General features: G+C 39.4%; 1 protein-coding gene, 2 long non-coding RNA genes and 1 other non-coding gene across 6 annotated transcripts; 2 read left to right on the forward strand and 2 right to left on the reverse strand.

Annotated features, from left to right (window-relative positions):
* Positions 1–20,055: 20,055 nt before the first annotated feature.
* LOC144711110 (uncharacterized) lies at positions 20,056–20,787 on the reverse strand. Of its 2 annotated transcripts, none has more exons than XR_013583468.1 (2): positions 20,654–20,787; positions 20,056–20,500 (listed from the first exon to the last, which is right to left on the reverse strand). It is a non-coding gene; the product is annotated as an uncharacterized LOC144711110 (long non-coding RNA). The 2 variants fall into 2 exon arrangements; XR_013583469.1 differs by having other exon boundaries at positions 20,056–20,543; positions 20,654–20,720.
* An 8,464-nt stretch (positions 20,788–29,251) lies between these two features.
* Positions 29,252–35,252, forward strand: LOC144710860 (sterol 3-beta-glucosyltransferase UGT80B1-like). The gene is made up of 15 exons (XM_078584693.1): positions 29,252–29,687; positions 29,927–30,069; positions 30,221–30,466; positions 30,644–30,755; positions 31,938–32,108; positions 32,330–32,393; positions 32,911–32,968; positions 33,050–33,227; positions 33,412–33,542; positions 33,652–33,754; positions 33,836–33,912; positions 34,018–34,065; positions 34,173–34,322; positions 34,471–34,657; positions 35,093–35,252. Exons 1-14 carry the CDS (start codon positions 29,555–29,557, stop codon positions 34,642–34,644), a joined length of 1,788 nt encoding a protein of 595 aa, XP_078440819.1. The 5' UTR covers positions 29,252–29,554; the 3' UTR covers positions 34,645–34,657; positions 35,093–35,252.
* Positions 31,437–33,525, reverse strand: LOC144710861 (uncharacterized). 2 transcript variants are annotated; one of them, XR_013583430.1, is made up of 4 exons: positions 33,384–33,525; positions 32,320–32,403; positions 32,031–32,140; positions 31,437–31,730 (listed from the first exon to the last, which is right to left on the reverse strand). It is a non-coding gene; the product is annotated as an uncharacterized LOC144710861 (long non-coding RNA). The 2 variants fall into 2 exon arrangements; XR_013583429.1 differs by lacking the exon at positions 32,031–32,140.
* Positions 35,253–69,051: 33,799 nt separating the features above from the next.
* Positions 69,052–69,166, forward strand: LOC144711521 (U5 spliceosomal RNA). Its single transcript, XR_013583577.1, has one exon. It is a non-coding gene; the product is annotated as a U5 spliceosomal RNA (small nuclear RNA).
* Positions 69,167–72,089: the final 2,923 nt, after the last annotated feature.

The raw sequence follows: 72,089 nt of genomic DNA on the forward strand, positions 1-72,089 counted from the left end.
CCTCATCAAAAAATGTTTGACACCGCTTGCCGATGTACAATATCAATATATTCTGATTCGCCAATCCCACTTTTTTTTTATCGACGGAGGTGTCGAACGACTTCGCGGCCACAATTGGAGAAGCTGACTCACCGGCCGGGTTCCCCCTCACGCTGGACAATTCCAGTGAGTCTGCCAGTGAACTTCAGAGAGAAATCCGATCATATTTTCTGCTCTCCCGCCGATTCAGAGTTTGTGGCCGGCTGAAACCTCTTTTTTTCCTGTCGCTTATTGGTTGTTTTCTTTGCATCTTGATTGGTTCGCTCCTCTCACGGACAGCCCTATCAGCGGTGATTATCATAAATACCAATTGGGGGCTAGAAGTCCAAAGCTATCTTCGACTGATTCTGCCAAGCCTCAACATCAACATAGAGAAGACGAATCTCTTGCCACCGTATCCTCTAACTCAAACCAAGAAAAAAAAGAAGAGAGGAAAGAGAGCTCTAGCTTACGTCACAGAGAAAAGATAATTTTTGGAGATTGTTCTTCGGCAACCAGAACATATTCCCTCCAATCGACGATTCTCACTATCAGTTATCACGACGGGACAAAGGTCTATCTTCTTTATCAATTTCCGTCCCTTTTATTGTAGTTGATTACCTCTTTCAGTGCCGGTATCGAAATTGCTCTCTACCTTGAGTGAAATTAACGGAAAATTTTAGGAATAGCCACCCATTGTGTTAGGAATTTTCTTGAAGGTATTGGATTTGATCGATTACGTTGATGGTGTTGATGCTCTTGGACGAGAAATCGTTCCCCACCACGTCGTCTTTTCGAACCGTTTACATTGATCATTGGGAGCCTGATTAAGACGAAACCCATCTCGTGTCGTATAGTTGATCTGTGTCTTGGATCGATCGGCGGTCAACGAACTTCCCGTTATTAATTTCTCGAATCATCTTGAAATTCCACGTCATTAACTTTGCATTTTTCTGTATTTATCATCTTGATGTGACACGAGGTATCAACTTTGATCGTCGTGTTACACCAGAATTTTTTTGGTCAACAAAGAAGTTACCGATCACTGTAGTCTCATCATGAATCATCGTGCTTACTATGCACCTTTCAGACGACGTGTAGAATTCATGCAAATTAACTGCCATTTAAGCAGTGAGATGGAAAAAGGGTCACGTGTGGTGCAATGCATGCAAAGCTCATACAATATACAAACTTATTTTGATACGATCGAGCCTTTTTGAGTGAGGAAATATTGGATACATTTCAAAATTTGATGCAGTGAACTGTCATGAAATCAGAATGTTCTATCCTATCTTAGCAGTCTCTTGGAGTATACATCATCTCCAAACGTGGGCTATGATGAGTACAGGTAGGGACAAGTGTTACAAGGCCAATGACCACCTCATTACATCACCTCTATGTTTTAGTTTATGCGACTAGGCCATCATCATAAACCACACTCAACGCCTAGGAATGATGATGGAGGACCATCTGGAAGACCAAGCCCAAGCTTGTCAGCAGCCACGTCGTGGAGCCCTAGCTGACGTGAAGAACCCGAGTTTCAAGTAACAAGCTTGATGACAGATCCACAGAGTTTGTTATGAACTTTCTGGAGGTCCCCCGTGTTTTGGGCTCCCCACGTTTTCTTTTCCATGTTTTTGGTTTTTTTTGGGCCATTAGGGAAACATCCTTGTCACTTTGGACGTTTCCCCTAATTTGGCCCCTTCTGTCCCTTGGAATTCCATTTTGAGAAATTGAATTGAATTGCCTTCTTCTCTCTTTGGGGTTCCCACCCTCTCCTTCCATGGAGTTCTACCTTGTTGTTTCCTAGATTACTTTAGGAGGATGATCGCCTGATGACCCGCCGCTGCCAAGTTGACCACAGTCAAAGTCCTTGTTGCCGCCGCAAGAACAGCCGCCAACACTCACCACCTTCGTCTCTCCTCCATTGCCAGTAGGAGCCTTAATAGAGCCCCGTGCCTTTGCCGATGACGTAGTTCAACGCTACCGCAGCATCGCTGCGGCAGCGCCATCTCAGATGCTGCTCATCGCTGCCCATCCTTGGCTGCATCACCTTGACTGCTGTAACGCCGTCATGACACCTATCTCGCCCTCCCCTACTACCCACTCGGTGGAGCGCCACAACCCACAAATTGCGTTCAGAGTCTTATTTAACATTAAATCTTATTTCTTACCCTAAAAGTTCTCCAAAGATTCCTTAAAAATCACATTTAATTGTTAGAACTTATCTGAATTAAAATAAATATGTATTTCATTTATTTACAATATTTTTTCTAGTTTTGCTTTATTTCATTAATTTTCTGATGCCGGACGACGTCGGTGACATCGTCTCGGGGGGTACGAAGGTGATGTTCCGATATCAGGTGATAACGAACGTTGTTAAAGACATCGTCCATTGGATGTGGACCTATAGAGATGCGAATACGCGATGCGAAAACTCCTAGGTAGATGTACGTGCAGGCCTCGACTCGTGGGGTTCGCTAAGCTCCGAGCTCCGGAGCGGGAGACCGATGACGATGACGGTGACCTCCTAACCCTCCTTGGAGCGACGATGGTGCCTACGACGCCGACGGACTGAGTCCGAGGGTGCTCTTAGGTAACGGACGGGCTCAGCCCATATATAGGGAAGACGCTCCATTGAGTTTCTCGAGTCCGTTTATACTCTCACCTACTCTAACCCGAGTGCAGTGGAGTGCAATCGAAAGATATATGACGACAGATGAATTAACTCGGTGAGCTAGGGGAGGAAGGTACCTCTTTGGTCACGTTGTCCCATGTCAGAATATTCGACGATGCAATAGCCGGGGCGGGCAGGTTGGGTGGAGTCATGCCGGAGAGATGACAAGGGAGCAGAGATGGAAGGGCAGCATTACGAAGCACGGGCGGCGATGGCGCGGTGGCGGTGCGTCGAGGTGGCGCAGGCGACGGCAGTGGTGATAACTTGCAAAATAAACATGATTAGTTAATGAATTTTACATTAGATTTATGTGTTTTAATGACTATATTTGCATGTTATCATATAAAAATGAAGATAAATCACTTACTCTTTGATTTTACTATTATTTATGATTTTTTATCATTTTTTATATGGAATTTAACCTCATTTCAGTGAAGAAATATTTTTTAAAGGGCTTAAATACTTGGCTAAAGGTTGGTAAGGGCTTTCCTAATTTTTCTGGGATTTTTCCATATTTTTATATAATTTTTTTACCATTATATAGCCAAGAAATGATTTTTATATATTTAAATAATACATATTTAATTTATTTGGCATTTTATAATATATTTATATATATATCAAGGGGTATCCACGTCATTCGCCCAAAATTTGGGCGAATGAGTGGATGATTACTATTTATAATAATAAGAGAGAGAGAGCGTTATTGGGTCATTATGGCATCGCGAATCGCGATGCCATAATGAGCGAATGATTTTTATTAAAAAGGCCAACCGACACGCGCTAACTGATAAATAAATCAGCGTGCATGTGGCATCGTGTTGCCGCGTGCATTTAATGCACACGGCAACTGACACACACATGCACGGTTTATATTAATTTTTTTAAAGTCGTTAGCGTGTGCATTTAATGCACGCGCTAACCAACATTTGTTTTTAAGAAATCGACGCTCGGTAAGCTTACCACATTTATTATTATTATTTTAAAAATGAGGCAGGTCAAAAATTGCAGCTCAACGGGAAAACATAGAGAAGGGCGACGTGGCTTAGTCCTGGGCGTTTAAAAAGAAGAATATTCTCCAATGATTGTGGGCGGCGGACGCACACAGCGACGTGTTAGAGCGCGATTCGAGAAGGCGGAAAACGAGGAAAAGATATTCCGACCAATAGAAAAATGCCATTTTCCTACCTTCTTGGATGAGAGATAAATACATCCAACGGCCTAGATTAATCCTCACTAAAACCTTGATATCTTGAGATCTAGATGTCCGATTGAGCTGAAATTTTGAGGGTAGGTTTGTCTTTTCTCCCTCTTCAATCACGATGGTTGGATATTTAAATGGAGGTATGGAAATGGGCAAACATGACTTTTTGAAGCTCTCTCCAAGGATTTGGCCAGGAAGGACACAAGGGATGCTTTGGAAGTCGATAGTTCTTGATTCTGCACTCAAAGTTGCAAGTTTCTGATTTGTATTTCAATCTTCTTCTTGAACGATTCTAAAACGCGAAGGCATGGGCGAAATGTACATGCCCTAGAAGTTGGTTTTGAGTGAAATTAGCACTGCATTTTGATTCTGATTCAAGATCTGTTTTTTGATCTTTAATTCTACATCAATTTAGAACATTTCTTCATAATTATATTTTTAATTTAGGGTCGGATTTCATCTTTTCCCCAAATTCTTCACTTTCTCTCTCTAGGTTAATTTGTCTAGTTTCTCTCTCTAGATTTCAATTTTTATTATTTAGGAATTTAATTTAATATATAAAAAACCTATAAATAAAATTTGATTCGAAAATTCATCCATCTTGAAGTCCAATTTAAAAATCCCTTTCTTGATTATTTAATTCCCAATTTTAATTCATAAAAATTGTCTTAAAATTTTATAATAATTGGGAAATTAACAGTCCGAATTAATCTGATCTTATAATTGAAATACTTATATCTTGAGATTTATGACCGAAATATTTAAAATCACAATTAAGTTTTACCTGATTTTGATTAATTAAAACACTATTAAGCATAATTAAGATTTATTGAGTGCATAATTAATTCTTCTTTGAATTAATTCTTCTTTGAATTAATTCATTGAAATTTGATAAAAATTCTTACTTGCTGCCTCCTTGTGGTTCGACCCCTTGCTTGCTCTATATTCTATATTTTGTGATTAAGGGTATTTATAAATTTTATTGTATAAGTCTAAACATCAAATCAACGATATATTTACACGCATTTTTAGGCTTATCAAGTGGCGCCATTGCCGGGGAGGCACGGTTTGAATTGTAAACAATTCATCAGGAAAAATTCTGTTCTAGAGTGATAAACATTTTTAATACATTCTTGAATTGAAATTCAATTTTGCATTTATTTTTGGGAATTTTAAACGTATAGTGGAAATTGCAAAAAGTGTCATGTCTCTCTATCTTATATTTGATTTTTCTTGTTGATCTAAGTTGATTGTCTTGCTATTTGTGTGTTTGACATTGCATGAACGGTAGGAGGTCCTTAAATCCCTATCTAGTGAACCTTGAGACAATCAGTAGAATTCCTAGCCTTGATAATATTTTTGAGAGCTCCGAAGGAGAAAATCAACAAATTTGTGAGAGAATGGAGGATAACCAAAATTGTAGAGCTAAACAAGGAATGAGAAGAATGAGATTGAGAGATTTTTCTGATCCTGCAGAGAGTGAAACTTACACTAAAATTTATGCTCCTTTACCTGAAAATGTTAACTTTAGAATTGACCCGAATATGATCAATCAATTATCTATATTTTATGGACGATTTAGTGAGGAGGCTTATGAGTTTTTAGAAGAGTATAATCAGATACGTTCGGCTTATAGTTATGCAGGTGTTCCTCAGGAAATCCTCAAACTGAGGCTATTTCAATTTGCTTTGAAAGATAGGGCCAAAGAGTGGTTCAAAGGAGTAGGTCAAGAATTTCAATCATGGAGTGAGATGCAATGTAGTTTTTTAAAGAAATTTTATTCTTATGGAAAAACCACCTCAATTAGGAAAGCTGTAAGAGATTTCTATCAAGGAACTGACACCCTTGGAGAGGCATGGGAGAGATTTATGTCACTTACTAGGAAGTGCCCACATCATGGAATTCCATCTCATGAATTACTTCAAATTTTGTATGGTGGATTGAATGATCAGGAATGGCACCTAGTAGATATAACTAGTGGAGGAATGTTCCTTGACACTCATGCAGATGAATCTATGAATCTTATGGAAAAGTTAGTAGAAGATTGGACACATCGTCAAAGTTTTTTGTACAATAACCAAAATGCAGGTCCAAAGCATGGAGGAATCATTGACGTCAAAGCAGTTGAGTCGGAGATCAGAATGGATAAATTGGAAAGAGACATGAGCAAGATTGGTAAAATAATAGAAGATATGAGTAATAATTTTAAATCTTTTTTTCAGGAAACTAAAGGAAAGGCAAATGCATATGAGGGCAACAATTCCACTAACACCCCTTGTTATTTTTGTTCTAGTGAAGAAAATTCTGATGAGTCTTGTCCTATGGTTGAACAGGTCAACGCATTTGGGAGACAAGATGCAGGACATACTCAATGGAATGCAAGACCTAATCAGAATTGGAGCAAAGGAGGAAACAACAACTTCACATCAAAGCAATTTGCTCTGTAGCCATATCAGCAAACTTTTCAAAATTTTTCTCAGCCTTTTTACTCTCATCCTAACAACAATAATGAAAGCACTAACTCAACCTTAATGGATTTTATCAAGAAAATGCAGGAAGAGAGAAAAAGCATGCATGAAGAAAGAAAGATTTTGATGCAGACCTTAGAAGAGCACAAGAAAGAAATTGAAATGCTCAAGAGAGGACAAGGCGTTTGATGGCGCAGCCCCAGACATGCCGTCGGAGCCATCACCGTCGTCCTCGACAGCACCGGATACGTCTTCGGAGACGTCATCGCCACCCTCGACAGCGCTGGCCGCCCGCGTTCAACCCGCCCGGCAAGCCAAGGCGTCGGTACGCACACCCGGATTCAAGTATTCCGGGTAATGGACACCATATTATTATCTTTACGTCTTTGTTTTACTCGCCGTTTCGCTTTGAGTCATCGTCGTTCATCGTTTTGCTTAACCGTAAGATCACGTGTAAGTAGGGAGGTTCATCCTATAAGGATCTCCCCTCCCCCTGCTATCGCTATGTGGTTTCCCCTAGTCGTTTTCGTCTCCTAGAAGTCCTAGGTTTATTTGCTTTAGATTCTCTCATTTTATCTTGTGTTTTGTGCTTAATGGGCCAAATCACTTCCCCCCTATGTAAGGGAAGTAGGGCTGCCCTAAAATGGAAGATGTTTTTTTTAAAGGAAGAACTCCCCCCCGTTGGTTTGGAAAACTGCTCGTTCGTTCTGGGAAGAGAGTTAGGGTTACACCTGTTGCAGGAAGCAGAAGCAGAAGTCGACGGTGCTGTAGGGAGGAACCGGAAGCAGAATAAGAAGGCAAGGAGACTACCGCTCGCGCGCCCGCGCGGCCGCGCGAAACCGCGCTGCGGCTTCCCCTCCGCGTTCTCAACGTGCGCTCGTGCCACCTGATACTCCTACGACCTGGCCTGACCTTCCCGTGCGAACTCCTGCGACTCCTGCGACCACCTGATACTCCTGCGACCTCCTGGCGTCCAAACTGCCCGACCACCGAGCTACCTGGGCTAACGACCGACGAGACGGTCACCGACCAGTATCTCCATGGGCGATCCCCCCCCTGCTCGCGAGCCTTCACCCGGGATGTGCTCCTCGTCTGCTGTGGGTGACTCACACCGTGGGCCCCGTCTGCCCTGCCGGTTACGGGACACCGCTTCCTCGGAGTGACTTGCTGTGCCCCGCGGTCCCCCCCTTCCCCGGTGACTCCCTCGACCCCGACTTAGCTATCTTGGAGCACTGGGCGAACGTTGCGTTCGTTAACCCTGTGTTGGTGTTGACTGCTCGCGCGCCGACGAAGAACCGCTATGACGTAGCAATTCTCTCGCGGTAGTTCGACGGTTACTCATCACCATTCTGGCACGTCGAGAGTGCGCGATCAAGCTGCGCTGCCAGCATTCAGCGCGGTCCACGGTGGCCCTAGCCTAGCACTGACCATTCGTGATCGCCTGCCACGAGCCGTCCAGTTCGCCTGCCCGGAGCGTCAGCACCCCGACCGATCGGGAGCTCCTCTACCGCGCTCTGCCGGCTGCATTCCGACTGCCGCTGTCGCCTGCCAACCTGGCGCCCCCGGGTAGTCCTCTCCCTCTCGCCAAACGTGGACGACGGTCGGCGCCCCGGTACCCCTGTTCACCTGCTGATATTCACCATCTCTGCACCGATATAGCGTCCCGAGTGTTTCCTTAGACCGAGAACAATTCTCCCTCCTAGGTGCAAACCGAGGTACGCCAATCCTTACCCGTCTTTTATTTCTTTCAGTGCACTTTCGTTTGCCTCCACCGTACTCGGGTTAGCCGTAGGTGAGCGAGACAGGCGAGTGAAAACTTACGTCTTCTCGAGCATCTCACCTGGTTCGTGTACGAGTCGGCTCGCCCGTCGCGTGCGGGCAACCTCCGGCGAGAAATTCCCGTTCGGCGACCTAGCAACCTCGTCCCTGTGGACGAGGGTCAGAAGGTCCCCTCCCGTCTCCGGGCGACCCCGTCGACCCCGGTTGTCGGCCTCTCTTTGTTCGTCGGCAGCTGCGCGTACTACACCCCTACCCGATCATCGTCATTCTCGCTCATCTTCGTAGGACTCCTGTGCCCAACGAACCCCGGCTTTTCGTCACTCACCGGTATGCCATCGACACCGAGTACAAACCCTCGGTGACGGCAGGACTTCGTCTCGGACATGGTCCTGCATCAGCGTTCAAGCACAACAACCTGCTCTCAGAATGAAATGTAAATCGGAAGAAATCCTTCTAAGAGAAAGCCATCCAGGTCAACTCCCTACCCAGCCTAATATTAATCCAAAGAATATCATGTTGTGTGTAGATAGGAATTTAGAATCATCATGTTTTGTAACTTTTGAAATTATATATGAATCTTGCATTTTTGAAAATAATAATGTTGCACCATGCACTGGTTTTAAGAATAATTGTTTATATAGTTGTGAAGAAGATATGAATGAAAATAATAATAATGATGAGCAAGTGCATGCAATTTCAAAACTTAGAAGTGGAAAGCTTTTGTTGGATTCTCATGAAAAGGGTGTAGGATTGCATGAAGCTAAAGAGAAAGAAAATGGAGAGATGGAAAATGATCAATAAGATAAGGGTTACCAGGATGAGGAAAGGCATCCAAGAATGGCAGACCCTAATCCAGTTGATTATAGACCACCCATTCCATTTCCTAGTGCATTAAATATAACCAAGCAAAAACCAGAAAATTCTCATTTGCTTGAAATATTTAAAAATAAACCCATAACTATTCCCCTTATTGAGGCAATACAAAATATTCCTTCCTATGCAAAATATGTGAAGGAATTGTGCACCCCTTCTAGGAAACAGAAAAGAGTACAACTTTCTGAAAATAATAGTTTAATTTTATTGAATGAGATTCCTAGAAAAATAAGAGATCCAAGGGCTCCTCTCAATAAATGTGAAATAGGAGGAATGGTTTTTAGCAAATCACTTCTTGATTCAGGTGCTAGTGTTAGCATAATGCCTAAGGCTTTGTATGATAAATTTAAATTTGGTGAACTTGAACCTATTTTTCTTGAATTACAATTAGCCGATGGATCAATTAGGCAACCTTATGGAAAATTAGAAGATGTTATCGTGAAAGTAGGGAACTGTAAATTTCCTGTTGATTTCATAGTTGAAGATATGAAAATAACAGGAAATTTGAGCCATGCTCCTATTATTTTAGATAGACATTCCTAGCTATGGCGAAAGCCACAACGGATTGGGATAAGGGTACTGTGGAACTCAAGTAGGAGATGAAAAAATTGAACTATCTATCTGAAAATTAATGAAATACCCAAAAGACACAAGCGAGGATGTTTGTTTTCTAGGATTGGTAGAAGAAGACTTTGATTTTGGTCCGTGCTCTTATGATTTATTTTCTTGTGAATCTGACGAGTGTTTAAATGAAAAATCATCTATGCCCGCAAATATTTCATTACATTCTGAAATTGAGCTTAAACCTTTACCTTCGTCATTGAAGTATGCTTATTTAGGACCATGCAATTCTTTTCCCATACTTATATCATTATTGTTATCATCTGAACAAGAATTAGAGCTTTTAGATGTTTTATCTACTTAGAAATCTGCTATAGGATGGACAATTGATGGTATTAAGTGCATTAGTCCAAACATTTGTGAGCATAGAATTTTCTTAGAAGAAAATTCTAAAGCAACGAGACAACCTCAAAGGCGACTCAACCCGCACATGTTGGAGGTTGTTAAGAAAGAAATCATGAAATGGCTAAAAGCTGATTTGATATATGCCATTTCAGATAGCTGATAACACCCTAATTTCTGTCTTTATTTCGTGTTATTAGCATGATTTTATGCATTTAAAGAGCTTAAAATGGGGTTGTTATCATATATTTACATGAAAATAGTGTTTTCTAATGATATCTGATTTTACCCTAATTTTCTGTTAATTCTATGAATTTTAAAGGATTTATTGAAGCTCGAAATAATTATTTTTGAATGAAAATGGCATATTTAATATTTTATTTCGAGATTTATCAGCATGGGAATGAATCAGTGAATTTTCTAGAATTTTTTACGAATTTTTAGGATTTTTCTGAGATTTATTTGAAGAGGAAATGTATTTATTTCAAGGAAAAAAGTATATTTATAATAGAAAAAGAAGTATTTTTATTATTTTCGAACTTTCAAGGGCCTTTTTGCGAACTTTTGTTGCAAAAAGACCCTGAAAAGAGCTCTCAGTCGCCATTGCAGGCGTAAAGATCCAATTTAAAAATTTACAGGGTTTTATTGCAATTTTTAATATATATTTTTAATGTTTTTAGGAGAAATCGGAGGAGAGAGAGTGTGCCAGGGGCATATACGCAATTACTTTTGGGCGGCGTCCAAAAGCAATTCCAGGCTTTTTATGGACTTTTCTACAAAAAGGAAGATTCAAAATGCGCCAGCCAATGAGAGAGCGACACGTCATTGCGTGTTTAAAAATGAAATTAATAAATAAATCAATTTTAAATCCAATGGATTAAATTGGTTTAAAATTGATTTATTAATAACTTTTGATCTGGAAGTCAGATTGAGATGATTTTTTATGGATTTGTTCGTCTTGATCCCCTCTTTCTATCTGTATGGTTGGATTATTCAGATCCAGCCTAAATTGATAGATAAATATTAAGTACTAAACGGGGGTAAAATGGTGATTTTTACCATATAACCTAAGTATAAAAGCTAAATTTCGAGAGGGGGAGCTCATTCTTGATGGTTCTCTATCACAGCTGCAAGACAGAGAGGAGTCCCACCCTGGATTAAGTTATCTGGTACTTTTTCCTTGATTGTATTTGGATTTGTGCATTTTGAATGAGATTAGTTCAATTTCTTGTTTCTTCTTCTTGGTTTTGATCTGAAATTCTAAATCGCTTGGCTTGAGCGGCATGTACAAGCCCTGATTAGGATTGAGAGGAGAATTTGAGGGATTCAACTAAGCATTCGACTACATTCCAAAGAAAAACTTTAAAAAAATTAGTTTTAATTCTTAGGAGATTAAATTACCCCCATTTCAGTTCTGAATTATCAAAGTTGCAAAAACAAACCAAACTCAAATTAAAAATTCCCTTTTAACCTCTCTAATTGACCTCTTGGATCCTTTTATTAGGATCAAAGAAGCCAATTTAGAGCTCCATATTTCTTCTATTAATCTCAACTCTTCTACCTCCTTTCTAAATTCTCATCTAATTAGGGTGACTTGATCCTCATTGAAGATCAGATTCAGTTTAATCAAAGTGAAACGACCAATACAATCACCAAATCGAATTCCTTACTAGCTTCCCTTGGACGACACTCATACTGATCACTATACGTCTTAAGTGGAGTTCTTATAAATTTTATTGCATAAGCCAAAATCCACAACGACAAGGGCTAAAAATTGCATAGTTTTTACCCCTATTTTCGGCTTATCAATAGCCCATGGGTAAGTCCTATACATGTAGTACCTAAGAAAACAGGAATAGCAGTGAAAAAGGATGAGAATGGAAATGAAGTTCATACTAGAGTGACTTCTAGTTGGAGAGTATGTATTGATTACAGGAAGCTTAACTAGGTAACAAAGAAAGATCATTATCCATTACCATTCATTGATCAGATTCTTGAAAAACTTTCAGGTCAAAACTTTTATTGTTTTTTAGATGGATATTCAGGATATAACCAAATTGAAATTAACAAAAGCGATCAAGAAAAAATAACGTTTACATGTCCAGTAGGTACTTTTCATTTAAAAGGATGCCTTTTGGGTTATGCAATGCACCAGCTACTTTTTAAAGATGTATGACTGCTATGTTTTCTGATTTAGTAGGGGTTTGCTTAGAAATTTTTATGGATGATTTTTTAGTCTTTGGTTCATCATTTGATAGTTGTTTATTAATTTTACCAAGGTGTTGCAGATATGTGTACAGAATAATCTGGTGCTAAGTTTGGAGAAGTCCCACTTCATGTTGGAGGAGGGAATTTTCGTAGGGCACCATATCAGCAAGGATGGACTAAGGGTGGACAGGGCCAAGGTCGAAGTTATCAAGAACCTTCCCCTTCCCACAACCCTAAAACAACTTAGGGGATTTCTAGGGCATGCTGGCTTCTACAGAAGATTTATTGAAGATTTTGCTAAATTTTCTAAACCTTTAACTGATTTACTTTCTAAAGATACATTGTTTGTTTTTAATGAAAATGCTAAAGCATCCTTTTTGCAGATTAAAGAGGCTTTAATTCAAGCACCAATCTTACAAGCTCCAAATTGGAGTAAACCTTTTGAAATCATGTGTGATGCCTCTGACAGTGCAGTGGGAGCTATCTTAGGACAAAGAATTGACAAGAAGCCAGTTGCCATCTATTACGCAAGCAAAATTTTAGGAGGAGCTCAGGTAAACTACTCAACAACTGAAAAAAAATTGCTTGCTATTATTTTTGCTTTAGAAAAATTTTGTTCTTATCTGTTAGGTAGTAAAATAATTATCTTTTCAGATCATGCAGCTTTAAAATTTTTATTATATAAAAAAGAAACCAAACCTAGATTAATACGGTGGATTTTACTTTTACAATAATTTGATTTAGAAATCAAGGATAAACATGGAATAGATAATACGATGCGGCAGCTAAGGTTCGCCATTCTTTACCAAAATTCGATAAAATCGGACCAAACCGATACCGTCAGTTCAGGTTTCATGGTTTTACCAAAAATTTGGTAAAGGTTTCGTTCAGACCGCAAACCGGACTGAAAACCGAACCGAAAAATGAATATAAAAAATGTTACATTAATTTGTGGGAACTGGGATTTGAACCCTGGCCTCCCTTTTGTCATCGCCTACTTGTTACCAACTCTGCAATAATGCTATTATAAAGATAGAAGATAAATAAATAATATATTAATGTAAAAATAAATTTATTTAAATTGCAGATCCGAGAGGAAATGGTTTCCCACCTTTTTGGCTTCTAAGGGAGGATCTTGCATGAGTCATTGCTCGCGGTCGCCGCTTACATTTTGTGTTGCCGCCACCAGTTTTTGTCCTCTCAATAGCGCCGCCATCAACATCGTCATCGTTTTATCTCTTGTCACGGCTTCTTGTTGTCCATTCTTCAAAGTATCACCAACTTTGTCCATGGGTTTGAGAGGAGACAAGGTATACCCCATATTTTTATTTATTTACTTTTATTGATTTTGAGTGCTGGTAGTATTTTTCATTACATAGGTTCCATCAAATCATGCCCAAATCAAAACTAATTTGCTAATGACTGAAGATGAGAATTCTCACCATAAGAGAGTTTCACATGTCTTGATATACTACATAGAAAAGAGTAATGGAGATTATCGATGCAAGCTTTGTAAGGAGAAGGAGTTGATTGTGAATAAAGACAAGACATGCAGCACAATGAGGTTATGGACACACTTGAAAAAGTTTCATGCCTTTGTGCATAGGCAACTTAAGCCCTCATCTAGTCAGAAACCTGTATCAGAATATTTTCACTCTGTAACAAAAGCAGAGCTATTAGATCTCATCATTGGTACTGATATGCCATTCTCGATTATTGGACATCCAAAGTTCAAAAAATGTGTGAGTACTTTGCACAATGTACTTTGAAGCTACCAAGTGCCAAGACAATTCGGCGTGCAGCGAATGAAAGATTTGAAGAAGAGAAATCACAGTTTAAAGAGGAGCTTTGCCGGGTTGAAAAAGTCTCACTTACACTGGACACTTGGACTACCACCAATCGTGTGGCTATTTTTGGGATGACAATTCATTGGATCGATGCCGAATGGAAGCTCCGTGAACGAGTTCTCAGTGTAAAGCAATTAATTAGATCACATGAGGGCTCATACTTAGCAGAGATATTACACTTAGTTTTGAAAGATCACAATTTGACTCACAAGGTATTTGATGTTTTCTTAGATTTTTTCCTCTTCATCACTAAATAATTAACACTATTTTTCTCCTTTTATAGGTATTTGCCATCACAACAGATAATGCTATAATAATACTACAATGGTTGCAACCTTAGAAAGGCTATTAAAGGATACTGACTCCAAGTTCAACAAGCAACACCATGTACCATGTATGGCACATGTTTTAAACTTATCTGTGCAGCGAGGCTTGAAGGAACTAGGTATTTAATTATGGTAAAACTTTTATTTCATTGATTTTTTAAAGTTAGTCTTTTAAAATGTATAAAAGTGTTTTGTTATTAATATGTAGGTGCCAAAAATATAATTGAAGAGGGTATTGAGCAACATGAAAGTACAATTGAAGACAACATTCCAAGGTCATTCAAAGATATTCTCTATAGACTTTGAAAACTAGTCATTGCTATTGGAGCTTCACCACAACGACTTCACCACTACCAAAATATATGTGAGAAATTGGGCATGAAAAAAATGTAATCTACTGATTGAAGATGTCCCTACAAGATGGAACTCAACATATGATATGATTGAAGCAGCTTGGAAAGAAAGAAGAGTATTAGAGAAGATGGTGAGTGACTATCTCAACACCAACAAAGTGAACTTTTCCATCACAGATGAAGAGTGGGATCTCCTAAAGCTTTTTTCAGGTGAACTTCAAGCTTTTTATGACATAACTGAGGTAATTTCAAAGTCCAAGTCTGTTACATCATCAACAGTTTTAAGAGCTTATGAATTTCTATCAAGAAAATTGCAAGCATCCATTGAAGGTCTAGACAACCCTCTTCAAAGTGAAGTAAGGGTACCCCTAAGCGTTGAACAATCAAGGTTTCTTAAAAGTGCATATTTTGCCATGAAGGATAAATTACTAGAGTATGAGGTTCTCTCAAAGACTAAGCCTATGCTGTATATTGCTACAATGCTCGACCCGCAAATGAAGTTTGCATTTATTCCAATAAGTGAGCAGAATTCTATCATTCAGTATGTACATAGGTTTCTTGAAACTACTTTATTGACTTCAAATCCACATTCAGTTGTTGAAGATAGACCTGTTCCAATTGCCAAATGATCAAAGGTAATTATTGTGTTGATGGAGCCAGAGCAAACAAACACAACAATGGTACCAATATCTACTAGAGAAGAAGTGGAAGGTTATCTAAGTGAACCTCGCATTGGTGCTGAAGATGATTCACTTGAATGGTGGCATCATATTGGATCAAAAAAATACCCACGTCTTGCTATCCTTGCAAAACAGTTCTTATCAATCTGTGCATCAAGTGCTCCATTCGAGCATCTTTTTTCTACAGGGCGAGGAATTGTGACATTTAAAAGAGGAAGGTTATCAGCAGAAACAATATCAATTCTTATGACTATGAAATGTTGGGCTCGTGATGACCATGTGGATGATGAGCTAATAGAATCTGAAGCAGACGATGATGTAGAAGAACCCAAATGAGTCATATTTTATATGTTTAAGGTGGCATTCTTATCTTTTTGAACTTTTTTTTTGGTTTGTGTCATCTTACTCATATATTATGATGCTTTTGGATGATTTTTACAGGTTAAGAAGATAGATCATGATGCATGGCTCGAAGCGATGAAATGTGACATTGGAGTCAAAGCAAGAAAAGTTAGGAGCAGGCAAATTTAAGGAGCCACGTGTTGTGGGATCTCTTAGAACAAAAACTTAGCATATTTAACAACTCAATAACTTAGCTATATTTAGTAATTTTTTCCTCGTGAAAATTTCAAATAAAGAACTCTTAAAAATTTTACATGAATCTTCTTTGATTTGTGATGAATCAATAGTGAAAATGATTTAATTACATTCTGAAATTGATTGACTCACTTTTTAATTAAGCATTTTACCTATATTTTGATTTTAATTTTTTAACTTTGATCTTGATTTTGGGTTGGTATTCATGATCGGACTATAGGTTTTATCGAACCAAACCGATATTGGATCGTACCGAGAGCGTGCCGAAGTTTAGGTTTTTCTGAAAAACCGGTACGGAGACTGACACCGTCATTCCCTAGCGGCAGTGGTGGTCAACGGCGGTCGGCGGCGGTCGGCAACCCGAAAGCGTCGAAGGTCGGTGATCCAGCAGCAGCGGCGGTCAGCGACCCGATGGTGGTAGGGATAGATGACCCGGCTGTGGCAGCGGTCGAAGACATGACAATGGTGGAGGCGGCTTGGCGGCGGCGGGGGTCAGTGACCCGGCTGCGACGGCGGTCGGGAACCCGGCAATGGCGGAGGCAACCTGGAGGTGGTGGAAGTCGGCGACCCAGCTGCGGCGGTAGTCAGCAACCTGGCAATGGCGGTGGTGGTGGCCGGCAACCCGAATTTGGTGACGTTCGGCATTGCGTCAGCGGCAGAGGCGGCCTGGCGGCGGCGGAGGTCGGCGACCCAGCGCGACGATGATCGATGACCTGGTGATGGCGAGGGCGGCCTGGCCATCAGTCTCGACTTCCCGACGGTGGTGGCGTGGCCTGGTGGTCGGTCTTGGCATCCCGAATGCGGTGGTGGCTTCGACGTCGTCCTTGATGGAGTGGGACCTCCTGCTCCATCATTTTCCTACTTAGAAAATACTTAAAAATCCAAAAAATATATATAATGAATTATTTGAAAATATATTTGAAACACAATTTACTTTTTCATCACCTTTTTCTTTTGGATTCGACTCTTACTTACCCTATTCTAAGTAAGAAAATTTTATAAATATTTTTGCATAAATTAGAGCCTTAAAACGACTAATTTAACCTGAATTTTGGCTTATCACCTAGGAGTCGATGATTCCTTGTAGGTCAAATATCTGCTGGAGAATGTCATTATGTGTTATACCAAGCCCATCGTGCTACAATGTGACAACAAGTCTGCTATATTGATGGCTCACAATTCAGCTTAATAGTGCTGCCCCAAGCTCATGGACATAGATTAAAACTTCACTAATAAAAGCTAAAAGGGGGTCTTATCTGTACCACTCATGTTAATTCTACAGACAAATGCAATGATTGCTTATGAAATGGGTGTTGGGCTATGGGGATATGGTTTAGAGTTTCAAAAAGAATTCTCAGTTGATTTCTAAAAAAATTTAAATTTTTGCACCTAATTAACATTCGCTTTCTCCTTGGGAGTGTCTCGAAGCTATTCACATGTCCAAGTCTTCTTGAAGACCTTGTTTATCTCCTCACGATCAATTAGTACTTGTAGACTGAGTTGAGAATGAGAGAAAAATAAGACAGGGGAGGAAGCGCCTTAAATCTGGCTGCGATGGGCACCTAAAATGGGTTCCCCCTTATACTTAATAGAGACTTTTCACAAAAGTCCATATTAATAAAGTATATCTTCTAGTGTTATTCAATCTTATTGGGGTGACCCTGAGGGCCATATATCAATCTAGTTAATAAATTTATGGTCCCAATAAAAATTATTTACCAAACTTATTCATAAACTATATCAACATATAGATTAATTAATCATGGATTGATTTAACCCAATCAATATGTTTTTATCAAATGGGTTTCCAAGTTACACCTTGTGCTATATAAAATATAAAGTAGTATATGAACTTTGTCATAGAACCTTTACCATGGTCGATTACTTGATATGTATATAATCCTTCAATCTTACAAAACTCCCAAATGATTTAAATTATAGTTTGTCCTCAAACCCTAATCTGTCATTCAATTAGTACTGATATGTAATGGGGGTCATTGGAGAAAACCTTCTCCATTATCCATGCCACCGTGGCTAGGGATTTGATGCATCTTCTTCCCTGAGTAATCTCCTCTCATTCTGAGGACAGACGATCCCGTCTTGACAACTCAATTACATTTGTGTATTTCTTACTATGTCCAAGCTATGACATGTTTGAATCTCATGGTTAGGGACTCATATGTTTCAGTCAAAACATGCCCATCCATACACAAGATATCCTTAGTGTCTCAAGTTAAAAAACCACTTACACAACTAAGATTTGAATTGACATCATAGATTCTTAGGTACAATACCATCAAAAGATTCATACATATAACTTCATTGAACTCTTTCTTTAAAGAGTACCCACCACATTTCTTTAGTGTCTCCACACCGATGGCCACATGATCAGGCATACCTATCTGGATAAATTTGATTTCCATCTTCAGTATCCATGACATGGACTATTCATGCATTGAGTTAGCAACTTGCACACGATGTGTACAAATGGAAAATGTCTACATTTTTTAAGATAGGATAACCAGTGCCAAGCACATTCATGTAATATAACTGAGTGATGTATTTTTGTGTCTGGTGGTGAATTTAGAAGAAGATTACTCAGGCTCTGGTTTATACAACTCGGAGAAGCTATGTACTATTAAACTACCTCAATAGTTTTTTTTATTTATATGGTATCATATGTCATTCATATTTTGGATAAATACCTTATAATGAGAACCCGAAAGTCATCCAATAGCGCCATGACAAGGAGAACTCATGCGTTACACTACTTGGATGACCTATATATTGTACAACCTTTTTCTCTTAAGGTGGGTATTGAGTGCCTTCCCATTTAAGATATATCAGCATTATAATGGCGCAGAGAATGTCATGTTCATGGAGCAATGACAAGGTCAAGTTGTGTGTGCTTTACACTACTTGGATGAGCTATGTGATACAAATCTGAATAAAAAAATGTTTCCCTTACAATGTATGTACTGATGGTTCCATTTATGATATGGTTGGCCTACAATGAAGGTTCCCACTTTAAAATGATAAATGTGAGGCCATGTTATTTGTGACATGTTGATTGGAGTGAGAACAACTAGATGAGATGACTCATCCATCCGCTAGAGGATCACATTCTCACAAAATTTTCATGGTAGTTCTTGATGACACTTCTTAGAGTAATGTTTTGGAGCCCATTGGTCTTCTCATCATTATCACTGTGGGTTTTGTTCTTTATCTCTGTTTCTGGTGTCATTGTAAATGAATCACATTCTTTTTCACTAGTCCTCTATTTGACTTTCATTTCTTTACATGCTAGAAGTTATCTTCTCTAGAGTCAGTCTGAGGAATTTCATGAAAATGGTACTGTCACTTTGGAGCAAATATCATTTAAATTGTATGTCCACGACTTAATCACGGAGCTAGCCACTCGCAGAACGACGTGGATTCAACTAATGCATCTGATAAAAGATCTGATGAGTATAGGCTAGTTTTGAAGAGGCAAATACTGCGGACCCCATTATGTGTACAGTGTGGCCACTCCTGATACACTACATGGCAACTTGACTATCCAATTTCATTTTTAAAAATATTTCAGATCTCTCTAGTTCATGAATGTAGTTAACACCCTCTCTCTTCATGATGAACCAACCTGAGAAACCTCTATTCATCCAATCGTCTAATAATGTTTCTTGGGTAATGATTTAACTGATTTGAAATCCTTGACTTGATGATGCTCAACTTGGTGCAAGAATTGTTGCCAACACGTGAATGTCTTCAAAAGTGAACAAGGTAAAGTGCACTTTACTAAGTGGAGGGTGTTAAGTACATTGGTGTTTAATAAGAAATTGGATGTTAGCATGTATTATAAAAAATAAAATTTAGTACATTACTTTACTAAGTTCCTTACTATACGAATACCCTAAAAAGCAGTTTTCACGAATGGTTCGCTAACACGGTTGGCAGGAAATGTAGTTTTTATTTTTTGTTTTCTTTTATAATACATGTCCCCCCCTCTAATAATACAGGTCTTTCAGAATGCAGTCTGTTCGAGAACGAGCACGAACACGAATGAGCATGAACGAACGCTAACATAGATTTTCACATGTTCGTTTGGTGACAAACAACAAACTTCCCTTCCCCACAAATGGGTTTTGATGATTTTCCATGCTCAATCTTGTTTTCAAACTCTGATTAAAGCCTCTCGAAGATACAACCGGAACATTTGAGATGCTCATTGCGGCGGTGAAACAGACTGATCAGAGAGGAATAATTAGCATTAGATGGGGAAACCTCGTAACCAGAAAGGAACTGCCACCGCTTTGACCCTAATCTTGCTAAATATTGCTCTGATTGGGATATCTCCTGGATATATTTCAGTAATATTGCTCGAATCTTGCAAAATCTTTATCTGATTAGGATAGCCTAGGCGATTACTGATGAGATTAACCCGATCGAGGAATGTCTGCATGGGCGGCCGTTCCCGAGATCCGCTGCAGTTGTCAGCCCTCCGTAACAACTGATTTAATAGAGAAAATTACCCTCCGTAATCCCGAATACGCCTGATTCAATAAATGTTGACCAAATTTGGAAAAATCTTGAGCCCTAACTAGATTCTAGATCTCCACCTACCGACAAATCAAGAAACAAAAGAGAGCGGATTGAAGAATACCTCGACGGGCTCGGCTGGCTTCTCGTTCGATCGAATTTCCATAAAATTCAATTTTATGGGACGTGTGAATATATACCCTACGTTACTGGGCCTTACTGGCCTGACAATTCAATTTTCTTGCCATTTGCTCATGGGCTTCCTCTTTAAGCACTATTCCAGGTTAATCTAATTAATGGCATTTAAAAATTAAAATTTGAACGGATGACGGTTGACGTGGATGGATATCCGCCATCTAATAAAACGTAACGTCGCTATCGAAAAAAGTCAATGGGAGTCTTCACGTGCACAAGCCATGGCCCAGTGATGTAATTTTTATTTACAAAAATTAATGTCAATTGGACATGTTTTATTGAGTTAGCTTTATTCATAATAAATGTTCATTTGCAGAAAGATTAGGTGAGCAATCTTAGACAAGTGGCGCATGGCAACTATTTGCCACATCCTCATCCCTGATGGACCTCGCAAGTGGCACGTGCTGTGGTCTCGACTTTGACAGATGATTGACGCGTGCACAACCAAGACGGATTCTGCTAGTGATTCGATAGTTATTTGCAAAATTTAAGTCAATGACTTCTTTAGTTATTACTTTCCACTCTTTTTATCCATCTTTTATTGAATTAGAGTTATTCCTAATAAATGTGGGTATTTTTGCAGGAAGATTAGGTGAACAACTTTCTTGATACATCCTCCACACCATTTAAATGGCTAAAATATTGAAGCCCCATGCAGCAATCTCATTTAAAGTCTCCGACAATTTGCCACATCCTCATCCCGATGGACCTCGCAAACGGCGCCTGACATGGTCTTCACTTTCAAAAAGACTATTGATACGTGCTGAACCAGGGCAGATTCTGTGGGTGATTTAATAGTTATATACACAATTAAATTAGATGACTTATATAAATACTATTTTTCATTGTTTTGAGCCGTCTTTTACTGTGTTTGCTCTATCCATATTTTTAGGGATTGGAAAAAATGTTCTATTAGTTCTCGAACGTGCGAGCGAACATGAGTGAACGTGAACATGAACATAAAAATCTGATCTGAATGGGTCTGCAAACAGACAAACCATTTGCGAACAGGTGGCAGTCCTAGGAATTTTTTGTACAATATAATAAAATTATTATTTCATAATAATAATAGTATTTTTTTACAATACCAGAGAGAGAGAGAGAGAGAGAGAGAGAGAGAGAGAGAGAGAGAGAGAGAGAGAGAGAGAGAGAGAGAGAGAGGGAATGGCGATCCCTCTCTCTCTTGACCCCTCTCCCATGCCCCCCTTTCTCTCTCCTCGCCCCCTTCTCCCGTGCGGCAGTGCCCCCCTCTATCTCTATCCTTGCCCCCTCTCTCTCCCTCTATCTCTATCCTTGCCCCCTCTCCCTCTCCCCTCTCTCTCCCTCTCTCTCTCTCCACCCCTCTCCCCTGCTCCCCTCCCCCTTGCTCCCTCTCTATCTCTCTGATAATTAAGTTTTTTTGACCACTTTTCAAAATGCGTAGCATTTGAGAACGAACCCAAATGAACCAAACACGAACACAAACAAGAATATTTCCCTGTTCGTTTGTCTTCAAACAGTGCTTGTTCGTCGTCGGAAAATGTACATTTGACACTTTACAAGGAATTTCCCATCCCTAGTTAGTTTACATGGGTATTTTTGCTGAAAGATTAGGGGAGCAACCTTCACGTTGAGAGTAGTGATTGCCTATCCCCATACCCACATCAGGTTACGGTATGGGGACAGATGCTGTACCGGATACCAGAAATCAAATTTCAGATATCCATTTTTTTTAATATGTCTAGATATCGGATATCGCATGCTATAGTACCGATATCCGATATCGGCATCCATCTAGATGTCATCATCCGCCTCCGTCTCATGGGAAGGATGCCAATATTGAATATCGATGTTGGATATCGAAATAGACTAACTTAAATTATTTTCATCCAACATCCGTTTCGAATTTTTGAAATTAATCAGGCAGCATTGGCTGACGACGGGCGGCGGCAAGGCGGCGATGGCGACATCTGCGGCAGCGGCAGCTTCTTCTTCTCCACTGGTTGGAGTCAGCATGGACACTGGTCAGCACGGGCCAACAACGTGAACAATGGTCAGCTTCTTCTTCTTCTTCATCTTCTTCTACTTCTTCGTCTTCTTCTACTTATTCTTCTTCTCCTACTACTTCTTCTTTCCCTTCCTTCCCTTTTTCCCTTTCTTCCTCTTCATCATTTTCTTCCGCTAATTCTCTTCTTTGGCTGATCCTCTTCTTCCTGTAATTCTCCTATTTTCTCCTCGTCTTATTCCTCTTCTTCCTCCTCCTCTTCTTCTTCTTCTTCCTCCTCTTCTTCTTCTTCTTCTTCTCTTCATCGTCTTCTGTTCTTCTATTCTGCTTCTTCTTCTATTATTTTGTTTCTTCTTCTTTTTTTATTTTGCTTCTTCTTCTTCTTCTTATTCTATTCTTTTGCTTCTTCTTCTTCTTCTGCTCCTTTTTTCCTACTTCTCTTCTCCTTCTTCCTTTACTTATTACTCTTCTTCTCTTCTTCTTCTTATCATCTTCTTCTCTTATCTTCTTATTCTCTTATTCTTCTTGTTCTCTTCTTCTCTTTCTGTTTCTTCTTCTTCTCTTATTTTTCTTCTTCTTCTCTTCTCCTCTTTCTGTTTCTTCTCCTTCTCTTATTTTCTTCTTCTTCTTCTTCTTCTTCTTCTTCTTCTTCTTCTTCTTCTTCTTCTTCTTCTTCTTCTTCTTCTTCTTCTTCTTCTTCTCCTCTTCTCCTCCTGTTTCTTCTTCGTCTTCTGCTGCTGCTGCTACTGCTCTTCTTTTGGTTCTTCTTCTGCTTCTTTTCCTTCCTCTTCCTCGTATTCCTCATGCTTCCGCCTTATCTGTATTGTGTTATTAATTACTGGTTTCCTTTTTTGTCTTCTCTTTCTGCTTAGTTTTTTTATCATTCTTACATTATTCTTGCATTTTTTTGTGTTAGGCTGTGTATAAATTTTCAATATTGTCTTGCTCTTCTTGTTCTTCCTTTTCTTCTTCTCTTCTCCTTCTTCCTTTTCTTCTTAGTCTTCTTCTCCTTTTGTCTTCTTCTTCTTCTTCTTTTTCTTCTTCCTCTTCTTCTTGTTCTTCTCATCTTCTCTTCTTCCTCTTTCTCCTCTTTTTCCTCTAAACCACTTCTTCCTCTAATTCTCTTCTTCTTCTTCTTCTTCTTCTTCTTCTTATCTTCTTGTTCTTCTTCTCTCCTCCTCTCCTCCTCCTCTTCTTCTTCTCATCGTTTGCTTCATCTTCTTCTTCTCTTCTCTTATTCTTCTCTTCTTCTTCTCTACTTTATCTCTCCTTCTTCTTCTTCTTCTTCTTCTTCTCTTCTTGTTCTTCTTCTCTTCTTGTTCTTCTTCTCTTCTTCTTCTTCTTCTCCTTCTCTTCTTGTTCTTCTTCTCTTCTTCTTATTCTTCTTCTTTTCTTCTTCTCTTCTTCTTCTTCTTCTCCTTCTCTTCTTGTTCTTCTTCTCTTCTTCTTATTCTTCTTCTTTTCTTCTTCTCCTCCACTTCTTCCCCTTCTTTTTCTTCTTCTCTTATTCTTCTTCTTCTTCTTCTTCTTCTTCTCTTCTCCTCCTTCTTTTTCTTCTTCTCTTATTATTATTATTATTATTATTATTATTCTCTTCTCCTCCTTTTTCTTCTTCTCTTCTTCTTCTCTCCTCCTCCTCCTCCTTTTTCTTCTTCTCTCCTTTTTCTTCTTCTTCTTCTTCTTCTTCTTATTCTCTTCTTCTCCTTCTTCTTCTTCTTTTCCTTCCTCTAGATCCATGTTCCTCATGCTTCTCTTTTATCTTTTTTGTGTTCTTAATTACTAGTTTTGTTTTTGTCTTCTCTTTCTGCTTACTCGTTTTATCATTCTTTGATTACCCTTGCATTTTTTGTGTTAGGCTGTGTATAAATTTTCAATACTGTCCTGCTCGTTTACATTTTTTAGCATATCATATCGTAATGCGTTCCTGTAATCTAGTAGAAAAAAATGTTGATAACGAAATTATAGTTCTCAGAAGAATGGACACATCTAGATATAATGCCCTATCCCAAGTCACCTCTAGGGCAGGATCCCAAGGTCATTAGGACACCGTCGTCATAACATCTCGTGCTGCACAGAGTCATCCATGATCAAACAGATCTGTCATCATAGACTACTTCGTACCTATTGGTGATGGGGACTATGCATGTAATATGCCATGGGAAGAACCCTCAGAGTAAGAAGTAAGCAATCAAGTGACAAGCTGACAAGAGCACCAATGTATTTTGGAGACATTTCAAATCTTGTCATCCTGCACGTCATGCGGAGCTAAAGGGCATTGTCGATAAGCAGCAACCACTAATAACCCAGGCTATGGATGACCAACCACATGGAGGGGCAATCTGACAAGGACCTCTAAAGGGGCATACCCCTAATGAGACAAAGGATGTCATTACACGTTTCATATGCCTAGCGAATTCCCCTTGGAGCATCACTTTGAATGTAGGAATCAAAGAGATGTGGCGCTACGCGCCACACTTGGACTTGGATCCCCAAGTGTGAAGGTGATGAAGCAGTGGATGATCCAAATGCCTGGCTGCATGAATGAAGAGTTGAAGAAGCTTTGAAATGAAGATTTGAAGAAGATGAAGAATTCAAGTTTGACTTGCGCATGAAGGATAATGTCGACCGAGTGTCTCTCACTATAAACAGATGGACTGCGGAGAACAGTACTGGTCTTCTAGGCATCACCGTTCAATGGGTGGACGAGAAGTGGGTGTATCGGGAGCGAGTACTTGACATTCTAGAGATCCTCGGGAAGCATGATGGGGAGACTATGGCATCCATCGCGGTGTTGGAAGAATTTTGCCTGCAACAAAAGATCATCATTCCGAAACAAACTTATGTTTTAAGTTAAACATGTGATTTTATACATAACATGTATTTATGAAGGTTTATGTTGTGACTACTAATAATTCCTCTGCTAATAAGAGGATGTTGTCAGTGATTGCAAAGAAGATTAAGAGCGTTAACCCGACGTTTAGCGCCAAGCAACGCATCCATGTGTTGCACAAATATTTAACATTGTCATCCAAGCGGCAATTAAAAGCTTTGGCATTCCTTCGGCCCAAGAATTAGAGTCCGAACAAGGTGATGTGGACAAGAACCTGATTAGTTTGATAATGACGAGGACAACTTGCATGAGATTTATTTGTAGCAGTTGAAGACAATGATGGAACATGTCATTTTTTATACTTGGTAGATGCAGTTCAAAGGTGCATACTCTAGTGCGTGGCATTTGAAGCTCTGCTCAGCAATGAGAGGAGTATGCGAAAGCATGTGAAGATGACCCTAAAGTTGAAGATAGTAACATGGTCATGTTAGAATGTCTGACCTGGTCGAACAACACATATGCTATGTTATCTGCTGTTGTGCAGAAATGTGATGTGATTGATGAAGTATCAAAGAGTTTGGCAAAAAAGGGGAGTTGACGAAGATGTCGAAGGATGAGTGGGAGTTGGTGAAAGAATTTGATAGCATTCTTGGGCACTTCTCTTTCTACTGATCATGTTTTTCGGATAGAGACGTCGGCCATATGTGATGTGTTCTACAACATATGGTCTTCTACAACATATGGAGGAGGTAGTCAGAAAAATTGAGGGAACCTTCTTCTCCTGTGTGCGACGGTTGCATGAAGGGGATCGCTACAACGTGGCGCAAGCGTGTAAGATGATGCAAAACACAATAGCTCTATAAGTGGAAACCCTATGGGCGAATGGAGCAATCACTACAAAGACATTAATGGACCCATTACACAAAGGGTCCATGCTCCGTGAGAGCGTCAAAGAGTCAACCATCGCATATATACGATCTATCTTGCCATGTGACTTGCAAACAAATGCAATGACTAGTCCTCCTGAAATGGATCACCCAAAAGAAAGAAAGTTGGGCTCTTGGCTATAGAGCACTATGCAAAACGTCCAATGTATCCCCGTGTCAGTGATGTCAGCCTTAGATGACTTCAGCCAATATCTGACAGAGGTTGTGCCTGATGAGGGAGTTTTTCCCCTTACTTGCCTCAACTACAAGAAAATTATTGTTCATATATGCAACGAGTGGTCCTACTGAACGAACATTCTCTACGAGGCATGCTATTGTCACGTACAAGAGAGCACTTTTATCACTAATAAGCATTGAAACACTCATCACTATGAAGATTTGGCTGCGTGCGGAAAATAAGTGATGGTATAATGATGTCGAGCTGGATTTGGATGGTGAGGATGGCGAAGATGGGGTAGTTGCATCATGTTGAGGTACACATCCCTAACATCTCCCCCCTATAATGCATATTTTAAATAATCATCACGTTTTATTTGTTGTCTTTGACTATGTAGGTGATGACCGAGCAAGTAAAAACCTTTGATGGACTCATGGAGAAAAGAAATACTATGATGGAGGGATTATTTTGTTGGCAAAAGATTACAAAAGAAGCTTCTTTTGTTGCAAAATTATTTTGTCAAGCTTCTTAACATTCTATAGTTCTGAAAATATAACATTACTTAATGCCTTACTTATCCATGTAGTGAATGTAAAGTTAAACATTATATATTAGTATCTCGGATTTTTTCGGCATGATATTTGGCCTTAAAAGTATAGCAATTTTTAAAAATTCAAAATTCAGAAATACATATAGTGTAGAGAGTATAATAAAAACTTCGGATAGTTTATGAAATTTGTGATTAAACACTACAGGTTAACCATGAAAGATGGAAAATATAGTTATACGTAGAAGTATACGTGCTACTTTGTACTTATCCATATATGGAATGTAAAATTAAAATGGTATATAGCAGCATCTCAAATTACTATTATTTACTACCAGATTAAATTAACAAATGAGTTACTCAATATCTAAAACACAATATTCTGTTCTACTACTAATAACAACTAATTAATAATGTCCCTAAAATTTATAACATAATGTCCTAAGTTTTACAACCTCTATAATTATATATTACTACCAGATTAAATTAACATATGAGCTACTCAATCTCTAAAACATAATATTCTGTTCTACTAATAATTACAACTAATGAATAATTTTCCTAAAATTTATAATGTAATATCCTATATTTTATGACCTCTATAATTATATATCACTAGCAGTTTACATTAACATATAAGCTACTCAATCTCTAAATCATAATATTCTGTTCTACTACTAATAACATCTAACACTTAATGATCCAAAATTTTTAACATAATGAACTAAGAATTACAACTTCTATAAGTATTATCTACTTCCAGATCCAATTGACTAATGAGCAATTTAATCCCGAAGTCATATTATTTTTCCTCCTAATAAGCCCACCTAACACCTAATGAATAATGTTCCTACCATTTTTACCGTGATGTCTTAAGATTTACAACCACCATAATTATATATTAGTTTCAAATTAAATTAACATATAAGCCACTTTCTCATCTAAATCATAATATATTTAATTCAAGTAACTAGCACATTTTCATCCATTTAAAGAGTTTAAAATAGGATCAGCATCATATATTTATATGTTAATCATTATTCCAAGTGAATTCTGATTTTATTAGATTTTATGGTTAATTTATGAATTTTATGGAATTTATTTGAGCCTGAAACAAGTCTATTTAAAAGGAAATTGGATTTTTAATAATTAAATGTAAGGTTAACTAATGTGGGGATGAATTACTGAATTTTCTAGATTTTTCTATAATTTATTAAAATTTTCAGTTTTTTTTATTTGAGGAAAATATGAAACTTTAATTAGAAACATGATATAAGTATAAAGAAAATAGGAGTTTAGAGTAGTTTCTAAAGTCGGAGGGACACTTTTTAAATTTTCCTTACAAATATGCCCTTAAAACAGCTCTTGGTCACACGTTGCAGGTGTAAAACTCCAATAAAAATATTTATAGGAACTTATCAAATTAATTTGGATTTTTCTATAGTTTTTCTGAGGGAAATACGGAGGAGAGAGAATCAGAGGGGCATATCTCCAATTATTTTACGGACTGGGTTTGTCTGCGCAAACAACTTAAAACATGGACTTCTGTGCAAAACGGGACAAAAATACATTCCCTGCATAATTTTAATTTTGTTGTATGGGATTACAGGATTCCGGATAAAAAAATAACCAGATATCGGATTTCGATATCCAGATACCAGTTCCGATTTCCGGATATCGAAATCCAATGTCCGGTATCCGAGATCCGCCTCGTCCTTACCCATTCGATATCTGTCCCTGATATCCGTTAACATCTGCCAGACGAAATCCGTCCAATACCAGACATTGTCCACATTTCTTTTGGATATCCGACATCGGACGGATATCTGACGTACATTTCCCTAGTTGAGAGCCAACTATTTGCACCTGTCCTCATCCCTGATGAGCCTCCCAAGTGGCACATGTCGGGAGGCGTGCACAGCAACCTGCATCATCGTCTATATAAAACCACAATGGAGTACAGGGCACAAACAGATTGGTCTACGAGCACGACCCTTGGCTTGGTTGTACTGATATACTCAAATTTACAGTAGTTGACTCATGATCTACAACTAAAATGGTTGGGGGGAATCAAGAGTTCTAACGGCGCAGATGTTTTATATTGTTTTTATTTTATCTTGATCTAGGGTTTACGGCGGGTAGATTCATGGCGTGCTACGTTAATTGGTTGACTTATCTACCGGCGATGATCTACCGAAGCTCTGTTGTGGCGCAAGATCAATGAATGCGATGTTTGACATGTCGATGGAGGAGTTGACGAGGAGTTATTATCGCCAGAGCGGAATTCCGAATCTCTTCAATTCGCTTCATAGCTCGGAGATCCCTGATTTTAGAAAGCCGCTCTGCTGTTCTACTCGTTTAATTGATGGATTGTCGTAGCACATGGCAATTGGGAGTCAACAACGCCGTAGTCTTCGATGATAAGATTAGGTTTCGGGAAGGGGAAGAGCAGAGGGCGGAGATCTCGACGTCTTCAAATTTGGAGGCGGGCAATCAAGGTAAGATCACTGATATGGAAATCTCTTCAAGTCTCATTGGTTTAGGATCATATCCGATGTGATTTTTATTCAGATGAACGGTATTTATCGCATTGTTTGACTTGATTTGAGATCGCGTGATCCCGTTCAAGATAATTGTTCTTCAGTTGCTGGCCTCCTCTCTTCCCAATCATTGATTGAAGAATCCATCGAAAACAACGTTTCTAATTGTCTGTTTCTCTACTTTGATCTCATTTCAGACTACATCGAAACTTCTCCCGGACTCTCCAATAGCGATGAACAGATTAACGAAAAGCAAGAGTTAATGACTTCAAATAAGATGGGGAAAGGTGAAAATGGTTATTATGATTGGAAACTTGACAGAATTTCTGAGCGTGAAGAGGTGCGCATCAATGAACAATTCGTCTTTCTTCTCTTCGTGTTTTCGTCATCACTTCCGTTTATTGAAGTAGTTATCCTATTATTCAAAGTTCTATCATCTTCTATTCTCTAAGAACAGATCGTGAAGTGAAATTCTCTAAAAAAAATTTCAGAAAACTATGGTCGCGAATTTGATGAAGATAAAAAAAGATGAAGTTCTGGTTGATGCTGCGCAAGATGTTCATGTTGGGCCAGAACTCCGAGCCCCTGATTCCATTAATTCAATATTAGCGGATGTTCCAAGCAAATCTTCATCAGATTTATTAACAAAACCCATTCCAAAATTGACTATTGTGATACTAGTTGTTGGAACCAGAGGAGACGTTCAACCGTTTATAGCATTGGCGAGGAAACTTCAGGTATGATCTTATCTATCGATCGACTGGTCATTTTGCTATGTCCTAGAAATTAATTTTGAATAATTTTCTTGTTGAGAAAAATATATTTTGTGCCAATTCGCGTATATTAAAATATCTCGCATTTTCTCTTCATGTATTAAATAATTTACTTTTTTGTATAAAAATATTCTTCGACAGGAATTCGGACATCGTGTCAGATTGGCAACGCATGCTACTTACCGCTCATTTGTGAAGTTTGCTGGCGTTGACTTTTACCCGTTGGGTGGCGATCCGATGATCATGTGTGGACGTAATGACCTCTTATCGAAAAAAAATATATCTTTTTTTTAAATCTCCCCTGCCTGGAATTTTAGCATATCTAGCCGAAATCAAAGTATTAGTGCGACTTTTTTCGTCTGATGCTGAAGTTTTCTATAGACCGTATGTATGCCTTTGTTATGGTTAAGCTTATGAAGCTATGAAACTAAGAATTCCTTATGATTGCATTCTTACAACCATGAGAATATCACTCTCTTCTCGTTACCAGTGGTCAATGTAACTTCATGAGTTATTTTTCTTAATTTGCAATAACATAATCAATCAGCATGTCTGATTGACTATGTTATTGCAAATTAAGAAAAATAACTCATATGTTATTGCAAATTATGTTATGTAAAGGGACCATTTTCTTTCAAGGTCATCTGTTGCTTCATCAGGAGCTGGAGATCCTCAGCTCGTAGGACGTGGGCGATCCAATCCGGCACGTCTTCGGCATACTACAGAAGAGAGACCGATTCGGTGACTCTTCCAATCCGGTGCTACTGTTCTTCTCCTTTGAACATCTTGTGAAACTCTACTGCCTGATTTGCTAGAATTTTTGGCAATCTTCTTGAGAATCCTCTGAATTAATACTTGATCCTTACGTTACGCCAAGATCGTAATATTCAGAGCAGCAGCCAGCCATGTGCCCTGTTAGGTTTAGACACAAGGAAGAACACAAAAGTTACCATTGCATTTCTCTCCGCCAGTTTTATATTGGATCATACAAACCAGGCCTGGGGCCGTCTAACTTTAGTCCCTCATTTCACTCGTATGAAGTAAGCCACACTGCATTATTCATGGGATTGACACTCTTGTGTTAACCCTTGAATTTATTCCTGCATGAAGAATTCTATTTTCAGACCTGAAAGCCAACTTATGTGTAGTCCTTTTGATGATCTACTGGCCCCACGAGTCGATTCTGTCGAACCTTGCCCCGCAGCCGGTAACTATGGAAAATGATGCCCTGAAATATTGCAATTTGAAGTTCTGTATTATTTTTCTTTCCTTTGTATTATTTCAGATGAATCATACAGTGAGCCAGCCGTAAAATACGCTCCTGATTATCTTTAGTTTTCTGCTGACACAAAATGAATAAATTCAGATCTTGGGGGTATGGGAAGTTATTTGCTTACCTTATTTGGATCTGATGGTCACTATTTTTATTCTACAGATATGGCCAGAAATAAAGGCCTTCTGACGTCTGCTATGACAGAAATATCCAAACTGAAGAAACAGATGAAAGCGATTATTCATTCATTACTACCTGCATGCACAGAGCCTGACCCAGACACGGGAGCCCAGTTTAAAGCACAGGCTATCATTGCGAACGCCCCAGCTTATGGTAATGAAGATCACTTACGTTCATTAATATGACTGCAATAGAGTAATTAACACAGACAGCTTCACAGTGAGGCAAAATGTAAAATTTTCGTTGTTGAGAATACGTGCAAATATTTAGGAAGAATGAATATCTGAAGAAAATCTTTCTTTTTATATTTCTGCGTAATAATATGGTATTTTACAACGCCTACAAAGAGTTCTGAACATATTACCGTCCTTCAGGCCATGCGCATATCGCTGAAGCTCTAGGAGTGCCGATTCACATATTCTTCACAATGCCTTGGACGTGAGTGCTCCTGATTTTTTCAATATTCAATGTCAGCCCCATCTCGACACTGGAAATTTATTTTATTTGTATCTTCTTTCCAGGGAATTATTTAGTCGTATAGAAATACTTTACTATTTTTCGTGGCACCTTTTTAATCAACTTATAACTCGCTGAAAGCAGTGATTGAAAATGAAATATTCACGTTTATTCCTTCGAAAAATAGGTTCTCTAGGTAAATAGGAAACGTTCTTTACATGCCTTTAAGAAAATGAAATCGTACATGGGCTTTTGCAATTTCTCCCTAAGAATAGTTTAATGATCATGTGTTTCAGTAAATTGAATATAATTTACAGCCGAGAAATTTACTGCGTTCCAGCCCCGGTTCAAACTTCCCTTTTTTCTTGCTGCTAGCATCCTGTGTGAAATTCATCTATCCACGCGTTTCAATTTCGACAACCGTTTTACTAGGCACACACTCTTTTTTTCTTAATTTTATTTTTGTAATGCAACGACTTACTATGAAGTCGATGGGCAGGCCAACGAGCTCGTTTCCACATAGTTTTGTCCCAATGCCACTCAGACCTTGTTACCGGGTATGTAAATGGCCCTGTTTCCACAATGTACATGAATGATGAATATGTTCTCATGATCCCCTTCTTAAACTACAAACTCAGATATCATATCTTCTGTTGGACCTTGTACTTTCGAGAATCATCGGGGATCTTATAAATGACTTCAGAACTAAGACGCTGAAGCTATCCCCCGTGGCATACTTCAGCACATATCATGTATCTATATCTCATTTACCGACCGCATACATGTGGAGCCCTCACCTTCTGCCGAAGCCGCATGGTAAGTTAAATGTTTTCATTTCTTTTTCGGGTTAACATTCTTGGTTGCTGAGCCCAAGTAAAAAAAAAATGATTACTGAATTTAACATCAATCTATTGACACATTTAAAGAAAAATCATTAACTTATATAATTGATGGAAATAAACATTACAATACCTTGACGCTGAGAAACTTGATTTTGCAGATTGGGGTCCATTGGTAGATGTTGTAGGAAGTTGCTTCTTGGATCTTGGTTTGGATTATCAACCCAAGAAAGAGCTCCGGGAGTGGCTAGAGGTCGGCCCAAAACCCATCTACGTTGGCTTTGGCAGCATGGTGAGCTAAAATAGGCATTATTCACGATATTTATAACCCGATGAGTTCTAATTTTCCATGCTTAATGCTGTCCAATTCACTGACACTTGTTTGGAATCTCTGACTGAAGCCTCTCCAGGATGCGCGTAGAACAGTTGAGATGATCAAAGAGGCTCTGAAGCAGACTGGGCAGAGAGGAATAATCAGCAAAGGATGGGGAAACCTCGTAACCAGTATGAAATTCCCTTTGATTTGACCCTATTATTGAAAAACTCTGTTCTGATCGAAATATCTCCTTGATATTCTTTGTTTAGCCCAGGCGATTACAGATGAGATTTACCCGATCGAGGAATGTCCACACGAGTGGCTGTTTCCGCGATGCGCTGCAGTTGTAAGCCCTCAAGCTCTGATTTTGCAGAAAATGTATTGAATTTTTAATTTTTTCACCCCAAATACCTGTTCAACCTTGTAATCGAACTATATTTTGACCTTTCAGGTTCATCATGGGGGAGCCGGAACGACAGCAACGGGGCTAAGGGCCGGGGTACATTCCATCTCCCTCCTTTCATCATCAAAAAACCATCATCGTCATCGTCTGTACGCTTGAATGACGATGATCATCACAATTTTATTGGTTGATGATTTCGCCAGTGTCCAACGGCTGTGGTGGCTTTCTTCGGAGACCAATTCCTCTGGGGCAAGAAGATCCACGAGAAAGGCCTAGGACCGCTGCCGATCCCAATCTCTCAGCTAACCGCCGAAAACCTTTCCAAATCCATCAGATTCCTGCTTAATCCCGTGGTACGCCTGATTCTATCAACAAAATTCAAAAATCTTCGGATCTAGCTAGATTCTAAGTCTCCAGCAACGAATCAAGAACAAGATCAGCGCTAATTTCTCCGCTCAGATCAAAGAAAGAGAGACCTGATTCGTTTTTTCTCCTGTCCAGGTGAGGAGGCGCGCCGCCGAGTTCTCGAAGCTGATCGCGCGAGAAGACGGCGTCGGCGCCGCCGTGGAGGCCTTCCACCGCCGCCTACCGCCGAAAATGCCGATTCCGCGAGCTGTGGCTGAAGGCGAGGAACGCCGGAAGAGATGGTGTTCGTGCCTTCGCTCCATGCCCTAGCTTCTTCTTCAAGGTTTTTGTTCTACCAAATTTCTTCATTCCTTTCATACAACCGTGTGAATATATATATATAGTCGTCCGTCTTTGGTGATGACAGGCCTTAATTGGGCCGTATCGATGCCCCATTTGGGCTTTGCGTATGGGTTTCTTGAACTAGGGAACGGCACGTCCCGCGTACGTGACGGGACGGATGACGAACCGTGGTGGACGGTGACGTGATGAAAGTTCGTCACGTCATCGTCCCATCGCACGTCCATGGATTTTGGAAAAATCCATCATATTTGCGTCACACATCCCTCCCTGCAGCGTCACCGCCAGATGTGACGAGAAAACCATAGAGGAGAATTTTCTATGGTTTTTCTTAGGGAAATATGGAAGAGAGAGAATCAGAGGGGCATATCTCAAATTATTTTTAAGTGTGTAATTGTGCGCATGCGAATTAATGCAGGGACCTTTTTGCAAAATGCCAAGAAATCAAGTTAGCGGCGCCATGTGGGAAAATCTCGGACGTCGGAAAGCTTAAGTATAAAGATCTTCAAGCTTTTTTGGCCATTTTTAAAGTTTTAAAAAATCTGTCACGGCCGCCATCCATGATGGTCGTCCCGTCACGTCACCCGTCCAAGGTCCCCCGTCATTGTTACATCACCGTCATGCCCAGTTCGTCATCCGTCACTGTCACCGTCACGGGCAATTAATTTCGTCACCGTCACCATCACGTCATCCGTCATGTTGCGGTCACCGTGATGTGTGACGTGACGGATGACAGCTGCCGTTCTGTAGTCGGGCCTCAGCTTGTTGGACGGATGACGGAATGTCATTCGTTCCGTCTATTTTCATCATCCTTCATTGTCCCAACAGATGGATGGATGACTGAATGAGTTGATGACATTTAGTATGACTGAACTGTGAAGGAGTATTTAAATTTTAAAAAATACGAAAGGACCATTGTAGACAGAGAAGATGGGGACGATGATTGTTGACGATGTGGATGACAGTATCATCCACAATTTACAATCCCAGCTGCCAGTGGGGACAACAGCTATTGACAAGATGGACAACGACCATCTATGAGTTGGACAATGACCGACCATGAGGAAAGCGGCGCTGACACATGTCAAAAGACATGCATCATGAACATGTCTTAAAGGCATTAGTTATGGATAAAAGTCATAGTATGTGGCACATGATGATGTGCCTCATCACACATGCATCATAATAGAAATAATGTCTTTTTGTCTTCTTCTTTTGTCATATATGCCTATGGATGTGTGGTGCAATGGAGCCATCGGTTGATACTGACATGTTAAAATCTCCAATCGCCAGGGAGTATTTGTAAATAAGGAATAACTAAATGACATGACATTGGCAAAATATTTGGAGTAAATCAACATCTAAGAATTCTCCAACTTCAACGCTTGATATACAACAATCCAGAACACTGATCCACCTGAAAATTCAATTGCAACTTCATATTTATCTCCTATATCCATTGGATCTTTAAATTGGCCTCCCATCTTCGTAAAAAATTATCTTTGAACTCACTTTCCCCCAGAGATGCTGACTGAAAGAGAATGAGATTTTTGAAGATCCACCAAGGTTTCTTGGTGCCTTGTGTGCTTTGTCTGCATCAGGGAATCACTTTCATCCCTACGGAACATAGGGATCTAAGGTTAGTGTCTTGTCTTACCTTATTATTCTTTATCATATCCATTATTTAGATCTATATGACCTGCTTCATCATTTCTATCTCACAATCTTCATCGGTCATTCTATCTTGCTAATCCATCTCAGATCTTAATTTTGTCCTCTTTGCAAATCCTAAGTCATCCATCCATCACATTTTCCTCCCCTATTCACAATCTCATTCCACTATCACCTCTTCACATCTTTGTCCATCGTGTTCGGTTTCATTTGGACTCAACCATCCAAATGTGCCTATCCTCACATCATATTGTTGTTCATTTCCTAGTCATTAAACAGTTACCATCATATTATTGTTGTTCACGACTACTTCATACACCATATGTATTTGTATCACCTCTCTTGAATCATCATGTAAAGAGCATTAAATCCCTAAAATATGTTCCCTACAGAGACAACCCATACTCATCCATTGTCTAGAATTATTATGTGAATATCACTTTATAAATTTTAATGATTAAACTCAAAATCTAACAATGACCAAATTTAAGTTTTATTAGACGATGTCTACCGACAACGCAAATGATGACCATTGATGATGGGGGCAATGGCCATCAATGATACAAATGATGTCCACTATCGATGGGTATGGTTAGTGTGGATGACAGGGACACTGGCCGTTGATGCTGAAGATGATGTCCGCCGACAACGAAATACCTAGCGCTGATACTAGGGATGATGATAGTTGACGACCAGGATGAAAACCATGAACAGCAAGGATAATGAGTGTGAATCATAAGGGTGACAACTTTCAATGACAATGGCCTAGTTGGGACAATGGGCAACATCAACAATGGGGATGGCAACCAATAATGACAAGGGTAATGACCGTTGATGAGAATAATGAATGTTGCCAACAATGATAACATTAACCAATGACCAGCAACATTGTGGGATAACCAACATCGACAACAAGGGAGAAGACCATGGATGACAACTATGATGATCAATGATGATTAGCATAGATGACATGGATGACAAACATCATTAATAGAGGCAATAATTGACGTCAGTGATGGAGATGACAACAACCTTGAATAGGTCCACGACCATCGTGCATGAGGGTGATATTGTGTTTGAACTGGACAAAGACCATCATGGATGCAGATGATGATGATCATCAACAAGGAAAGATTTTCACTAAGTGGGACTCATGGATATAATGTGACCATCAAGCCAAATACCACCACCATATTTTTATTAAGTTCATTAAATAAAATATTAATTCATTATTATTCCATTGTCATGTTTATAACGAAGTCCATTAATATGTGCAGTGACCTAATGAATTATGACGAGATCATAATACATTGATCGCTAGTCCTTAAACATGTATTCTAAGCATTCCTATTCAATGGATAGTCGAGACGGATATCGAATTATCCAGATAGAATAATACTATTTAATTGTACTTATACAATAAGTATATCTGATCATGTGGCTATCAATGTGGCGACACTAAGGACATATAGTGGGTGCTCTTTGGAGAAATAGTTCACCGGATTGATTCGAAGAATCCCTAAATGGTATCATACCTAAACATCAATCAGGTTGATTCATGTCGTGGTTTTATAAGTGATCTATTGACCTGAGACACCAATGACATATCGTGGATGGATGATTAGATTTTGACTACGACTTACAAGTCTCTAACCATAGGATTCAAACAAGTCATAGCTGAGATGTACGAAGAAGCTCACGAAGATGAACGAGTGATCAAGATGGGATCATCTGCCCTCGATATAAGAGGTGATTAACTCAAGGTATATGATGTAGCTAAATCCCTTGCCAGGGTGGCGAAGATATTGGAGAAGACATTCTCCAATGATCCCTACCAAGCATCAATACTAATCGAATGACATATTAGGGTTTGATGATCAACCATATCCTAAGTCATTTGAGAGTCTCATGTGCATGAATGATTATGCATATACGGTAAAGGTTCCATGAGAGAATTTGAACACTACTCGATATCTTCTAGAGTAGGAGGTGTAGCTTGGTACCGAACGAGCTAGAAACTTAACCCATCAATTGGGTTAAATGAATCCTTGGTTAATAAGTCTATACGTTGGGATAATTAATTAATAAGCGTGCCCAATAATTATTATTGGGCCACTAAGGTTACTAACTGGAATGATACATGGGCCTAGAGTGTCACACTCATAAGGTCATAGGGGAATTGGTGAATGCATTTTACTTTATGGGGTTTTTGAGAAAACGTTAAGTGAAATATAAATATGGGAAGCGACACCCATTTTAAGGACCCATGCCAACTAGAGTTGGCAGCCCCCTTTATCCATTCTTATCCCTTCTCCACTCAACTATGGAGAGAGTCTTCATGGTGAGAAAATCTTCAAGAAGAGTTGGCGGAGAAGAAGTGGAGATCCAAGAGCAATGTGATTGCATGGGTACTTCTAGCAGTTTGGCACGTGAACAACTTTTGAAAAATCTCAGAGTGAACAAGTCAAGGGTGGAACAAATTTCCCAAAAGGTACATTTGATGTATGATTTTAAAGATGGATTTATAATCGAAAATGGCTTCCGCACTCATAAAAAAACTTGTTTTCCATGATTGAACCAAGGCACATAATCCAACATGGACTATGGGCCATCATTAAAGGAAAGGGCAATGGTTGTTGAATGAGACTATCGTCAATGTACTGCTGTCAACATCGCTCTCTCACTATCCCTCACACACACTCTTTGTTTCTCGCTTTCTCTTTCCCTCTCTCGTTCCTTCTTTCTCCCTCTCTCTCTGTTTCTCTCTCTCTCTCTCTATCTTACTTTTTCTCTCATCTCTCTCATCATCCCTCTCTCTCATTTTCTCCCTCTCTTTCACTTTATCTTTCTCAATCTGTCTTTCTCCCTCTCCCTCTTTTTTGCTTTCCATGTCTCTCTCTTCTCTCTCATTGTCAATATCTCTACCTCTCTTTCACTCTCAATCACTCCTTTTCCCTCTCTCGCTGTCACTCTATGTACCCCTATTTCACTCTCAATCTCTCAATGTCCCTCTCTTCTCCCTCTTGGTCTCTCTATCTGTCTCACACATGTTATTCTGTTCACTCCCACCCTTTCTCATTCTCTCTCTCTCTCTCTCTATCTCTCGCTTGCTCTCTCTCTCTTTCTCTCTCTTTCTCTTGTATTTTCTCAGTAGTGTTCTCTCTCCCACTCACTCTTTTTCTCTCTCTTGATTTTTTTCTCTCACCCTCTATTTGGATATTAGTCTATTTCTCGATTCATTTTCCCATCATCTGTTCAATGATTCATCTAGCGCGAGTGACAGACCATGACTGGTGATAAAGCCATGACGATGACAAAACATGGAAAGATGATGATTTGGATGAAAGAAAATGCTGTGGGCAGATGACCAAAAAGATGTCTGTTCAGTCCCATTTGGTCCTCCCGAAAGCATCATCCTTCTTTCGACTGATTAGCGTCCTAAGACCAAAAAAATGATTTTCCAGAATTTTCTTGCATGGCAGGGATGTGGAAAAAAATGGATGTGGATACTATGGCGTGGCCCTTTGGCAGGACACATCATCCGGATTTGTGGTCTTTGAGGATGGGGGGCAGTTCCCCAATTTGGGATGGCCCATTTTGTGTAGTGTAGTTTGAAAATTTGAACTTTACTTTGTGCATAGCGTGTTGGCGTTTGGGCTGATCGGTTATGCGATTAAGCCCATTATGGGTGTCCTCTATATGTTTGGAAACTGGCATTTTCCCCCAAGAATACCTGCTTCACACAGTTTTAAATTAATAGACTTAAGTCCTTTTAATGTGAATATGTGTCTCAGATTTTTCATGCCTTTAGTTCCATAAACTTCACTCATCCTGCATACTTACCATTGTCGATCCATATTGAATTGTTGGTTTCATGTACAAGGTGACCATTCATTTCCTGCTGGACGTCTGAGAGTGTGCACATATTATGATCTGCATTGGCGTTGCAGCATAATTTATGCAAAAATGAGATTTTTAATTTTGTATTCAAAATAGTCATAATTCATTCTGTGTGCATCTATTTCCGAAAAAAGTAAATCATTTTTTTCATTGGGCCAAATAAGCATGATGATTGCATTTAATAATTAAAAAAGAAGTGTGGATCTCATCCCACACACCACATCTACAAAAATGTAAGCATTGATTGAATAATTAAGGCATCACGAAGCACAATGTCATAGTTATTCTGTGTCGAATGATTGGCAGCATCAATCATTGGCTGAAGGATAGACAAATTATACATAACACGTGGCGTTGAGGTTTAATCCCCAAAAAGTACTTATGAAATGCATTTAATAATTGTGAAATATACTTCTTGAAAATATTTTCTTAACAAATTTTGGTCTGAAGTTTGTAAGAAAATATGGAAAAATCCAAAAAAAATATTAAATGCCTTTATTACTTCTAAGAAAATATTTTCTATCCTGAAAAATGAATTTCTTAAGGAAACTAAAGTCAAAATGTTATGTAAAAATATCTTAAAGATTTGAAGGAATCATAAAATCACAGTAAAGGTTATTTTTTCAGTTTAAACCATGTAACGTGGAAATATGGACATTTGGACACAGATATTTATATAATATGTATGAGTTTTAAAAGTTATTTTGCATGTTATCAAAAGTGTTTTTTCTCAGGGGTTATTAAACTTGGGTTAGGATTTTAATGAGCTCCAGATTGGATATCCCAGTTACAAGAGTTCACAACTTTCCGTAACCTGCATAAAAATATGTGTCAATAGGCTTCAATCTGAATACAATAGATGTGTTAGATAACATATTTAGGCTTGCGTTAAAACATATAATTTTAAAAAAGGACTAATTCACCCCCAGGCATAACTTTCCCAAGATAATCCAACACATAAGTTTTCTGTGTGTGATGAAAAGATGAACCGTAGTGTAGGATCCACAACTCAATGAGACCATCTTCCAAAAAAGAGGAGAATCATGCTTTGTTGTAGCTTCTCAGTTCGTGGAGTAGATACTGATTCGCCTAGTTATTACACTAACAATTTAATTACATCATCGTTATTCATTGGTTCCTTGGATTGAGTTCTGCAATGCCCCCTTCTCACAATTTCAACATATAACTTGTGGCTCTTAAGATTCTTAGTTGTCTTTTATTATAATAAAATTTATACAATTTATAATTTCCATTCAGACTATTCCGATTTTTCTTCAGAAAAATGCCAGACCTAAAGAATCATATCTACGGCTCTCCCTTATTTGAATACTTTCAGTCACCTACAAATCTTGAATGTCTTTAATTTGAACTATCTACTTCTCGATGATGTGCTGAGTACCGTCGCCATTATAAACTGACATTTTATAGAGAATACAGTAATATGAGGAATTTATATGTCATTACCAAACATAATTCCACTTAATTCATTAATACGTTTGGCAACCAATTGCCCTTGTTTCATCCTTAAATTGTGTATTATGTGCATCACATAATTTTTTTTGGATGCACTTGGCTTCTCATATGTAATCAATAGTGCCTTGTATTCCCAGAATGATATTCTTATTAGCAGTGTTAAGAGCATCATTTCTTGCCAAACTTAGTCAAATCACTCTAAGGTCTTGGTGATCCTCCATGTCCAAAATTTCCTTTACCGTCTCCCTTAGCTTGTACCAAGACACAAGTAGGTAGTAGAATATGAATGAAGCTAGTGAAAACGAAAGAGTGGGAGGGAGGAAGGTGTGAAGTGGTGATGATAGGATAAGGGGGAATGATAAGATGAACTATATAAATTAGGGCTCAATATTTGGGTTTATGATATGGTAAGAGGGTCTGAATATGAGACATGATGAAAATGATGGGTTGAAACATAGGGATGAGAAGGACAAAGAAAGTAGTTTAGCTTTTCTTAGATAAATCGAGACGTAAACACATGACGAAACGATGGAGGACCATTTGGAAAACCGGGCAACAATTCGCGAGCATCAACGGCATGAGGCAAGAGCCAACACCAAGAACCTGAGCTTCAAGTATATGGCCTAACGACAGGCCTCCACGATTTGATTTTATTTCCTTTGTTTTATTTTTATGAATTGTGTGGAGGGCCATCGTGTTTGGGCCCTACTGTTATCGGGTTTTCTTTAATGTGTTTTTGGACCATGAAGGGATCATCCTCACCATTTTAGATGTTCTCCCCTAATTTGGCTGCACGTGGCACGGGGGAAATAAAACCCCAAGAATATCTTAATATTGATATATAATTAAAATAAACCAAAATGATATATATATGTATATATTGACATAGAAAAAATCATATATTTATGTATAAAATGTCAAAAAATTCAGAAAAAACCATATTTTGACTGAATTATACCCTTTCACAATATGATGCCAGAAAAATCCCTAACAAATACTTAAAAATTCATAAATTTCTAAAACCGTGATTGTAACAACGGATTTAATTATTTTAGGCTAGGTAACAAGCATATAAAGTTAATTTAATGCGAATAACCATGTAAATATTGTCATATAACCTATTAAAACTGCGTGTTATTAATGCTTCACAATTTGTGATGTGATAATGGCCCATCCACAATGTTTGGAAGTATAGTCCTTGGGGGAAAAGAAATAAAAGGATGTGATCGAATGAGAGGATGATAGCGACTCATCATTCTCATCTAAAGCCATGCACAAATGATGCAAATGACTATAATTTTGTCGTCCTCATTTTTTTGGGGACAAATGATGAAGATGACTCATCATCCCACCTAATCATCTTGCGAGGAAAGGTTGATAATGGGTCCTCATCATCATTGTGTATATCCATTTATGAGTGACAAAGACGATGCCTAGTTCATCATCTTCATCCTATTGGGGATAAATGATGAAGATATCTTGTAGTAAAAAATGTTGGAAGTGAATAGAGGATGATAATGAGTCCTCATTTAAATCCAATTCATCTTTTTCATTATGATGTAATACGACGTGCTGGGATCGGCGGCTTGTGTTACACCACAAGGAAAAGGCGTGATGAGATGCAACGAATGAATGATGCAGTCAGTCAAAATCAACGAAAGAGCATGCAGGGTTGTTACGACTAGGATGAAAGGACCTGAAAGACGACACGAGGGGTCTATAGAAGCTTGGTCAACGTCCTTAGACTACTGTAAAAAATGAAAGATAATCTCCCTAGCGGAGAGGGTCAAACTCCCAAGTGAATGAGAATACTCAAATTTTTATCAATGAAGTCCAAAATGATCTTAGGGCATACCATCCCTGAAATAAGTAAGGGGTGGTTGCCCTGACGGGCCAACTTAGGCGAAATGTCCAAAGAAAGACATTCCCCAATGGTCCAAATTAAACTCAGAAAACAAGAGAAAAGATGATGGAGCCTAAAACACAGGGTCCCATAAAGTCCATAAAGACAAAATGCAAAAGTGAACAAACTGTCGGGACTGATCATCAAGCCGTATACTTGAAACTCGGGTTCTCTGTGTCGGCTCAGGCTCCACGACATGGCTGCTGGCGAGCTGGGGCTTGGTCATCCCAATGGTCTTCCATCATATTTATATACCAGATCTTATAACAAGAGCTTGAATTAGAGGTATTGGAAGAAATTCCATGCCCTACCGCCCAACATTAGTAGTACAAGTTCATACGTGTTTTTTTAGACCCTCCCCAACATTGTCCCATTAATGTCTTGTTTAGCAGCAGATTCTTTCATCGAGAGAAAACGTCTAGCTCTACACCTTATGGAGGTTGGTATCCTCTTATGGCTTCCCTGGATCTAGAGACATATGCCACATTCCACAGAAAAAAGTTTCATACTCCTACATGCATGGAACAAGATGCCATTTAAATAGATGAACTTTCTCCTTTAGTGGGCCCTCAGTTTAAAATCCTACACTTGAACACTATTGCAACTTTTATTTTTAAAACATCCACCATTATTCCTATTTATCCAATTCTCATTGTGGTCTCAAATTCCTCTCTCAAATATCATTGCATTCACACCCTGAAACAAAAATTTCCAAATATATATTTTTTGATAATTTGCCAGGATCTGTGTAAACCTCCTTTGGGATTTACATCAAACCATCAATTTCCACATAAGTGCTGTCCTCATCCATCTAACTCATTACTATTTTTCATCTGTCTAGAAAGCAAAATGATATCTGCAAGTTAAAGATCTATTATAGAGTCTTTATATAGGTAAGTCTCAGGCTTTGTATCATGCATGTTCTTTTAGTGCCTTAGATGAATGGGTCATGGTGAACATACATAAAATTCAGGGTTATCAAAATAATCACCATCAAATATCAATACCCCGTCACTCTCATAGAGATTATAATTTACATGAGATCTTTCACTTACAAAGCATATACCATCAAGTCAGAATTTGCAAGGGTGATGAATGGAAGATTAGTTTCAAGACACAAATGAGTTGTTGGTTATCCCCCCTAGTCTCTCCGATGCATAACAAAAAATTATGAAAGTGATGATGCATAATTTCCAAAAAAATTTGGGCAATTTTCTGGTGGTCTATTTTGATCATAAATTAGTTTATACCTCAGGATTTGAGGTAAGGAGAACTTATGGCTTATGGCACTCTACCAGAAAATAGCTTCTTCCTCAACCTCAAGAGGTGCAGATTTAAGGATAGAGTTATCTTTTAGGCTTCATTGTTTCTGAAAATGACACTACTTCTGACACCAAGAAAGTTCGTGCTACCACTACGGGCTATCACCCCTGAATGGCCATGAATTTTTTTATTTTCATGGGTTGGCAACTTTGATCACTGTTTGATTCAGAGTTTCAACACTATTATGAGATTTACCATGATCCTCCTCACGGGGAGGGGAAACTATTTGATGTCGGTCGTCCTGAAGTCAAAATACTTGATGGTGCAAGAGCCAGGGGGCGGATTCGGTGGAGCTGTGCCGGAGATGGGCACTGCATCGCGGTTCAGGAGACGTGATGCTGGAGTAGAGGAGGTGACACAAGGGCATGGGGAGTGGCGGCAACGGCGCGGCAAAGTGGCTATAGCGCTATAGACTGCATGGGGCACAACGCAAAGGGGGTGCGGGTGGCGGCAGTGGCAGCTATGGGCGGCGGGTGACGCGGGCGTGGCGCAAGCATGGGCAGCTACGGCAACGCAAGCGCGTGAAGCACAAGTGGCGGCGGCGATGCGGGTTTGGGCAGCGCGAGTGGCGGCGCGGCACAGGCGTGGGTATGGGCAGCGCGGAGGTGGCACAAGGTGCGGCGTGGGCACAGCATGGGCGCAGGTGCGTGTGGCAGCACGGCGGTTGCGACAGCACGGTTGCGATGGGGATGCGGTGGCGGCATGGCGATCATTGGCAACGCGAGTGCAGTGCGAGCGCGGCGCGGCATGGCGGACGCGGGCGTGATGGCGCACGCCATCTAGGTTCATCGACGACGTCGTCCGCGCAGCCTGCCATCGTCATCGGCAGTTGGTTGAAAGTGTTAGATTATCGTAGTTTGATTTCACCGTTTTTTTCTTTGTCGTGTTTTGTGTTTTTCCGCTCTCGTCTTCCTGTTTTCGTCACTCTGCGACCCATCTTGTGCCCGTGTTTTCACCGTCATGGGAAGGGGTCCTTAGTCATTTGGACCCCCTCCCTTGTCCCTTGGTCTTTTCTTTATTTTTATTTTTATTTTAATTTTCCCCTTAATTTTGTAATGGGCCCACTATATAAGGGCCTCCTAATGGACCCTATTCCCCCTTTGTTGACCCACTTAAGGGCCCCTCTCCTCCCCCCTTTATAATGGAAGAGGGGGGACCCTAAGAGGCAGACCAGGAAGAAGAAGACGTTTGACTGTTGAATTCTCTCTTGGTCTCAGCCCTCCATCGAGAGAAAAAAAAGAAGGGGAAGGAGAGAGAGGAGAAGGCGAGGAGGGAGCTGATCTGAACGCCATGGAGGAAAAGGACGATCTCCCTCTCCTTTTACCGTTCGAGCGCCTGAATTCCCCAAAATTACCGTGGGATTTCTACCCCCCCACAAGGTGAATCGTGGAAACTGCCCCGCTGACCACTGTGCGCTGAGCAATTCCGGCTGAATATTGCATTCAGTGATCGGAGATATCACTCAATTGCGTCCAACGACTACAATTGATCCGCAGAGCGAGCAGAGGGTGGGAGACGGAAAATTCCATCTGCATCGTGATCTCTGATCGCGCCCGAGTAGACAGCGACAACGGGAACCTTCTGGTCTTCGCCGAGGTCGGCAATCTCCCTAATTTGATCAGACCCTCGCCGCAGGACCCAAGATTCCCGCTGCAGGACTCCAGATCCCCGCCGCAGACTCAAGGAAACCCACCGAATTCTCGGTGGCTTTGTTCTTTCCGGGAGTTCTCGGTGGCTCTGTGATCTCAGACCGCCAAATCCCAGATCTACGCCTGAGAGATCTCACCCTTGTCAGGAACTCAGCCGTGAATGTCATCTTGGCCTGCGACGATCAGTGGCGCCTCTTGTCGTGCCCTCTTCACGTCGCGGTGTAAGAACTTTGCCCCGGTTGCAGGGTTAGGAGACTGAGAATCTGATCAGGACTCTGGTTGGACTGAGGCTCCGACGAGAGTGACCTCACCGGAGTTGCTGACCGCCCAGGAATCCCCTCCGCTCAAAGAACATCTCAAATTCCGATCTTGGCCTGTTGATGAGGATCACGCCGCCGCATTTGCACTGAAGGGGACTTCGGGAATTGCCTTCCAACTTTTGTCGATCTGCGGAGGAATCCTGTGTCGACCTTCCCTAATCGACGCTGATTGGGTCTGATTGCCACTCGACTGTTCACCAGACAGCAGTTACATTGCTCACTACTGATCACTAGCCATCTTAGGCTCTCGAATCAGCGGTCGCATCAGCCGCTGTCGCTCGCCCTTGCTGAACGACCCACCCGAGTTGACTACCGCACTATTGCTCCATCGGTCCCTGCAGGTTTGCTCGAGCCGTGCCTACACCGTTGGTCCCCTCTGCCAACTCCTCTCCTCCACCCCTTTACCAACTGCTCCGACATTACCTTCGCCCGTCGAACCGCCGTTAGCTCTCCGACGCCTCTCCACCACACCCACTTTGATCGCCACCGACTGTCGACAAATTCTGCACCATGAGCCACACCGACGAAGTACACCATCCTCTCCAGTCACTCGTTTAATTATCTCTTATAGTAAATTTTCGTCTTGACTCCACCACGCTCATGCTAGGAAGGTGAGAGGTTTTGGGAGAAACTGCAACATATTTGAATGTCTTATCGGTTCCGTTCTATTGTAGATGCCTGCGTCACTCCGACGAGGTTCGAGAGGCCACGGTCGCTGTCACCTGACGATCCCGTCCAAGCTTGGAGCTCGAGCCTACAGTCATTTTCGCATCGTAGTTACATTCACCCGTTAGGGTTTACCTGTCGAATGACGACACCGTCAACGTTTGATACCACCATCCATTATCGGTACCGAGCCATCATACTTGGTGCCAATCGGACGATGTCCTTGACAACGTCTGCCATAAGGGCGGATCGAGTGTGGTGGGGGCGCGGGAGTGGCGGCGACACTATAGTCTCAGGCACAACGCGGGTGGGGCTTGGCACGGCGGGCGCAGCCGGCACGGGCGTGGCAGCGCGGGTGCGGCGTGGGTGCAGCACGACACGACGGTCCAGCACTGAAGGGCGCAGCGGCGGACGGTGGCAGCTCAGCGGTTCAGTGGCGAGGGCGCGGGAGATGCGGCGAGCGGTGTGGCGGTTAGGCGGGCGGTGTGCCGGTTGCGGCACGAGCGTGGGCGGCGTGGGGCACAACTCAGGCACAGCGATTGTTGGCGAAGGCAGTTTGGTGGCGTGTCGCGGGCGGGCACGAGCGGCACGGCAAGGGGTGGCGACGGCTCTATTTTCCCCTTTCCCCTTCTCCTCCTCCTCCTTTCTCTCACACGATCGTGGAGTTCCTTCTTTCCAAAAATAATTCTTGACTAAGTTTCTACACTCCATCCCCTATGTAGGGATGGTGATGGGCCCTATAGAAGAGGTCCGACAAGGGGGGCCAATAAGCATGGGGCCCCCTTTAAAGCAAACAAAATAAATGAAAATAAAATAAAGGTTCAGAAAAGACTGGCCATGCGAGTGGGTATGGCCCGGAACACGTCAAAACCTGCAAGCATGGGCGTGTATTCGCCTTTGCCTTTGCGTGCCGGTCAGGCTGGGCTCAAACCGGCGGCTGTCAATGATGATGGCCTGAGCTTCGACGACGTCTCTGATGGACTGGGATGGCTCGCTCCACTACTTCTCACAATAATTAAGAACATGATAATATAGGCCTTAATCCTTTTTTTATCAGATTATGTAGTTTTTAAACTCAACTCTGATCCATCTTTGATTGTTTTATTTCTTCATTATTTTAGCACCAATCATTCAGAAGTGGCTTGCCTATTGCATAAACATTTGACGGCCATCGGTAGGTCCAAGATTAATAGAAATGCAGAAAAAAGTTGTTGGAATTATAGATATAAAGGAAATCCTAAAAATAACATGCAAAGAAATAAAAATAAAAATCCTTCTTATTTTCATCAGGAATAACATAGAAATTTCTTTCCAGCAACCATGCAAAATAATTTCCATCAGGCTGCTTTCGCTTCATATGATGAGCCTTACTTTATTGGATAAAATGGAGGAAATGGAAGCCCAAATAATGGGAATGCTACAAGAATTCAAGGAGGAAATGAGATGGACAAGAGATGAAAATACTGCAAGGTTGGACCCAGAAAAGGTAAAATAGATGAACATGGATTTTCCAATCATAAAACATGATGAATCCAACCTCACCCTCAAATTGAACTTAGGAATGTATTCATTCTTATCTTTACATTAGGAGAATAAATGAATAGATATGATTAAAATCAATAACTCTACCATTTGATGGTCTATTTTTGATATCTAGAAATTAGTGCATTCACATGCATTCATAAAATCTTTACTGATAAACAAGCCAAACCTACTAGAGCATACAAGAGGAACCATATCCTATCATGTAGGATATACTTAGAAATACACGAACTATGAAAATCTTTAGGAGCAGGATTTATTTAATAGAGTTTTGGTAGTCCTTGGGTATGTCCTGTGCATCTATTCCTGAACCAAATATGAATCACTGTAATGAGAAACGATCAGGGGTAGAAACTAAAATTAGACTATGATCTATCTGGAGAATATGTATACATTATAAGAAAATGAATGAAGTCACGAAAACTTATGATCCGTTGCCCTTCTTCAATCAGACTTTGGAGAATTTTTCAGGTCCGATTTATTTATGTTCTCTACATAGATATTACATATATAATAAACAAGAGAGTTTCCCTTAAGATTAGTAAAAATCTATTTTTACTTACCCCTTCATAACGTTTGCAATTATAAAAATACCATTAAAATTATGCAATGCTTCTGCTACCTTTCAAAGATGCATGATTGCCCTATTTTTAGAACTTTTTGGAAACTGTCTAGAAATATTCATAGATGACTTCTCTGAATTTCGTTAAATGATTCATGGATGGAGAGATGACTAGTGGCCAGTTGGGGAAAATCCCATTCTAGAGTCCAAGAGGTTAGTTGAAAAATACTTATTTGATTAACACCTGTTTGTTATAAAAATAGACTTTCCATAATTTCATTCACACGGTGCTCAGAAAACAGAAGAAGATAATGAAATAAGAGAGAAAAAATAAACAAGGGAAATTTTTATGGGGTTTACTTTTGGGATGCCTACATGGTCATTTTTTAAGGAATTGTTGATCATTGTGTTTATCATGCCTTGCATTTAATAAGTCAACAATTTTGAAAATGTTTTTACATCCTGATTTTCTCTACACACTTGTGATGTAATGTTCATTTGTCTACCACTGGGAGCAGTCTATCCAAGTATTATTAATCCATCAGTTATTTCTTACCTGGTAGAAGCTTCGCCATCAATGTTTCATTGATACCCAGTTGATATTATGTGCCTGAACAAGGAGAGATAAATGCCCATCTTTTACTTTAAGGTAGGAGGAAGGTTAGTGGGGAATTCCAAACGCTTAGTTGCTGCCACATCTAAGCTATTGACCTAAATAGGCTGGAAGGAGAGAAAACACATGGATTAGTCTTACCTGGAAAGAAATAAGCTTTCATCCTCATAACCAACAGCTCTTGCTGAAGCAAGAGGGAGTCTAATATGTGTACTCTAGAATTAAATGTAGATGTGTACTTGATATCTTTAATGTTTCATGGTCATGTCTTCAGGTTCACAAGGTGACTAAACAAACTAAGGAAAATTCAAGGTGATTAGTAAGGGACTATTCAAATAATCTAAGGAAAATTCTAGGGTCTGATAAAACATGAATACTGGGTTAATACTATGGAATTTACTTGTTTTTATGCATTCAAATGATTATATGTGCATGTGATAAAGCTTAAATTGATTGAATGTATTTTTGTCCTGATGTTATGGCTGGTATGGATTTCATCGTATTTTAAAGATTTTTCTGAAAGCATATTTTTTCAGAAAAAATATTATTCTGAGTTGGAATCTGTTATTGGACATTATATTCAAGAAGGTATTGAATTTCACAGCCAAAATCTATATTATACATAGGTCTAATTGATATTTAATTACTCTTTATTTTGATATTTCCGGTCTTAAAAATTGCACCTGACCTCTTGTTGCCATTCAATTTGATTGAATGGCGACCAATAACAACCTTTGGCAATAATGAGCATAGCCATAATGGCCGCTTATTTACTGAGACCTTTTAGCTTTTTTAATTGCGTAGGATGATGTGGACCAATGACAAAAATATAGGATTCAAATAGGAAAAATATAAATGTGAACATCAAGAAAATAACAACTTGTTTACACCGTAATCAAAGTTTAAAAGCTGGTGGTGTTTGTGGGACCATGTTAGTTGTGGATACTAAATAAAACACATTGATGTGGCATAGGAATCAACATTGCCATATCATAGTACAATTTCTGTACACATTTTCTTTATATACATAATGAAGCCCATCAGGTGTGTCATTAACCTGACGCAAAAAGTAAGGATATGGCATGCCACGATGTGTCACCACATCACACAATGATTAATCCATAAAAAGACATACACACATTTTATTTCATCTTCTCTGAAGGACACATGGTACTCTTGTAAATGATCAGAGGTGATGATGAGAAGATCACTCCAATCATTGAAATGAATATCTAGGGATTTATCAACCACCAAGATAAAATAAGAGTCATCACCCTATGAAGTACGAAGAAAAATTCACAGCCCAAATTTATGCAAATTCCGCACATGATATCTAGTATGGTCTAGAAAACTGATTGCGCTCAAACTTTTAGGGAAGCTTTAGCTTTATCCCCACAGTACAACCAGGGCTCTAATCTTTGTAAAAAAATTCTTAAATTTGTTTCCTGAAGTTCTGGGCTTATTCAAAGATTGTGAGTTTCTGTAATCCATCAAGGAGGTTCTTCGTGTTCTTGGTAATTAAGAATTGGCAACATAGAAGAGGGGGAGCTTAATTTCACTAGAAAATAACTGTGATTCTTGCACAATTTAAGGATATATATTAATTATGATTGCATTGATTTTTAAATCCATTTCATCATCATGTATCTCAATGCCCCATGTGGCTCTCCTTAACCAGACTAGGAAGATCGAACACCACAGTCTACACCATCTCTTGCTGCCTGTCCCAACAAAAATAGAAGGGATGACCCTGAGTTCCTTCCAAACTATTGATTCAGATTTTTTTTTCAAATAATCAAAGGCAGAAATATTTTTTGTTATCTTCCACCAGTAATTTCTCAGATTATATTTTGTGTCTCGAAAGATGTTGATAATCCCAAAAAGTGGTGTAATTAAATGCAAGTTTAATCATGTCGTTAGATTTAAGCTCATGCAATAAAATTTATAAAATTCCCTTTTTCAAAATATAGAAAGTATAGAATGAGAGAGTGGTTGATCCACAGGGATGCAAATGTCCTCAAAATCTGAATCTATTTTATCGCACACATGCTAGAGAGCGGGCCCAGTTCACTTGATTGGCATGCGCGAGGACACGGATGGCAGCGGCGTGCTGGTGGGCAGATTGGAGGGGCAAGGGGCGCGTGACATGCGGAGAAAGAAGAGGGTGCCGATGGACTGGCAGGATGAACGTACCCAGATGAAGATGGGCGTGATCGGGCAGCGATGGCTATGGCGTATCGTTGGCTGAGACACTGCCGATGTTGATAAAGGCAATGGTGGTAGAAAGGGCCAAGGCAGCAGCAGCGGTGGCAATGATAGCTCCAAGAATAATCCAAGAAATGATTTCTTGGCGTTTCTTGATTAGGTTCCAAATTCAAGAAACTATCTTCTTGATGTAGATCTTCAAGAATAACTATGGGCCATGGTGGCGACGGTTCCTCCACGGAATCCTCGGCGTGGCCAGGACGTCGTGGCAGGCAATTCCCACTATCTAAGCTAAGCCAGGAAAAGATAAACTCCAAGAAGGAGGAGGGCGGGAGCCAATTGAGAATATACTTTCAAGTTCAATCAACTCCAAGGCTTTCCTTGGGCATGCCTCCCTTTTTACAGTGGGAAGAAACTGTCTCGTGACGAGCGGCCTTCCCTTAACAAACATTAAGGAAAAAAAACACGCATATTGGATGAGGCCCAAAACACAAAGGCAAATCCACAATTCGGAATGAAAATACATGACATGAAAAAGACAATGAAAATAAAATGGACACGACTCGTTGCTAGGCCATATACTTGAAGGTCGGGTCATGGATGTCGGCTCGTGCTGCTTAAGGTGTTGCTGGTGTCCTTTGATGTCATTGGAGAGATGGTACCCCATCAAAAGGCATACTAAATGCTTTAACTACGAGCTGGCAGAGTTGTAACTTTGTCATTCACTTCATAAGCCATAAAAAGGTAAATTCAAAAGTTGCATTTCCTCTGTTATAAATCTTTTTTTTATTAATTATATTTAAGCTTTTATGCAATAGTCCATTATCTCAAATATAAATATCCAAGGTAGGTACATAATTCCATTTGGGCCATGATGTTTCATTAATCAAGTAGTGCCTGATTCCTGTAGAGTTTGACCTCTGACTAAGAACCGGCTTATCAACATGGCATAAAACTCTCAATACCTAGCTTGATAATTGTTACAAGTCACCATATGGTGAAACATCATATATCTTTAAATACAAAAGATACTCATCCAATGCATGTATGAGTTGCATAAGTTTGGACCATTATCCCTCATATGAACAAACATGTATGAAATAATGTAGGCTTATTAACTGAAGTTTGTTTTTGCATATTACATTTTGAAGATTCAGAAAGACACAAACATAGGAATTTTACTTAAGTGCATTAAGCCTTAATCTATAATGATGCAGCAGTAACTATGTCATATGGTTTTTTCTATCCTGGAAAATGGGATTTGCTGTCCTGATTAGGCCTCCACACTTGAGCATATCATAGATTGTTTTTTAAACTCAAGATAAAATTTATCTAACAAGATATGACCCTCTTAACCATTGATCCCAATATATGTCTCTATTGAAAAATTGGTATAATAAGAAATATTTAATGGTAAGATTTGGATTATTGTTTATAAGAAGGCCATGAAGAACACTTTCTTTAAGATATTACAAAATGGGACCTTCTTCCTTATGACACACATGTTTTTAAGCAAAGGTACTGTCTGGTCATGTCATTGTAATATTTTTGTAATCTGAGAATATTTATTTATATCAATTTTCTAAAATTGAGACTCTAGAAATGACATAGACAAAGCTTTCTGATTGGTCCAAACTAAGGGGTAAAATTTGATCTTAAGTCGTTTGTAAGGATAGTTAAGTACCAATCAACAATTTTATTTCCTTACTAGTAGTATTTTAGTAAGGGTCGATCCCTCAGGGAGCTAGGTAGCTAGTTAGGATGAATTTCAATTAGTATTGCATTTTCAAGATTCATATAAACCTTTTTTGTAATGTTTTTAGTGATTAGGAAGGTTAATGTTCAATTAATAAGGACGATATGAATTTTACCAAGTGTGAAAAAATTTCCGTAGAAAGATTAGATAGAGAATGATTTTTGAGAATTTTTTCAGAATTGTTTATCGTCTTTAGAGAGAGATAAAAAATTATGAATTTAATTAAGTGAGAAAAGGAGAGGAAGAGAGAGATAGCGCACAAGCTTGGGCGCTTCCGCCGCTGTTTGTGCGCTGGGCTTCGCCGCTCCGCCGCTGGTCGCGCGCGCGGGGGTCCTCTCACGTGCGGTGGACCAAAACAACGATATCTGGAGTTCCAGATATCGGTTTGACACGTGTGAGTAGGCGTTGGAAAGCTTGAGACGTTGGCTATCTGCCTAAGGATAGAAAAGAAGCTTAAGAGAATTATAAAAGGAGATAGGGTGCGAAGAAGCACGTAACCTTTTTGTCACACCTCAAAGGGCCCAAGGTTGTTGCTCCAGCTCCCTACCAACTGGCTTCAAGATCCAGGACACTTCTAGAAGACTCCTTGCACCTTATGAATGAAGGTGGACCCAGGAACAAGCTCAAGATAGAAAGAAAGTGAAGAAGACAATACTCAATTCTTGGATGCCCTTAAGGAGGGTGAGGGGGGCCCTTTTATAGGGGTACATGTGTTTGTTCCAGCCATTCTTGGTTGTTGGATCATGGATGAATGTCCAGGATTGAGTTATTGAGGCCTCAATCCAGGTGATCAGACCCCAACCAACCAGATTCCAACTGGCTATAGTTATTTACAATAAACTCTAACCAATGGGAAGGGAAAAGAAAGAGTATGATAGAGTTAGTTACAACTCATCCCTAGCCCTTGGATTTGAGCTTGAATGGATGGATGGATGGGTTCCACCTCATGAATCCTAGGCTGAATCTCAAACCTGGGCTCTCCTCCAACCAGGATCTTCCAGCTGGAGTCACCCTCATGTGCCTTGATCAACCTGGAAGCCTCCAAGGACGTTCTAGAAGGTCTCCTTCAAGTTCCTTTATACCAAGCCTATCGATTGAGTCAACTCCACTGGTTAGCATGCATCTTTTTCTTCATTTCTCCTTTTGACTTGAAATTTTTTCCCAAGCCTCAAGACTCCTGTCTTGACTTCCCCATAAAATTTTGTAATTTTATGACCATCAAAAGTCAACCTTGACCTGAAGAGCCAACACACTAGGGAAATCGTTAGATTCATATCCCACTTGACTACACGAGTCAAGTGGGGGTTAGAAATATTCCTCAAATCCTCTTAAAGGTAAATCCCAAAATGTGTAACTTGTGAAATGCATGTCAAAGCGTTGATGGAATCATTCATTAGTAGAAAATGTAAGCTTTTTAATCATTGGGAAAGTGAAAAGGCATGATCTCATTACTATGCAAAATAAGCATTTTTGGCAATGTTGTACTTACTTTTAGGATATTTAATATAATAATGCATGGAAATGACTACCCTTATTTGAGTTTATCACTTTCCCATTTTTCTTTGTTGTAGATTGCACTGAGGGGCATATATAACTTGCATACGAGAGGAATATCCATTTTTATGTGAAATCCCCTTAGTGGCAAGGAAATTACAAATAGGAGAAAGGTCTTGAATAGAAAATGCACTTCATACATGACGCAATATATTCTCAATATTACAAAGGTTAAGACCAACAATTCAAATACAAGGTGGATGCTTTGTGGTTTTCAAGCCAATGGCACTTTCATGTTATTTTATGTTAATTAAAATAAATAATTATATATTATATTTAATAAATGATTGAATAATTATGACATCATGACACATTGATCACTAATCTTTAATCACCAATTGCAAATATGCCATTAAAAACCAAACTTGAAGTGTTGGTGGAAAATAGTGATGGATATTATGCCGCTGTCAAACCCACCAGACTCTTGTATCATATTTAAGTTCAACGAAGAGATTGAGTTGAGAAAGAAGATGCAATAAATCCCTGGAAACGGTAATGGAGGCATCAAAGAAAACCATAATCCCAAATTTTCATCAGTACTTACCGAATGCAGCATTGGGATTTGGTGATTAACCATAACATAGCTCATTAATCAGAATCTAACGCGGACATACAATTAGGGTAACCAATGATGCTAAAGGTTCTGTGACAATGTTTCACCACTACCCTCTCTTGTCTAGAGCAGGTGTAGCTTGGAACCTCGCAGTCTAAGTATTGATATATTTAAGAAATATTTTTATCTGTCTATCATTCTCCATTCTACACTCTGTCTCTTGCTCTTCTTTTTATATCGTCCCTTTTCTCTTTCTCTCGATCTCTATCTGATGCACGAAAATGACTGGGAACTGGGTGCTTGGTGACTCACGCATATGATAATTCTTGATTGTTTTGATCTCTCTTATCTCAATACTTCTTTCTCTGTCTGGGTCTCTTTGTCCTCTCTTGATTTCTCTGAGCAGTTGGTTTTTTTTCTTCACTTTTTTAATTCTAAACTCCCTCTTTCATTTTTCTCTCCCCTGATTCTCATCTTCATCTCTATTTCTCTAGTTTGTCTCTCTCACCTTCATCACTTGTTTTGGGCCGCTCACTCTCCTTTTTATTTTTGATCTCTCTTTTACTCACTCTCCCCGTGATATTTTGCTCTCTCTTTCTCTCTTACTCATTGTTGAAGAGAATCTGTAGATGCTCTAGGAGGAACCAAGAAAGATGAGAGAGAAATAAACAAAGAGAGTGAGAGAAGCTGTTAAGGCTGTTGTTAATTTACTGGTACATTAATTGGCACGAATGTTGGTATCTATAAATTGTAATTTGTAATTTGTCACAGTAAGTTTTCCTAAAATTAGAAATTTTTCACAATAAGTTTCGCTACAGTAAAATCATGACTTTTACAATTGTTTTCTTACATGGATTTGATCCCAACAGTATATCATTTCATATCTATTAATAATCCCAACCATCAATGTTTTCCTATATTTAATTCTAACACCGGTCTCTTTAGCGAGTAAAGGATATTTGTCAAATTATTACTACTGCAATCAAATAATAAATCCTATTGATCACCGTTGTGGTGACATTCAAGTCTAACCTAACATTTGTCCTCTCTCAATCTTTCTGTCTCACTCATCACAAGCTTTTTCTGTCTAGTGTCTTACCGCCTGTCTTTCTCTCCTCGCTTGGTCTCTTTCAAGATTCTCTATTTCTCTCTCTCTCTCTCTGTCTCTCTTTCTCTCTCTCCCTCTTCATATTGATCTCACTTCCTCTAGTCTCTCACTCTTGTTATGGTCTCTTGCACTAGATTGTTTGTTTTTGGTTTTAGCTTCTATATATCTCTCCCGCTATTTTCTGTTGGTATATCTGCCATTCTCTTCCTTTCTCTATCTATCTCATCTTATATGTCTTTCTCTTCAGCTTTCCATCTCTCTCATCTTATCTGTCTTTCTCTCTCTTACACGCTTTCTGATATTGTATCTACATACATTGTTTTAATAATATTTTTTCACTTGCTCTCCTGTTGATGTTTTGTTCTTACTTTTGTCTTCCTCTGAGTTACGTGATATTCCTCTGAGTTACGTGATATATTCCTCTTTATTCCTTTCTTTCAGATCATTGATATCTCTCTTACTTAATGTGTTGTTCTTGATATCCGTGTTTTTTTCTCCATCAATCATTCTTTTTCTCCCTGTTTCCATGGTTCTCAATCCCTATTTCTCTAATATTCTCTCTTTTTATCCTTTTTTAATCTTTCTCTATTTGTCTCTTTCTCTCTTTCTTTCATGGTCCCTTTTTAGATCTATCTTCTCATCTCAATCTCACATTATGATCCATGCGAAATGATAGACCCAAAATGTGGCATGAAATCATACACATTTTAAGGTCATTTTGGGATCATTTCATGTGTTTTATCTTCAATGTGATAAGAATTTACTCTAATTCACTAAATGGAGTAAGTGATAAAACAATGCATTTTTAATGTAATTTTTACATAATTTACAAGACCAAGAATTTATTAGTAATGATATGTTTAAGAAAATTTTAATTATTATTATATTAATGCTCAATCTAGTATTTCAGTTTATATTGTTTAAGGGAAGAATTCAAAATTGAAGGAGGAAATAGAAGGAGGGAGAGATAAAGGAACAAAGTATATACATATGAAAATATAATAATAAATTAGTGGGCAGCTGAAGAGGGTAGAACCGGCAGCACTCAAGCCAGCTGCCAGCCAGCGAACGCTCAACACTCAAGCCAGCTAGTAGCTGGCAAGCACCACCATTCTAGCAGCCCGACAGGTGGTTTGCTTACAACGCACACACAAATAGGCTCTAGGAGGTCCAACAACAGGCCCACAAACGGGAAGGAGAAGTCCATGCACACAATAGAGGGAAGCCATTTATTTTTAATCTATTATATCGGTTGAAATTTTATAGCATTTCCTATTTTTCATATTTTCAATGTGAGATTAGATTTGAATGTTTCTTCATCTCACATCAGGTCGGACCAAGAGGAACAAAAGATTTGCGGTGCAACGGGTTGTGATAGGGATTAAAAAAATTCACTGATTCATTTATATCATGTTGGAGAGATAGTCAGAAATATTGATGGCATAATTTGCTGGCAAAAATTGATATAGAGTGAATAATTGTGCATGCCAGAATTCATTTATGAAGTAGCATTACATAAAAGGTAAAAAATTTATTGCCTTGTCAATTATCACTAGAATCAGTCAGAAATCATGAACAGTGAGAAGCACAGAGGTGAAAGGATGATTTTTCTATTAAGGGTTTAGGTGAATAGTCTAATGCAGAAGGGTGAAAACCATGGAGAATTCAAAGAAAACTTGCAATTTCAAGATTTATTTAAAATCCACTATGCAATCTTCCAAAAGAACCTAAAGTTTAATCCACTAGCTTAAAGTTATGGTACTATATTAAAAATGAAACTTGAAGCTATGAAGAACCATCCTTTAATGAAAACTTAAAGGCCAAATTTTCTCCTGATTTGTTCTGAAAAAACCAAAGAAACAGGAAAATAAAAGTGAAATCGATCGGAGGGAAATTCCCACAAATGTCTTCACATTTCTCCAGTATGGAGTGCACAAGAAAGAGAAGATGATATATCGCTGAGATGATATTAAAATTGATCTTATGAATCAAAAGATAAGTTCAATCTCCACCTGCTTGAGACCCAATAAACAAATCCAAAAGAATAATCCAATTAGCCCAAAAACCTACATGATCAAATCATTCACAAAACATGCTCGATCAGACAATAAAACAAAGTAAACATTGCAATGGACAATAAAGCTCTATTTTAACTTCTTCTCCCACTCTCAAATCCATTGCATTCTTCAACCTGACGAAAATGTTGTTCAAAGCTCCCCGATCTTCTTTTTTTGAAAGAAAATCTGATGGGGGACAATCATGCCAGCCAAGACAGAGGACAGCTTCAACCACGCCGCGCAGCGCGAGCCGACGTTTACGACCCCCACTTTAAGCACCCAACATAGCTGATGACCGTGAGTATCAGATTTTATTTTCTTGTGTTTTAATTTTCATGAGAGATTTGGATGGGACACCATGTTTGGGCCTTGTCCGTTGTTTTCTTTTCATTTATGTTGTTGATGTATGTTTAAGGGGAAATCTCATCTCGCGACAGTCTTTCCCCTATGTCGGCCCACTTGGGCATCCTCCCTCCCCTATATAAAGGGATGACATGCCCAAGGATGCCTTTGAGTCTTATTGAAATTTGAAAGGTTTCTTTGATTTGCTTCTCGCCCTCACTCCCACTTGGGAGTTTATCTTTACCATTTTCTAGTTAGAGTTCATGGGAGGAATACACCTGCACGTCGCTCTTCCTCCACCTCGAGAACACTCCTTGGCGGAATCGTTCGTGGCCGGCCCCTGCATCCGTCATTTCTTGATCTCCTTGGAGCACTGTAGAAGACGTCCTCCCATGAATCATTGGTCGACCAGGAGATCCCTCTAACAGCGTCCGTCGCCAGGCGCAAGCGCGATTGTGCCCGCATGCCGCAAGCGCAACCGCGCCCACGCGCAGTACGCACCACTGTGCCCCACATTGCAAACATGACAACATCCGCACCTGCTAGTGCAGATTAGCTCGGGTGCCGCCGACACGGTCCTGACTGCCTGCTCACTAATGCAACTGCTCCTGCCTTCCCGCCTACATAACGTGTTCTTGCCCCATCAGATTAATGTGGCTGAATCTCAGTCTATTTCTGGAACGACACGTCTTGACTATGCTTGGCAGGATCTTAGCCCGGAGTAGGGATTGTGCACCATCCAGGTTCCATCGTCTCCCCTTATCAGTATTATTACTTTTTGCAGTGCCGTCTCCCGCTATCCGCTCCTATGCCAGTTTTAGAATACAAATCATAGGGTAGCCACCGTCGTTGAGAGATAGGATTATCCTTGTGGTTATGTTCTGGGTCGCTTGACAGTGGAAGTCTAGGATGCCACCGGACTGTTGTGGGCCTCACGTAGTGTTCGCCCGTCCCGATAGCGGTACTGGATGCCGGTATCGGGACAGATGCTGTAGCGGATATTGGAAAGGCAATTTCTGGTATACGGTTTTTTTGATATCCGGATACTGGATATCGATATCGGATATCAGCTGCTACAGTGTCGATATCCGATACCGATATCCGTCCCGATTCGGCATCCGTCTTCGTCTCAAGGGGACAGATGCCGGTATCAGATATCGGATGTGGATATCAAAAACCGATATCCACATCGGATCTAACCTATTTCGTAATTTTTGTTAGGTTGATCGTGTATTTTCGATTCAAAATTTTTGAATAAAAAATACACGGTCATTCGGTCAGAGGCTCAGAACTTGAACGAAGTTGGACGGCGGATGACGACGGAGGACGGCGGAGGCGGACGGTGGCAACTGGCGGTGGCGGCTATAGAGGTATGTCTTCTTATCTCTCTGATTTTTAATTCTATCTTTTGATTTTCTTGCTTTTCTTGTCTCTCAGATGTCACTTTTATTGCTGTTGATTTTTCTGTCTCCGCTGTTGCTATTGAATGTATACCATGGCAAATGCATACCAATCTCTCTGATTCTTCTTCACTGTTGAGTGTTGAGCGTTGATCTTCTAAGTGTCCATCTCTCTTCTCATTCTCTTGTACTCTCCACTCTCCTTTCTTCACTCTCTAGTCTCCAGTTTCCAATTCTCCCTCGCCCCTCTCTTCTCTCTCGATCATTCTCATTTCTCACTTACCGGATAATTCTCCCTTTCCTTCCCCCAATCGATGTTACAATCTAGTTCTCCCTCTATCCCTCATTCTTTATTTTTCTCAGTGTTATCTCGTTCACCCTCTCTCTTTATTGTTCTCAGTGTTTGTCTAAATCTCCCTCTCTCCAGCAATTATCTCACTCTCCGGTTCCTTTTATCTTTTTATCTCTAATTCTGAGTCTCTCTCAGTCTCTCTTACTCTCTGATTGTTTCTCTAATTCCTTCTCTCCTTTTTATCTCGTTCACCCTCTCTCTCACTCTGTCACTTTCCCAGTCTCCCTTTCTCTCATTTCATTTTAGTGGATTTCTTTTTTTAGTTCTACCTTTCTCCTTTAATTCTAACTCACTCTCTGATTCTTTTATGTTTTTAGTTCAAAATCTTCCTTTTCTTTCCTTATTCTCTCTTACTCTCTCCTTCTTTCTCTCCTTTTTTCTCTCGTTCACCCTCTCACTCACTCTGTCACCCTCCCTTCTCATATTCCATTTCACTGGAATTCTTTCTCTAACTCTCCTCCTCTTCTCTCATTCCATCTCAATCTCTGTTTCTTTTTATCTTCTAATCTCTAACTCTTCCTTTCTTCTCTCATTCTCTCCTACTCTCTGATTGATTCTTTAATTCTTTCTCTCAATTTTCTTTCTTGTTCTTTTTTCTCATCTTCATTTTTTTCTTTATTTTCTTCCTCTACCATTTTTTCTCTTCTTTTTTCTCTTCCTCTTTATTCTGTTCTTCTTTCATTTCTGCCTCTACCCTTTTCTTCTCTTCTTTTTTCTCCTCTTCTTCTTCTCTCTATTCATCTACTTCTTGTTTCTTCTCTTGTGCCTATTGATTTTATCCTTCTTGTCTACTTTATCTTCTTCCTCTTTTTTTTCTTTTTTTCTTCTCTCATTCATTCCTTCTTTTCCGTTCTATCATTTTTGCTTGCACGGCTATAAATTATTCATTTGTTCGTTCATTTTTCTTCTTTTTTCGTTTCATTTATCATCATCTTCTCTTTTTCTTCTTCTGCCATTTTATTTTCTTCTCTTCTTCTATTTTCCTTCTTCTTTTCATTTGATTTTTCTTCTTCTTCTTCATTTCTTCTTCTGCCATTTTATTTTCTTCCTCTACCTGTTTCTTATATTCTTTTTTATCTTCTTTTTCTAATTTTCTGTTTCTTCTCCTTTTTTTAAATCTTTTCTTCTAGTTCTTCTCTCTATTCCTTGCTTTCTTGTTTTTTTTCTCTTCTTCTTCTTCTTCTTTATTTTCTTATTCACCCTTTTTATTCTCTTATTTTTTCTCTTCCTCGTTTTTCTCTTCTTCTTCTTCTTTAATTTCTTCCTCTACCCTTTTCTTCTCTTCTTCTCTGTATTCTTCTTCTTCTTGTTTCATCACTTATGCCTATTAATTTTATCCTTCATGTCACTTTATCTTCTTCCTCTTCTTTTTTCTTACATTTTTCTTCCTTCTTTTCTTCTTATTTGTTTTCTTCTCACATCCATTCCTTTTTTCTGTCCCTATCATTTTTTCTTGTACGGCTATAAATTCTTCAGTTTTTTTTTCATTTTTGTTCTTCTTCTTTTTTTCTTCTTCTGCCATTTAATTTCTTCTCCTCTTTTTTTAATTTCCTTACTCTTTCCATTTTAGTTTTCTTCTTCTTCTTCTTCAGCCATTTTGTTTTCCTCCACCTGTTTGTTCTCTTCCTTTTTCTCATTCATCCCTTTTTCCTGTCCCTATCATTTTTTATTTTACGACTATAAATTCTCCAGTTCTTTGTTCATTTTTCTTCTTTCTCATTTCATTTGTCTTCTTCTTCCGCCATTTAATTTAATTCTTTTTTTCTGTTGATTTCCTTCTTTCCATTTCATTTTTCTTCTTCGGCTTCCTTTCTTCTTTAGCCTTCTTATTTTTCTCTACCTGTTTGTCTCTTCTTTTTTCTCCAGCCTAATTATTTCTCTCAGTTTGCTGTCAATTTTCACCCTACATCTATCTCGCTCTCTAATTAGTGGTTCCAACCTCCAACTCTCCCTCTCCTTTATCACCATCTATAACTCTCTACCTCTACATCTCAAATCTCTTTTCTCCCTCTCATTCTAACATACAGTATGATTCTCACCCTCCCTCGCTCAGCATCTCTTACATTCTGATTTTATCCTCTCTCTGATTCTCTCACACGCTCTGTCGATTTTTAACTTACACCTCTATCCATCACCCTCGTTCTCTCCCCCCCTTTTAATTATCTAATTCTGCATTCTTCCTCTCACCTCAATCTCATTCTCCCTGACTCAGTAATTCTTGCTTGTATATCTATCATTCTTCCTTTATCTATATATTCCATTCTCCTTTGGTTCACTATTTATTTAATTGTCTTATTCATTGCATCTGTGGCTTAATTCAGAGTTTAAATTGTAGTTTGGCATCATGTGATGCCGTTGTATTGAATTTTAGCTTACCAAATTATGACTTCTGAAACATGAACCCACCCGGAGGCAATGATCCAACCCAAGAAAGATCTGGGTCAGGAGCTGTAGGCCCTCAACGTATGGACGCGGAAACTTCTCATGTCGTACAGAGTCAGCCTCGTTCGAATCGTGCAGTCATCATTGACTACTTTGAATAGATGGAAGATGGATACTATGCATGCTTAATGTGCCGGGAGTTGAACCCGCACAGTAAGAGGAAACTAATAAAGAGGCAAGCCGACAGAAGCACCAACATATTTTGGCGACATTTCAAATCCTGCCATCCAGCTCGTCACGCGGAACTGAAGGGCGAAACCCCGAATGACCCTGATCAGCCACGCATCACTGAAAGAATGCACAACAAACAACAGGGAGAGCCTAGCCGACGGGGGTGACTAGAGGGCAACTCTAGATGAGACTAAGAATTTCATTGCACGATTTGTATGCCTGACTGATTCACCGTGGAGCATTGTTGACAATGTTGCCTTCAAGGATATGTGGCGTTACACCATGCTTATCGACTTGGATCCTCTAGGTGCGAAGGTCATAAAGAAGTGGACCATCCAAATGCACGATCGAATGAAACATGATGTGAGGAAGCTCTGGGAGAATGTGGCCCGAGTGTCACTCACCGTAGATGCATGGACTACGGAGAATGAAACTGGATTTGTAGGCATCACCATCCACTGGGTGGATGACACATGGGCGTACAGAGAGCGTGTACTTGCTATCCGAGAAATCGTCGGCAAGCACGATGGGGAGAACATGGCGTCCATTGTTCTCCAAGCACTAGACAAATTTTGTCTGCGGACGAAGGTCAGCACTCAGTGTCTATCTCATTTTATTAGTTGAACTTGTGCCTTTAAACGTGGAACATAATTATGCAGGTCTACGCCATGACTACTGACAATGCCACGGCGAATAAGAGGATGTTGGCATTGATGGCGAGAAAGATGAAGGGCGTTAACCCGACGTTTAGCGCCATGAGGCATGTCCCATGTGTGGCACACATTCCGAACATTGTCGTGCAAGGGGCAATAAAAAAAACTCGGTATTCCTTCGGCCCAAGCTTTGGAACCCAAAGAAGGCGATGTGACAAGGACAGCAAAGCACTACGACAGCGACCAGGACAATGAACTCGGTGATATATTCTCGACATCCGATGACAATGAGGGACCACGCAAGCCGTTATGTTTGGGTGATGCAGTTGCAAAGGTGCGCACACTAGTGCAGAGTATTCGGAGCTCTACGCAACGGAGAGTTTTATACAAAGGCATGTGAAGACGACCCCTAAGTCGAGGACTCCAACATGGTCGTATTAGACTGTCCAATTTGATGGAACAACACGTACACTATGTTGGCGGCCGCCGTGAAGAAGCGTGATGTAATTGACAAAGTGTCGAAGGCTTTTGGCCAGAAGGCAACGTCGCCGAAGTTGTCGAAGGACGAGGGGGAATTGGTAAAAGAGTTCTGCCGCATCCTTGGCGGGTTCTCCGTATCAACTGATCATGTTTGCAAGACAGTGATGCCAGCAATTTGCGATGTCCTGTATCTCATAGATGGCCTTAAGATTCACATGAAGGAAGTGGTCCAACAGATTGAAGATGGCACATTCTTCACATCTGTATGACGGTTGCACGAAGGAGATCATTCGAACATGGCGCAAGCGTGTAAAGCGATGGATTACAAGCTTGCACAGTATGATGAGATATTGTGGGCGAATGAGGCGATCACTGCCGCGGCATTGATGGATCCATGCCACAAAGGGTCAATGCTCTGCCCGGGCGTCCGAGAAGCAACCATCGCATATGTACGGTCATTGTTACCAGGTGACTCGTCGAGCTGTGGATCGAGAGGGGCCGCTGAGGAGGGGCAGACAAGAGGTAAAGAGTTGGACGCTTGGCTTAAGAGCACTATGCGACACGTGCAACCGGCACCTGCGACAACGAGGTCAGCGTGGAACGAATTCAACCAATTCCTTGCGGAGATTATGCCTAATGAGGGTGTGTTCACTCCACTATCTTGGTGGGCCAGCACGGGGGCGAAGCATTTCCCCTTACTTGCAGCAGTTGCGAGGGGCCTATTATCCGTATGTGCGACGAGCACCCCTGCTGAGCGCATGTTCTCGGTTGGCAATGCTATAGTCACGTACAAGCAATCACATCTGTCGCCAATAAGCATCGAAACACTAATCACTGTGAAGTGTTGGCTCCGTGCGGACAACAAACGGTGGCACAATGACGTTGACCTAGATCCTGATGCTGACGACGGAGAAGATGGTGTGGTCGCATGTGCTCGAGGTACACATCACATAAATGAACTACATTTTCTTATTTTTACGTAATGATCGTTACTTATTTCTTATCTTCTGCAATGCAGATGATGATCAAGTAAGCACATATCTCTGACAGAGCCGTTGGGAGATTTCTACGGGAATTGCGTGTTTTTGACAGAGCCACAGTCATATGTAGTTAGTGAATTTTGCTACAAATGTCGAGTTAACGCCGTGTATAGATTCTTTTGAATATCCCTAAATTTTGATACATTTTCCAAAAATTCCTTTGAATATCCCTAAATTACTACAAAGATTCAAATGAAAGTAAAATATAAAAATTTATATCAAATTAAATAGACCCTTCCAATTCTTGTTATATATTTATATATGTCATTACTATATTCCTCCAACTATCCAATAAATAATCTTAATATCAATCAAAAAAATTAATCCCTATAATTAAATATCATGCCAAGAAGTATAGTTACTCCTCTATTACTCCTATTACTAACTATTTTGAGTATATATAGCAAATATACATTATATCATGCACCTTTATTCTCCTATATATGTGCCATGGTATGCATTTCATCCTCTCATATATTTTTAATTCTATTCAAACCTTACATTACTATAAAGACTCAGATTAAAAATTCCACTAGTATCTTGCACTCTACCCTTATTGTTAAATAAGCAGTTTTATTATTCCTCTTACCAACGGTTTCACTTATCTATTAAAGGTGTTCAATATATTATGTAAATTTATTTTCTGAGAATTACGTTTTATTAACTTCGGTAAAAAAATATTTGTAAGTCTAAAATAACCATTCCACCAATATCTTATGCTCTACCCTTATTATTAAATCGACAGTTTTATTATTCCTCTTACCAACTGTTTCACTTATCTATTAAAGGTGTTCAATATATTATGTAATTTTATTTTCTTAAAATTACGTTATATTAAAATCATCCAAAAATTATTTGTAAGTCTAAAATCACCATTCTACTAATATCTTACAATATACCCTTATTATTAAATCGTCAGTTTTATTATTCCTCTTACTAACTGTTTCACTTATCTATTAAAGGTGTTCAATATATTATGTAAATTTATTTTCTTAAAAATAAGTTATATTAACTTCATTCAAAAATTATTTGAAATTCTAAAATAACCATTCCACTAATATCTTACACTCTACCCTTATTATTAAATCATCAGTTTTGCTATTCCTCTTTCTAACTACTTCACTTACCTATTAAAGGTGTTCAATATATTAAGTAATTTTATATTCTTCAAATTACATTGTATTAAATTCGTACAAAAAATTTTTGTAAGTCTGAAATAACCATCCCACTAATATCTTACGCTCTACCCTTATTATTAAACCCTCATATTTATTATTCCTCTTACTAACTATTTAACTTATCTATTAAAGTTGTTAAATATATTACGTAATTTTATTTTCTTAAAATTACATTATATTAAATTCGTTCAAAAATTTGTTGTAAGTCTAAAATAACCATCCCACTAATATCTTACGCTCTACCTTTATTATTAAACCATCATATTCATTATTCATTATTAAACTATCTAGTAAAGGTATTACATATTTTCTGCAATTTTATTCTCATAAACATACAGTGTACTAATTTCGTTAAAACATTAGTTGTCACTTTTTAGTCATTCTCATAACCATTCCAGTAATATATTACACTCTACCCTAGTACACTTATTACCCTCATATTTATTATTAAATTTATTAAATATATTACCCAATTTTATTTTCTTAAAATAACAATATATTAATTTCGCTATAACATTAGTTGTAAGTTAAAAAAAACAATTCCACAATATGCAATTTTACCCTCGTTATTATGAGGTTTTAGATTTTTTAGATTACATTAAATTAATATTGGTCTAACAATACTTCAGGCCCACAGAACTGTTGCATTTGTCACATATATAATTCGACATAGGACAACATTAAGTGAAAAGGCCAAACTTATTTTTTCATTACGTAGCATCTGTGGGCGGCGAGCCGACGACGATGAGATTCTACTGTAAGATGGCTACGGCAAATATAAACTCCCAAAAAAATGAAAATTTTTCCATATGGGATTGCAGAGGACTGAAAAAAATATCCGGATACCGGTTTTCGATATCCAGATATCGAAAACTGATATCCGGATATCGAAAGCCGGTATCTGGCATCGGATATCCACCTCGTCCCTCCCCCTTCGATATCTGGTACCGATATCCGTCTAACCCTTGATAGATGGATATCGCCCGATATCCGATATCCAGAACCGTCCCTTTTTTTTCCGGATATTGGATATCGGTTGTCTGATACCGGATATTAGACGGATATCGGGACGGGCGAACCCTACCCTCACGTTGTAGGTAACTAGTAATCTCCACGGGTCATTGGGAGTCTGACAATGATGATCCCTTCCTAGGAGTTTAAGCGATCTGATTTTCTAAATCAGCAATTGTGTTTAATTCTTGTAGAGAGTTTCCTCTGAACATGCATCCTTTTAAAAATCATTACATTTACCCATCCCATGTGTTGTAACACGAGTCGTCTGATCCCGACACTCATCGTGTTACATCAAAATATTCTTCTGATATAAAGTATCTTAGAGACATATCAGCCTTTGAGTGTCATCATAGATAAGTATTTTCTTATTTGGAAAATTTTAAACTGCTCGATTGATCTCAGGAGTAGATTACTACACTCATCCTAAGATTAACTAGGATACCACAATGCAGCCGCATGGTGAGCACAAAGCAATCTTTTCTTTCGCCTTTTACTAAAGAATACCGTGTGCGCGCCACACAAAGCGGCATACGCTTATTTTTGTAGGGTCTCCAAGTTTCGACTTTGGACCCCGTCCAAAAAAAAATAAATACTGGGATACCACAGCCCGCCACTGTTTTCATCTCTTTACATGAAATTTAGAACATAGTTTGGGCCAAACTGTTTGGGCAAGCATCCAACTAAGACTTTAAATCTTGACACATTTACCCATGCCAAAGTCAATTGTGCAATGGAATATTAATTTGAAGACAGATCTAACAAACAAAAACATGGATAAATCCAAACAGTAAATCTACATAACCAATTCATAAAGCAATAGAAAGGCAAGACACATACTGAAATACATTTGAATGTGCGTGTTGCATTCCACACAAGGCTTTTTGAGATATCTCCTGGGTTACTCTGTTAGATTGAATAACACTATGTCCCTGGGGAGAAAATATAAGTGATTAAAAGAAATAAGTGGGTCATACATAACTTACCAAGTGGTAAAATGTCCTCATCATTGACATTATCATTGGAGTTTGAGAAGCAACAGTCAAGACAATGAAACCATGCTTGTGACATCATCGACATCTCCATGCTCTCTGCATCAAGGCGTGATCTGCGATATGTAGTGATACCTTGGCCGATGGAGAATAGTCATTCCCCTTGTGTGTCTGACAAGCTCAGGACAAGATACTTGAGAGAACCTTTTTACAACTTGGGAAAGTATCATGTCCCAACCTCCTTCCACCATTTAAAGGGGGTATCTTCATCCTTGCCACTGGAGGACATGTTGATGTACTTCTCCAGCTCCTGCCTGGGTGTTGATCATGGTCAATGATGATGGCCCGACTGCAAAAGCCAGCATGTGACGGTGACATATGGTGATGGTTGTTGGTCCTTGCTTGTAGTCATCATCGTCTGAATTTGGGTTTGATGTATACTCCAAGATATTATCAAGATAAGAGAGCACATTTTGGTGGCAACATGGATGTAATCCGTCTAGTTCTTAAAATGGAACCAATATAGCAGCACTGGAAAAGGCTTGATTGCATACTGCATGAGCTTCGCAGGCATTGCAACACATGCTGTCCTCAACACATCCCTATGCTCTAATGGAAATCCTGCTCCAGAATTCCGCTTTGCATCTTCAACATGGGTTGTGAGCGCACCGGCTAATGATGCCACTCTAGTGATAGGTAACCTTTTTGTTGAGCAAATACATTTTGAACTGTCACATAGTGGATGGAGAACTATGAAATATTTATCTTGCATAGCCTAGTCATTGTGACAAATGATGGAGCCATGGTGTTGAGCACTTCCCTCTTCAAAAGAGTGCCCCATAACATATCAAGAGTGGAGTTCCAAGGCTTTGGACAGTCAGCCATTATGTTTTTAGAACTCGTCATTTCAAACTGCTGGCAAAGGTTGACATATTTTTCCATTCGTTTTGTAGAGTCCTGAATGGCATTGATGATAGCTTTAACCGGAGCAACAACTATTTCAAAGAAACCAACTTAAATGATATATGCTCATCAATGGACGATTCAAATGGATCTTTGAGATATCATTGTATTTCTGTTTTTTGATCTAATACACATTGGACACTGCTTCTTGGGGCCTACAGATTATGAGTAATCTTTAGTTCAGCTTGGATGATGGGGTTGCAGATGTTGGTGATGCAAGGTATGTCTCACTCCATAATGAACTATGGATTGATGATTTCGAATGAATCCACAGTTGAGACTAATGTTTTTTGTTATTAGATGCATTGTCAAGTGTAATGGTACATATCTTGGACTCAATGCCATACTCCTAGATGACTTCTATGACTATCTGTGCATGGTTTGCGTCGCTATATGTTCCTTTGATTTGCCATATGCCAAGAAGGATATCATAAAGCTTCCACTCGCTGTCAACCCAATGGACCGTGACGCCTACTAAGTTGATGTTGTTCCGCGGTCTCCAAGCATCTACTGTGAGAGAGACGCTATGGACGCTAGCAAACATGATCACCAGTTTTCCTTACAATTCTTTATCCATACTTCCCCCTTGTTGCTTTCACTACAGCCAAATCAGGGACATTCCCCACCACTTGTCTCCCATAGAACCACAATCACTGGAAGGACTTCTTCTTGACAAGTTTCCATTGTAGATCATTATCGTAGATAGTTCTAACAAATCCTTACTTGTTTACCATGAAGATATAGACTGTTTGAGTATAAGTCGTATTGAAAAAATGTTACTTGATTGGTTGATACATCCATGATTTCATCGTGGACTTTATGGTTGTATTTCTCCAAATGCCTTGAGAACAAATTTGTGCCCTTATCCTTATTTTGCTTTATGACGACCTTGTAGATGGGGTTTTGTGCTTTGCAAAATACACATTGGTACTCATCTAGGAAAATTTCAATGAACTTGTCCAAAATTATGGATGGAGTTTGCCTAGTGGTTCAGGAGGAGTTATTAGTATGAACATCTATCCCTAGGCAGTTGTCTGATATTTCAAGGGTAGCCCTTGCAATCGAATTCGGTGTGGTACCTGATGTGGCCTCCATTGGTCTATTATGTTATGATGTAAGACTATACTGAGAAATTCAGAATCAAGAATTTTGTAACCTCAGACATTCAGGATAAAAATGTGCCCATCTAAGAACCATTTCGTGAATGATTTTAAAGACAAACCATGTGAAAATAGAAATAAGTAAATAAAATTTTAAGACCTTAAGAACACCTTAACGAACAGCTTTTCATGAGGGCAAAACATATTTAATTCACCTGATTGAGTGAAGGAGAAGAATAGGGATGGAAAGATTGGATTGGACTGGTGGGTAGAGAGAGAAGTCAGAAATAGAGCTATGCACACACATAATGACATTTGAAGGGAGATGCACAGAGGAAGAGAGACGTGGGAAGGGGAAATGCTGCGAGACAGGTTGGGAAAAAGATGAACAGAGTAGCAAGGAAGCTATGTAGAGACAAAGAGATATGTAGGTAGA

This window comes from Wolffia australiana, chromosome 13 (assembly GCF_029677425.1).
Source record: "Wolffia australiana isolate 7733 chromosome 13, ASM2967742v1".
In the NCBI taxonomy this organism is placed as follows: Eukaryota; Viridiplantae; Streptophyta; class Magnoliopsida; order Alismatales; family Araceae; genus Wolffia; species Wolffia australiana.

Excerpts from the sequence above, each read along its gene's own strand:
- LOC144710860 (XM_078584693.1), top strand. The coding sequence starts at position 29,555 with ATGGATTGTCGTAGCACATGGCAATTGGGAGTCAACAACGCCGTAGTC. Across the intron at positions 30,467-30,643 it reads CATTGGCGAGGAAACTTCAG|GAATTCGGACATCGTGTCAG; the intron begins GTATGATCTTAT and ends ATTCTTCGACAG. Across the intron at positions 33,913-34,017 it reads TTCCGCGATGCGCTGCAGTT|GTTCATCATGGGGGAGCCGG; the intron begins GTAAGCCCTCAA and ends TTGACCTTTCAG.